The sequence below is a fragment of the Lygodium microphyllum genome, chromosome 30, assembly GCF_053477565.2.
Source record: "Lygodium microphyllum isolate KBCC chromosome 30, Lygodium_microphyllum_v1.1.10, whole genome shotgun sequence".
Classification (NCBI taxonomy): domain Eukaryota; kingdom Viridiplantae; phylum Streptophyta; class Polypodiopsida; order Schizaeales; family Lygodiaceae; genus Lygodium; species Lygodium microphyllum.
Genome location: NC_141164.1, coordinates 86,796,308 through 86,868,396, shown reverse-complemented (window position 1 = coordinate 86,868,396; position 72,089 = coordinate 86,796,308). Strand labels below are relative to the sequence as shown.

Below are 72,089 nucleotides of genomic sequence, written 5' to 3'. Positions count from 1 at the left end.
CTAGTGCAAGGTGAGGAAATCGTTCATCTTCATGGTTCGATAAGTTGGCAGAAGGTATCTCCTGCATATAACTATCTTCAACTTATCTCAAGTGATGACTGACTCCAAAGCTCCTTGGTCTTTACATGATTTCTTCTACCATAGGTAAGCTTGCCCAATTAGCTTAACTTGGCTATCATAGCCTGATTGGAAGGGGTAGTTCCCACTGTGGTGAAATAGTCTTCCATTGACTCGATCTATATTCCTACCTTGGATTCCACGTTCTTTCCCTTGCTATTAAACTTGGGTGGTTTTATTTGCTTGAGAAGGAACTTATTCTCTTACACTTCGGTAGGGCTAAGAGTAGGCATAGTATCATGGCATTAGCAAAAATTTATATAATCAAATTCTCGTACAACATGCTAAATTTGTGTTCCCAATTTAATGTTCATGGTAAAATATTTCCATATATTTTTGCTTAAGAACATGAACTCAATACAATGAGTACATAATTTTGAAAGAGAAATGTAAACTCTTTTTATTATTCACGCTTACGATAGTTCTAGCTATGTTTATTACATCAAGTAGGGAGAATTATTTCTGTTTGGTGGCCACTCTGTCGGCTAGAATCTCCTTTATTACCTCGTCATAAATGTAGCAGTCTAGAAGGATCTACTTGTCACTTTGTGAACAAGGTGGGATTTCTTTTAGACTTGTAGAATATAAAATCCTTCACAATCATCAAGTTTTCCATTCATTGTATCCTCTTCAAGTTGATGTGGATGTAGGGGAGATGATTAGTGTTGATGTAGTAGAATTGTCCATACCAAAACCATTGCCTCTCTTGATGTAGTGCAGTGAAGGATCATATAGATGGTACAAGATACACATAACTTCTCTTCTCAACCCAAATTCAAAAGCATGTATCATCAATGTAAACATAGCTCAGAAGAATAAAAATCATTCCTAAGCTTGAACACTCTACCAAGGGTTCTTTTCACATTAGCAGTGAGAAAACCTCTAAGGACTAGCTTAGTTTATAAAAAAATTTTCATAGATTTGTCAAACATACCTACTTTTCTTTACACACACTAATGCCATCTGTGATGTGCTCGACTATCAACAAATATTTTTAAGCAATGCCATCCAAGACTTCTTAGAATACTATGGAGATTTTCACCCATACTCACTTGGATCCACCTCATAGGGGAAGGTTCTAGCCATTCTCACAAGGATCAACCTGAATATGGGTCCTTACATAAACTATAGTATGTAACGATCTTCTAGCATCGATCTTTGAGTGTCTAGTTTGTGTAAATCCACTTGAACTAAAGCAAATTGTGTTGCACTTGGTTCAAAGAGAGTAAAAAAACAAGGGGGAGTGTAATATGTCAATCCCTCTCTCCATAAGGTATAGTCTCACTCTAGTCCCCTAAAATGATATAAGTCAAGGTTCTATTAGATTTCCTAATTTGGTCAATGTGTGATGAGTATGTGACTTTCTAACTAATGAAAGTTTGAAGAAAGCTCTTGGTAGATGAGACCACCTAGTCTGTTAGGGATTTCATCCTCTTACTTTCCTTTTAAGATGGGACATTCTTTAGTTTCTAATTACCTACCATAATTAAGTAAATACAAATATTTCATTGCATGGCACTATACTGGTGGGATCACGGTTTGCAATGGAGTGCGGCAAAGAAAAAAAATACAACTGTTAGAAACAAGATTGTCAGTACAAGGGATATTGCAAAAAAATAAGCAACCAGAACAAAAGAAAAACTTACAAAGTCCTCCAGATATGTAATGTTCTGCCACTCCCAAGATGATGGACCACTCTTGCCTCTAATCGTGCCCTCGCTGCCTTGAGTTATTGTCTTCAACGTCGTGGAGGATCTATAGCCTTCTCCCTGAGTCAACGCCAGCTGTTCGTATCTAGCCACTTGGGCTTTGAGGCCCCACTCTTAAGTGCCTTTCATGCATCCGATCATCTGTATGACCTGTACACACACATGCACTCCATCATCCAGCCTGTGGAAAACCTATTTACTACAGCAGGTACCAGAAACTCCTCATGCAAGGATGCTACTATTGCTCCCCTCCGGTATGTTCTTCAAATGATCCAAGACGTTGTGCCGAAAAACTTATTCGCACAACTCTCTCATACGAGCCATCACCCTCCTCCCCTCATCATTCATGATGATGGCTCCTGTCCTATCATCTACAAGGTATCCATACCCCTCTAGGGTATGCCTAAGATGTGTCCTCTCCCACTTGCAACCATCCTCCTGGGCATATCTAGGAGACCCCTATACATCTGGTGTAGCTACGGGGGTAGTATCTCTCGGAGTAGCACCTGATGGGACCTAAAATTGGCCAGCACTGGCTATGGCACTAGCCAAACCTCATGCATACGACAGACAACCCCACCACACGGCCTCGTGGGACAGGAGCATCTAAAACTCACTTTGCACTAAATGCTTATGACAATTTTGCATTTGTATCCAATATGTAGTCCAATGTTCACCTTCCCTTCTCCTCAAAGGGAGATCCCATAACATATAGGCATAATGCCTCGTAATACACACATAGGGAAGCACCTCTCGGTTGATTGCCGTGCCTCCACTACGACTCTCTTACACCTCGGGAATTGGCCCCAAGATGCGTCGCTAACACATATAGCATTCACACAAACTCCACTCTTTCATAATTCAGCGTTCCAGGAGATTTTGATTTGCCTCACAAGACTTTCCCTAATGGAAGTACCCATCTAAACCTACAGCTTAGGTTTCCTGTTCTCTCAACGTTGGTCAAAGTCTATCAATCAATTGCAATGCATTCCAGGAGATACCACATGACATGCTTGATGCAAGGTGTATGACGATTGTGCAGAACCATTTTATGATTTTAAAAAACTAGCCATGTGAGGTGCGAAAAACAGCCCTTTCATGAGATTTAACTAAGCGTTACGTGCTGTGTTGCTTTAGGGACTAGCACCGAAACTTCCATGCTACTAGTCGCCTATATTTAATTATGGAACGATCCCTACATGCTATGCACAAGGAGGAAAATCAGAATTTGTATCTTTTTAGCAATTAGATCGTCACACAAACTTCATCCCCCCCTTATCGTTTAGGTGTTGCTGCGGTGCATCGGTGTAAATGGTTGTTTTGTGTCATTTTTGTATGTAAAAAATAATAAACACGTACTATAACACAAAGGAAGAGGCCAAAATGAGGCTTGATCTCATGCTTTAACCTCACCAAACATTCACGCACATAAATCTTATTTTTTTATATTTTTTGAGCGCAAAAATCCCAAATTTCTCTATTTTTTTCTATTTATTAATCATGGAAAATAGGTATTTTATGATTTATTTGTTTTGGCTTATTATTTTGACTGAAACTTAACATTTTCTCTGAGTTCATTCCATTTCCACTCCTTTTTCCCAACTCAAAATTGAAAAAACCACTCATTTCCATTGAAAAATGACATTTTGCTGGTTTTAGCAAATTAATAACGGCTCTAAATCATTATAGGTTCTGCATTTTTGTAGTTGCAGCCCTCAAACATGATGTAAAAAGGATTTAAACAAGCATTCATCGCATATGAACAACATTTGGACCATGAAACAACAAAACCAAGCCCATTTCTTCATAAAATTGGAGCATACCGCATGTTTTGCATGTTGCGGGTTTTTTAATAATTATTGCAGGAAGCCCACAGACCGACCAAGAACCATTCTTCAGTGCTGAACCTCTTTCCTCAGCCTCCTCTTCATCTTGAAGCACTCCGATCACAGCCGGACAAGCATTCTTCAGCCCCTCTTCTTCTTGATTTCTTGCACATGAATAGCCTCTATGCAGAAGAGAGAGGGAGGAGAGAGAAAGACTGATTTTTGATCTCTTGACTCAGTGCATCATTTCTTGATCCATTTGTGGCGATGGAGGGCAAAGGATAGAAGCATCTCAGGGCCAGGAGGGAGGGCTCCTCTCCATTCTTCTGATCAGAAAATGCATGAAAGAGGAGGGGAAAATGGGGCACAAAAAACTGACACCCTCCTTCTCCCCCCCCCCCCAACATTTCATATCGTGAGCATTTTGGCTCTTTAATTAGAGCTTTAAGCTAAACATCCCAAATATCTAGTTCATGCATTTTGGTTTCACACTTTCGACAAGTGGCTTTTTTGCTTTTGGAGGGGCAAACGACATCGGATTCGAGATCCGTCTGGAAGGATGGTTCCATGGCATCGAAATCTACAAAGTTGGGCCCCATCACACTCTTCCCGGCTTCAAGATCCAGTAGCTACTTCACAACCCCGAACCTTGCGGGGATTAAATGGAGAATCAAATGACCTCGGAATGGAGATCTGACACTTGCGTTGGATTCTTGACGTCATTTTACGTCTAGGAAAACTCGAGGTCGGCCATCCGCCACTGTTTGATTTTCCATGAAAATTAGCATTAGCACTTTAGGGAATTGCCACTTAAAATCGTACTGATTGCCATTGCCGCTTTCGACGAAGTCTATTTTTCCCTTGATATTCATAATTTTTGGCTATTTATAAGTACTTCTCAGCATCAAAAATCATCTGTCACATTGGCGACCATGGGATAGGGCGACTCAGCCCGTCGAATCCCTTGAATAGATCTGCACATAAACAACAAAAAGGAGCATCAAGCTAATATAAAAATTACACAACACAACACATCATAGCTCTCACCCTACCCCGTGACAAAACGAAGGCATGAAATGCACGAGGAGTAGGCCCAGCATAATCGGATAAAAGGCCCGAAGCTAGTCACTAACCAACTGTTGCAACACAGCCAAACTATAAAGAACTATCAAAGAGGTCGCCCTAAGTGGTGGTTTGAACTACCTACCTAACTAAGAACAACTCAACTAGGAACTCCTACTAGGCGAGGACTCCTATAGCATGATATAAAGGTATTATCTTTTTTAGTACAGTTTTTCTTCTTTTAGGCTTTTATTTTTCCAGACTCAGGTGTGTAAAAAGGACGGAGCTGAGCGTAGTGACCCAAGGAGAATATGGCATCAGCCCCAGGTCCTGTCTTGGTATCCAAGAACCTACCAAGCCCTTGCAAGGCGACACTTAATCCTTTTCTAATGCTCACTTTTATTTTCTCTCCAACCTTCTTTTATTTTCTTCTTTTATGCCAATATGTCACCCCAAGGAAGGGCAAGGCATCGGCCTTGGGTCTTGTCTCATCCCCAGGAACCTACCAGGACTTCGCAAGGCGATAAACAACTGCTCAAGGATTTGTCTTTCTTTCCTTTTCTATTGTTATAGGGGTAAAACCCCTTTTTACACACCTTTGTATATTCATATATTGACTTTCAGATCTTTAGGGTTTTACCTCTTTCCATCATTATTTTAGTAGGCTTCTCTAACTGCTTCACAACTAACAGGAACTCCTAGAACGCCCGCCTAGTAGGTCCGTAGAACAAGGTCACTAGAACTGCCTTCTAAAACAGGTCTTTCAATGATTGGCAATGCCTTGCAGGAGGCAAGGGCTACTTAGACCTCCCCCAGACATACCTAACCTAAACCTGGGACTTTATGCCTCAAGTGCCGGTCTCCAACAAACAAAAGAAAGTAACCCTCACCCACACATATATCATTAATTGCTTAAGGGAAAAAACTAGAAAAGGAGACGAAACCACCTGGAATGGCCACAAGAAGCTTCTTCGCAGCAAAGGCTCCCTCCAGCGACTTCGTCAACCTGTATGGTGCAATCACTAAAACAACAAAACATTAAATGTACCTGCACCAAACAGAGATAGGGCTCTCTTGGCCTAAAGAAATAGCACATTTCACTGCATACTAACTGGCCCTCTTAGCCTAAAGAGATAGATTATTAAAACCTGAAAACAACTGGCCCTCTTGGCCTAAAGAAATCAGACATTAACTACTTAAAGCAGCTGGCCCTCTTGGCCTAATGGAATCAAACAAAACGCTCATATAGGTCCCTCCTTGGAAGAAGACAGATATACGCAAATACACTCTATTCCAAGGGAAAAATAGGGCTCTCAACCCTAAACTAAATGCATCAAATTATGACCCATACCTCCTGCATATATAGCAAGAGGCATACGCATAACATGCCGTCAGATCAACCTATGGGTCCAAGATAATAGTGGTAGATGGGTCTCAGATACTCTTTGCATTACCCATATCAACCATTGCTTGCCATATAACACATGGTCTAATAACATCCCCCACAGGTGACTAGGTCCTGTCTTAGTATCAATAACAATATCTGAACGAGGACCGCTGTTGAAAAAGAGGTCCTCTTCATAAGCAAAATTAGCCAAGGAGTCCGCAAACTGATTCCAATAACATGGAATGAGCTGAAGAGATATGCTCTCAAATTCATCAAGTACGGTTATAGCAGTTCAATGATACATACGAAGAAGAGGATTCTAGGATGTATATGTTCCATTGAGTTGATTTAAGATCAGCTGGGAATCCCCTTTTATTAACAATCGCCTAATACACCCTTTCTTAGAAATATTCAATCCCATAATCAGAGCTTTATACTCGACCATGTTGTTAGTGAATCCTACCCCGAGGTAAGCATCTAATTTCATTGTAACTCTACATCGGGGATCTCAGATAACTACTCCAACACTTCCTTTCCTATTAGGACCCCTGGACGCTCCATCAAAGTATAATGTATACGTCCATAATGAATTTACACAGCTAGCCATCAAGAAGTCCCCTATTCGTAATTATGATAGTCAAAGTTCAACATATTTAGATGATGAACTGACGGCTCCATCGCACCTTCTTCATTAAACTCAATAGGGATGCTTGTCAAGATTTGTAAACAGTGATGGCAGAAAACTTTAATTTCCCACACAAAGGTACCATCTTCTTGCTCAATCACTTTATATCCCTTGCTCCACTAGATAAGCCTCCCCTGACGATATCTTTGCTTGAGATATGGGTGCTCCAAATAAGGGATTAACCGCCCCATCAACCAATTTCAGCTCTCGTGCAGGTCTCAAATTAGCCCCAGCATGGACCTGCAATGCATTTTTTTGCGTTTGCATACTTAGAAATAATAGGGTTTAATCTTATTAAGATTAACCTTATTCTTAAATTCCACCCCTTACAGATCAGCTAATAGAAATGTGGACTTATTTTTATCTATCCGCACTATCTTGTAAGGGCCATCCCATCCAGGTTCCAACTTTCCTGGAAACAACTCCCTACACGCATCGTAATATAGAGCTAACTGCCCCTTTTTAAAAGTATATTTCTTTGCTTTCAGATCATGCAACCGTTTCATCCGATGTTTAGCTACCTCCTAGTGCAACAAGCTCTACAATTAGAGCTCGTCTAAGTGGGCTATAGTCATAAACCGCTCAAATAGGGCATCTTCATCACCCAAAGAATGATTGATTGTGAATCTAATGGTCAGCAACTCAATTTCTAAGGGCAAGACACACTTCTCCCCGTAAACTAAATTGAATGGGGTGTGGCCAGTGGCTCATTTAAATGTCGTATTATACGCCCAAACCACCACATATAATTTTGTATCCCAGTCCCGCTTCTTTTCGGAGACTAACTTGGATAGGATACCCACAAGCTGCTTATTGGTACTTTTGACTTGTCCATTTGCTTGCGGATTATAGGGGATCTTCTTGTTATGCTTGATTTTTCAAGCTTCAGTCAGACTTTTTATCACTTTATTTAAAAAGTGAGTTCCATGGTCCGATACTATTTCTTTTGGCGGACCAAAACGGCAAATGATTTGCTCAAGTAGGAGACTGGCAATCTCTTTTGCATTGTCCTGCCTCGTCACCCGTGCTTCTGACCACTTTGTAAAATAATCAATTGTTACTATAATGTACCTCCTCTGAGTAGTAGACGACGGGGTAATAGGACCCACAAAGTCAATGCCCCACTTCTCAAATGGAAGGATAGCCATAATAGGCGTAAGTGGACGCTTCCTATTCTCTCGACTATCATGTCTTTAACATGTATCACATCTTTTGACATAGTCAAATGAATCCTGGAAAATGGACGGCCACCAATAACCAGCTCTTAAAGCTTTCTGTGCTGTTAATTTCCCAGCAAAGTGCCCTCCACAAAAGGAGTCATGGAACTCTTCCAAAATAAAGGGAACCTTGTTAGGCATCACACATCGGTGATAGATATCATCAACACCCTGCCAATATAATGTGCCTGCGATCAAGGAAAATTTCAATGCCTGCTATTTAATTTTCCTCTTTTTCGATTTTGATAAAGTAGCTCCAGTCTCTCTCCCGTAGAAAGATAGTGTATTATAGCAACATAATAGGAGGGAATAGATGTCGTATCAATCTTGAACAAAGTCTCCATATCACTTCCTTCAACCATGACCTCTTTTGGCTCTCCAAAATCTACAAGACACTCTACAAAGCCCTAAAGCTTTGGCGGCTTGCTCTTAATCTCATAATCAAATTCTTGCAAAGTGATTAACCACTTTGCTAAATGCTCAGGCGGTTGTAACTTATTCAACAACAATCGAAGCCCTTCTGCCTTCCTATAAAAAACCACCCTCTCATAAAGAATGTAGTGCCTGAACTTTTTGTCGCAAATACCATCTCAAGGCACAACTTCTCCATATAGGTGTAGTAAATTTCCGATATGCCCAACTTTCGACTAGAAAAAGCTATCAGATGGTACCACTTTTCCTCCAAAATTTGGGCCAAACAGCAACTAATACTATACTGGTTGCTATTGAATATATATAGAACATTTTGCCCATTTTTGGTGCTTTTAAAATGGATGCTTTGGCAAGCTCCTGCTTCACATCATCAAAAGATACTTTGCAAGCATCACTCCATGTAAACTGACAGTTAAAGGGCAATAGGTTAGTCAGCGGCAACGTTCTTTTTGCCAAGGCATTGATAAACCTCCAATAATACCCTACTGATGATGACAGAAAGCTATGCACTTCCTTTGGAGTATGTGGCGGACTCATGGCGACTATGACCTTGATCTTTTCAAGATCACTCGCAATCCCTGTGAAACTGACCACATGGCCTAATAAGAGCCCATAAGGGACTCTAAAGATGCACTTTTGTGGGTTAAGAGCTATGCGAAATTGTCTGCAATGCTCAAAACACTTGCGCAAAATGAGCAATTGTCTATACCTTACGGTGGCTACCCCCAAATTGTATATGAATACTTTCAACTCCTCTAGGGAGATGTCACCAAAGGCCTTGTCGCTATTCTTTGCTACAAACCAGGTGCATTACACAACCCAAATGCCATTACATGGCACGCAAAGTACCGAAGATTGTAATAAACGTCATTTTTAGCTTGTCTTGCTCAGCAATCGCCATTTGCTTATACCCTACAAAGTAGTCCATAAATGAATATATTTCCCTACCCTCTAGTTGATCAAAAATTTGGTCAATAAGCGGCAATGGGTAGTAATCTTGAACAGTCTGCTTATTCAACTCTCTAAAATCTACGCAAAGATGGATTTGATTGTTCTTCTTCTTCCTGATCACTACTGGTGAACACCATTCTGTATGTTGAACACGGAAGATTAAACCCACTTTCCACAACTTCTGTAGTTCCTCTACAACCCGTCCCTTAATTCAAAAGGCATTCGCCTTACTTTTTGACGTACAGGGCGGGTACCTTCCTTTACAGGGATAGTACGCACAGCTAGACTGGGAGGAGTACCCCGAAGTTCATCATAGCTCTAAGCAAAGATATCGCAGAACTCTCGAATTAAGGACACATAATCCTCTCTTTCTTCCGAACTAAGCATGGACCCTAATTTAATTGGTTGCGAATCATTTAGCGTACCAAGATCCAGCTCAATAGCATCCGCGTCTCTTATTCGATCATGAGGCTCTATCGGCTCATGCAAAGTTATCTGATAAATATCCTCTGTAGTGGACCCTTCCTTAGATCCATCCCTCGATGCCGTCTCACTACCAGATGGATCATCTACTATTTCTAGTTTAGTGGAGGATAGTGAAGCTCTCTCACTCTGAGGAGACTCAGGGTAAGCATCCACTATTACATGATGGGCACCTCGATCTAGAATCACTCGAATAACGGGTATATCGACTTGAAAGTTTGTCCATAGAATCCATGGCCTACCTAGCAAAACTCGATAGCTAGGATATCCTGCAAACCTTATCATCCTAAAGTCTAAATAGCATTCCACTCTCGCAACTGTAACGTGGACCTTAGTAATGCAACCTTCTGGTTGTCTTAGACTATCATCAGCCATCCTAAGAAGTGTGGAGCCGTCTTTTTGGATCTCTAGATCTAACCTCTCCATCAAGTCTGAACTTATGATATTGACAGAGGATCCAGTGTCCACGATAGCGTGCTCCACTAATATTCCATCCACATATGCTGAAACCCTAGGGCAATGCTTTTCAGCATGATTGAACCAAATTTCCCCTACTCTAGCTATGCCCAAAGGTTCTACTATATACCCTACACGTAAGATTTTCTTGAATTCCTTGCGTACTCCTCGAGAAAGTTTAATCAATTGTAGGAGATTCACGTTTGGTTTGACTTTGCAAAGGGAACTTGCTAGATCAAAGTCGTGGTAATTAGCCAAAGTTATCTTCTTGTGCCAAACCATTCTCTCCTTTGGTCTTTCAATTGGCTTTGGTGCCTCTTTTTTAGCCTTTACCTTCTTTCTTGGCAATCCTTTATCCTCCTCGGGATCGACTTTACTACCAATAGGTCTTAAGGGTCCACCTTCCATATCAGGATTCAGGACCCACTTTTCCCTAGCATCTTGTTTAGGGCTTCCCTCGACAGGTTTTACAATTTCTTTGTCACCCTCTTTAATATTTTGACCTCTTGTTATGGCTCGTAAATTAGATGTTTCAGCATCATTGACATGTATAGTCTCAATAAGGCTAATTCCACTGCCATGAGGCAACTTCTCTACAACAGCCTTTTCTCTTTGCAGTATTTGCCTTGGTCCATCATCTTGCTGGAGATTATTCCCTAGTACACGATGGTTAATTGGACCTGGATGTTTACTCCCTTGTTGGAGAGAACTAATCTTACTCCAATAGGTAGTGGCTAAGTAGCTAGACCTCCCGCAGATATCACATTTGACATTTGGGCAATTCTTAGGGAAACGTTGGCCCCCACACCACTTACAGCTGAATCTTGAGGGGCCACCCTCTTTAGGGCGTCGGCTCCCTATCAAATTCTGTTGTTTCTTAAGAAAATTGACATCCACATCTATTTGTCAATACTGTTTAGAGATCATATCAATATAGTGCTTCATCATGTCCTTAACTTCACCAAGGACATTAGAAGCACTCGACTCATAGCCACGATCGTTAGTCTATCATCCCATGGGCCTAACCACTTGATTAGGAATTGGCCGCTGACCAACTGGGACACCATTAGGATTCATTGTTTGGTTTCCACCACTATTTAGTGAGGCAGCCTGACTAGCCATAGGCATAGTCATGCTAGGAGGAGCTGGTAACATAGGCAGATTTGACATAATATTCCCTCTGCCACTCGTATTTCACATGGGGTTCCCTTGACTCCCATTGGTCAAGGCCAAATTATTACCATTCCAATTTATCCTTGCTACATAAGCCGCTTGGAAACGCGACTCTACTCCTTCTACTTGGGTAATGGCAGTGTCAATATTGGCCAAAGCAACACTACTCAATTGTACCTAGATATTAAAATCCAATCCATGTAGGAAATATTGCAACTATGCAGCCACTGGAATAGGAATATAAGCGTTAGGTCTGCGAAGAACTTGCTTTAGTTTCTTGGCATATGCCTGGACATTCTTGCATTGGATCTTGGTGTGTTACATTCAGAACATGCAACCAATATTGTCCACCCTTCTCAGGGGAAAACTCTCTATGAAAAGCCATAAAGAATTGGGCACTGCTAGTTATGGTTCCGGCTTCTAGACCTTGATACCACACTGCCACTCTTCCTTTTAACGTCATGTTGAAGAACATCATTAGGTGTCCTTCATCTTGGATTCGATAGTTGAACATGAGCTTTTGAAACTCCTTAATGTGGAGTTCTCCATCCTCTTCGTTTTGCTAACCCATGGAAAATGGGCAACGATGCTCCTAACACCAGTAAATCTGGTGTACCTGCTGGAATTGCGATAGTTGTGCCATGGCTACAATTGGATTGACAACAGGAGTTTGTGTAGGCAACACTACACCCCCACTTGTTGTGGGTTGATTAACTGGAAAAAGGAAAGTACCAAGACTTCCAGTTGCACTCAAAGAGCTACTTATAACACCTAGGTTACTAAAACCATTGCCACTTATGCCTAACGGGCTGCTCCTTTGAGGAGAATAACGTCTTACAATCTCCGGCCACCATCTAGCCCTCTTAGCATGTTCTGGTTTTTGTATTTCAACTTGACGGTCCTTGGTCAGAGGACATAAACCAACTATTTGGTCCCTAAAAACCCTAGATTCGAGAACCACGACTTGTTGGCGGCTCCCAACAGACGCACCACTGATGGGACCTAAAATGGGCCGGCACTGGCTATGGCACTAGCCGAACCTCATGCATACGACAGACAGCCCCACCACACGGCCTCGCGGGCCAATAGCATCTAAAACTCACTTTGCACTAAATGCTTCTGACAATTTTGCGTTTGTATCCAATATGTAGTCCAACATTCACCTTCCCTTCTCCTCAAAAGGAGATCCCATAACATATAGGCATAATGCCTCGTAATACACACATAGGGAAGCACCTCTCGATTGATTGCTGCGGCTCCATTGTGACTCTCCTACACAGCCGGACAAGCATTCTTCAGCCCCTCTTCTTCTTGATTTCTTGTGCATGAATAGCCTCTATGCAGGAGAGAGAGGGAGGAGAGAGAAATATTGGTTTTTGATCTCTTGACTCAGTGCATTATTTCTTGATCCATTTGTGGCGATGGAGGGCGAAGGATAGAAGCATCTCAGGGCGAGGAGGGCTCCTCTCCATTCTTCTGATTAGAAAATGCATGAAAGAGGGGGAAAAAATGGGGTGCAAAAAACTGATGCCCCCCCCCAACGTTTCATATCGTGAGTATTTTGGCTCTTTAATTAGAGCTTCAAGCTAAACACCCCAAGTATCTAGTTCATGTATTTTGGTTTCACACTTCCGACAAGTGGCTTTTTCGCTTTTGGAGGGGCAAATGACATCGGATTCGAGATCGGCTTGGACGAGTGGTTCCGTGGGATCAAAATCTACAAAGCTAGGCCACATCACGCTCTTCCCGGCTTCCATATCCAGTAGCTTCACAACCCCAAACCTTACGGGGATTAAATGGGAGATCAAAGGACCTCGGAATGGAGGTCCAAGATAATAGTGGTAAATGGGTCTCGGCTACTCTTTGCATTACCCATATCAACCATCACTTGCCATATAACACCTGGTCTGATAACATCCCGCACAAGTGTCCAGATCCTGTCTCAGTATCAATAGCAACATCTGGACTAGGACCACTGTTGAAAAAGAGGTCCTCTTAATAAGCAAAATTAGCTAAGGAATCCACAAACTAATTCCAATAACGTGAAATGAGCTGAAGAGATATGCTCTCAAATTCATCAAGTAGGGTTATAGTAGTTCGATGATACATACAAAAAAGAGGATTTCGGGCTGTATATGTCCCATTGAGTTGATTTAAGATTAGCTGGGAATCCCCTTTTATTAACAACCGCCTAATACACCCTTTCCTAGGAATATTCAATCCCATAATCAAAGCTTTATACTGAGCCATGTTGTTAGTGAATCCTATCCCGAGGTAAGCAGCTAATTTCATTGTAGCTCTACGTCGGGGATCTCATATAACTACTCCAACACTTCCTTTCCTATTAGGACCCCTGGACGCTCCATCAAAGTATAATGTATACATCCATAATGAATTTACATAGCCAGCCATCAAGAACTCCCCTATTCGTAATTATGATAGTCAAAGTTCAACATAGTTAGAGGATGAATTGACGGCTCCATCGCACCTTCTTCATTAAACTCAACAGGGATGCTTGTCAAGATTTGTAAACAGTGATGGCAGAAAACTTTAATTTCCCACACAAAGGTACCGTCTTCTTGCTCAATCACTTTATATCCCTTGCTCCACCAGATAAGTCTCCCCTGACGATATCTTTGCTTGAGATATGGGTGCTCCAAATAAGGGATTAACCGCCCCATCAACCAATTTAAGCTCTCGTGCAAGTCTCAAATTATCCCCAGCATGGACCTGCAATGCATTTTTTTGCGTTTGCATACTTAGAAATAATAGGGTTTAATCTTATTAAGATTAACCTTATTCTTAAATTCCACCCCTTGTAGATTAGCTAATAGAACTGTGGACTTATTTTTACCTATCCGCACTATCTTGTAAGGGCCATCCCATCAAGGTTCCAACTTTCCTGGAAACAGCTCCCTACGTGCATTGTAATATAGAAGTAATGGCCCCTTTTTAAAAGTATATTTCTTCGCTTTCAGATCATGCAACCATTTCATCCGATGTTTAGCTACCTCCTAGTGTAACAAACTCTATAATTTGAGCTCGTCTAAGTGGGCTATAGTCATAAACCGCTCAAATAGGGCATCTTCATCACCCAAAGAATGATTGATTGTGAATCTAATGGTTAGCAACTCAATTTCTAAGGACAAGACACACTCCTCCCCGTAAACTAAATTGAATGGGGTGTGGCCAGTGGCTCGTTTAAATGTCGTATTATACGCCCAAACCGCCACATATAATTTTGTATTCCAGTCCCGCTTCTTTTCGGAGACTACCTTGGATATGATACCCACAAGCTGCTTATTGGTACTTTCGACTTGTCCATCTGCTTGTGGATTATAGGGGTCTTCTTGTTATGCTTGATTTTCCAAGCTTCAATGAGACTTTTAATCACTTTATTTAAAAAGTGAGTTCCACGGTCCGATACTATTTCTTTTGGCAGACCAAAATGGCAGATGATTTGCTTAAGTAGGAAATTTGGCAGTCTCTTTTGCATTGTCTTGCCTCGTCACCCGTGCTTCTGACCACTTTGTAAAATAATTAGTTGTTACTATAATGTACCTCTTCTGAGTAGTAGACGACGGGCTAATAGGACCCACAAAGTCAATGCCCCACTTCTCAAATGGAAGGATAGACATAATAGGCGTAAGTGGACGCTTCCTATTCTCTTGACTATCATGTCTTTGACATGTATCACATCTCTTGACATAGTCAAATGAATCCTGGAAAATGGACGGCCACCAATAACCAGCTCTTAAAACTTTCTGTGATGTTAATCGCCCAGCAAAGTGCCCTCCACAAAAGGAGTCATGGAACTCTTCCAAAATAAAGGGAACCTCGTCAGGCATTACACATCAACGATAGATATCATCAACACCCTGCCGATATAATGTGCCTGCGATCAAGGAAAATTTCAATGCCTGCTGTTTAATTTTCCTCTTTTCTGATTTTGATAAAGTAGCTCTAGTCTCTCTCCCCTAGAAAGATAGTGTGTTATAGTAGCATACCAGGAGGGAATAGATGCCATATCAATCTTGAACAAAGTCTCCATATCACTTCCTTCAACCATGACCTATTTTGGCTCTCCGAAATCTACAAGACACTCTACAATGCGCTAAAGCTTCGGCAGCTTGCTCTTAATCTCATAATCAAAATCCTGCAAAGTGATTAACCACTTTGCTAAACGGTCAGGCGGCTGTAACTTATTCAATAACAATCGAAGCCCTTTCGTCTTCCTATAAAAAACCACCCTCTCATAAAGAATGTAGTGCATGAACTTTTTGGTCGCAAATAGCATCGCAAGGCACAACTTCTCCATATAGGTGTAGTAAATTTCCGACGACTAGGAAAAGCTATCGGATGGTACCACTTTTCCTCCCAAATTTGGGCCAAACAGCGGCTGATACTATAATGGTTTGCTGCTGAAAAAATATAGATTATTTTGCTCCTTTTTTGTGCTTTTAAAACAGGTGCTTTGGCAAGCTTCTGCTTCACATCGTCAAAAGATACTTTGCAAGCATCACTCCATGTAAACTGATAGTTAAAGGACAATAGGTTGGTCAGCGGCAAGGTTGTTTCTGCCAAGGCATTAATAAACCTCCGATAATACCCTACTGATGATGAAAGAAAGCTATGCACTTCCTTTGGAGTATGTCATGGACTCATGGTGACTATGACCTTGATCTTTTCAAGATCACTCGCAATCCCTGTGAAACTGACCACATGGCCTAATAAGAGCCCATAAGGGACTCCAAAGATGCACTTTTGTGGGTTAAGAGCTATGCAAAATTGTCTGCAACGCTTAAAACACTTGTGCAAAATGATCAATTGTCTATACCTTACAGTGGCTGCCCCCAAATCATATATGAATACTTTCAAGTCCTCTGGGGAGATGTCACCAAAGGCCTTGTCGGCTGTTCTTTGCCACGAACCAGGTGCATTACACAACCCAAATGCCATTACATGGTACGCAAAGTACCGAAGACTGTAATAAACGTCGTTTTTAGCTTGTCTTGCTCAACAATCACCATTTGCTTATACCCTGCAAAGTAGTCCATAAATGAATATATTTCCCTACCCGCTAGTTGATAAAAAATTTGGTCATTTAACGGCAATGGGTAGTAATCTTGAACAGTCTGCTTATTCAACTCTCTAAAATCTACGCAAAGATGGATTTGATTTTTCTTCTTCTTCTCGATCACTACTGGTGAACACCATTCTGTATGTTGAACACGGAAGATTAAACCCACTTTTCGCAACTTCTGTAGTTCCTCGTACAACCCATCCCTTAATTCAAAAGGCATACGCCTTACTTTTTGACGTACAGGGCGGGTACCTTCCTTTACAGGGATAGTATGCACAGCAAGACTGAGAGGAATACCCCGAAGTTCATCATAGCTCCAAGCAAAGATATCGCGGCACTCTCGAATTAAGGACACATAATCCTCTCTTTCTTCGGAACTAAAAATGGACCCTAATTTAATTGGCTGCGAATCATTTAGCGTAACAAGATGCAACTCAATAACGTCCGCATCTCTTATTCGATCATGAGGCTCTATCTGATCATTCAAGGTTATCTGATAAATATCCTCTGTAGTGGACCCTTCCTTAGATCCATCGCTCGATGCCATCTCACTACCAGATGGATCATCTACTGTTTCTAGTTCAGTGGAGGATAGTGGAGCTCTCTCACTCTGAGGAGACTCAGGGTAAGCATCCACTATTACGCGATGGGCACCTTGACCTAGAATCACTTGACTAGCGGGTATATCGACTTGACAGTCTGTCCGTAGAATCCATGGCCTACCTAGCAAAACTCGATAGCTAAGACATCTTGCAAACCTTATCACCCTAAAGTCCAGATAGCATTCCATACTCGGAATTGTAACATGGACCTTAGTAATTCAACCTTCTGGTTGTCTTAGACTATCATCAACCATCCTAAGAAGTGTGGATCTTTTTGGATCTCTAGATCTAGCCGCTCCATCAAGTCTGAACTTATGATATTGACGGAGGATCCAGTGTCCACGATAGCGTGCTCCACTAATATTCCATCCACATATGCTAGAACCCTAGGGCAATGCTTTTCAGCATGATCAAACCAATCTTCCCCCACTCTAGCTATGCCCAAAGGTTCTACTATATACCCTATATGTAGGATTTTCTTGAATTCCTTGCGTACTCCTGGAGAAAGTTTAATCAATTGTAGGAGATTTACGTCTGGTTTGACTTCATAAAGGGAACTTGCTAGATCAAAGTCGTGGTAATTAGCCATAGTTATCTTCTCGTGCCAAACCATTCTCTCCTTTGGTCTTTCAATCGGCTTTGGTGCCTCTTTTTTAGCCTTTACTTTCTTTCTTGGCAATCCTTTATCCTCCTCGGGATCGACTTTACTACCAACAGGTCTTAAGGGTCCGCCTTCCATATTAGGATTCAAGACTCGCTTTTCCCTAGCATCCTGTTTAGGGCTTCCCTCAATAGGTTTTACAATTCCTTTGTCACCCTCTTTAATATTTTGACCTCTTGTTATGGCTCGTAGATTAGAAGTTTCAACATCATTGACACGTACAGCCTCAATAAGGCTGACTCCACTGCCATGAGGTAACTCCTCTACAACAGCCTTTCCTCTTTGGAGTATTTGCCTTGGTCCATCGTCTTGTTGGAGATTATTCCCTTGTGAACGCCATATTGGGGAATATGGGAATTTCCGATAAGTTTGGGACACGTGGTCAAATCTCTGGATTTATCATAACTTGAAAACTATAACTCCAAATCAAGTGCTCTATAGCTCAATAGATTCCATTTTTCAAGCGCTTTCCAATGATAGGTCGCATCATATGGTTTTGAAGAACTTATGGGCATGTTATCCGTGTGCCACCTTTTTAATATTCAAAAAATGAGAATTGGAAGATTCCCAAACTCACTAATATTGTGTTTGTGCGCGATGGTTAACTGGACCTGGTTTTTTACTCCCTTGTTGGAGAGAACTAATCTTACTCCAACAGGTAGTGGCTAAGTGGCTAGACTTCCTGCAAATATTACATTTGACATTTGGACAATTCTTAGGGAAACGTTGGCCCCCACACCACTTACAGCTGAATCTTGAGTGGCCACCCTCTTCAGGGCATCGGCTCTCTATCAAATTCTGTTGCTTCTTAAGAAAATTGACATCCACAGCTATTTGTCGATACTGTTCAGAGATCATATCAGTATAGTGCTTCATCATGTCCTTAACTTCACCAAGGACATTAGAAGCACTCGACTCATAGCTGCGATCATCAGTCTATCATCCCATGGGCCTAACCACTTGATTAGGAATTGGCCATTGACCAACTAGGACACCATTAGGATTCATTGTTTGGTTTCCACCACTATTTAGCAAGGCCGCCTGACTAGCCATAGGCATAGTCATGCTAGGAGGAGCTGGTAACATATGCAGATTCGACATAATATTCCCTCTGCCACTCGTATTTAACATGGGGTCCCCTTGACTCCCATTGGTCAAGGCCAAATTATTATCATTCCAATTTATCCTTGCTGCATAAGCCGCTTGCAAGTGCGACTCTACTCCTTCTGCTTGGTTAATGGCAGTGTCAATATCGGACAAAGCAACACTACTCAGCTGCACTTAGATATTAAAATCCAATCCATGTAGGAAATATTGCAACTGTGTAGCCACTGGAATAGGAATATAAGCATAAGTCTGCGAAGAACTTGCTTTAGTTTCTTGGCATATGCCTCGACATTCTCATTTGGCTCTTGGTGTGTTACATTCAGAACATGCAACCAATATTGTCCACCCTTCTCAGGGGCAAACTCTCTACGGAAAGCTATAAATAATTGGGCACTGCTAGTTATGGTTCCGGCTTCTAGACCGTGATACCACACTGCCGCTCTTCCTTTTAATGTCATGTTGAAGAACATCATTAGGTGTCCTTCGTCTTGGATTCAATAGTTGAACATGAGCATTTGAAACTCCTTAATGTGGAGTTCTCCATCTTCTTCTGCTAACCCATGGAAAATGGGCAACGATGCTCCTAACGCCAGTAAATCTGGTGTACCTATTGGAATTGTGATAGGTTGTGCCATGGCTACAATTGGATTGACAACAGGAGTTTGTTTAGGCAACACTACACCCCCACTTGTTGTGGGTTGATTAACTAGAAAAAGGAAAGTATTAAGACTTTCACTTGCACTCAAAGAGCTACTCGTAACACCTAGGTTACTAAAACCATTGCCACTTATGCCTAACGGGCTACTTCTTTGAGGAGAATAATGTCTTATAATCTCCAACCGCCGTCTAGCCCTCTTAGCGCGTTCTGCTTTTTGTATTTTGGCTTGACGGTCCTTGGTCAGAGGACATAAACCAACTATTTGGTCCCTAAAAACCCTAGATTCGAGAACCGCCACTTGTTGGCGGCTCATGAAAGATGCACCATTAATAGGACCTAAAATGGGCCGGCACTGGCTATGGCACTAGCCGGACCTCATGCATACGACAGACAACCCCACCACATGGCCTCGCGGGCCAGGAGCGTCTAAAACTCACTTTGCACTAAATGCTTATGACAATTTTGCGTTTGTATCCAATATATAGTCCAACGTTCACCTTTCCTTCTCCCCAGAGGGAGATCCCATAACATATAGGCATAATGCCTCGTAATACACACATAGGGAAGCACCTCTCGATTGATTGCCACGGCTCCATTGCGACTCTCCTATACCTCGGGGATTGGCCCCAAGATACGTCGCTAACACATATAACATTCGGACAAACTCCACTCTTTCATAATTCAGTGTTCCAAGAGATTTTGATTTGCCTCACAAGACTTTCCCCAACAGAAGCACCTGTCTAAACCTATAGCTTAGGTTTTCTGTCCTCTTAGCGTTGGTCAAAGTTTATCAATCAATTCCAATGCATTCTAGGAGATACCACATGACATGCTTGATGCAAGGTGTATGAAGATTGTGCACAACCATTTTATGATTAAAAAAACCAGCCATGTGAGATGCGGAAAACAACCCTTTCTTGAAGCGTTGCTGCGTTGCTTTAGGGACTAGCACCGAAACTTCCGTGCTACTAGTCGCCTATATTTAATTATGGAATGATCCCTAAATGCTATGCACAAAGAGATAAATTAGAATTTGTATATTTTCAGCAATTAGATCGTCACACAAACTTCATCCCCCCCTTACTGTTTAGGTGTTGCTATGATGCATAGGTGTAAATGGTTGTTTTGTGTCATTTTTGTATGTAAAAAATAATAAACACATAGTATAACAAAAGGAACGAGGCCAAACTGAGGCTTGACCTTATGCTTTAACCTCACCAAACATTCATGCACATAAATCTTATTTTTCCATATTTTTTTAGCACGAAAATCCCAATTTTCTCTATTTTTCGCTATTTTTTTCTATTTATTATTCATGGAAAATAGGTATTTTTTGATTTATTTGTGTTGGATTATTATTTTGACTGAAACTTAACATTTTCTCTAAGTTCATTCCATTTTCACTCCTTTTTTCCAACTCAAAATCGAAAAAACCAGCCATTTCCATTGAAAATTGACATTTTGCGGGTTTTTAGCAAATTAATAACGGCTCTAAATCATTACGGGCTCTGCTTTTTTGCAGTTTCAGCCCTCATACATGATGCAAACAAGATTCAAACAAACAGTCATCGCATATGAACAACATTTGGACCATGAAACAATAAAAACAAGTCTATTTCTTCATAAAATTGAAGTATACCGCGTGTTTTGCGTGTTGCAGGTTTTTTAATAATTATTGCGGGCAGCCCACAGACCGACCAGCAACCATTCTTCAGTGCTAAACCTCTTTTCTCAACCTCCTCTTCATCTTGAAGCACTCCAACCACAGCCGGACAAGCATTCTTCAGCCCCTCTTCTTCTTGATTTCTTGCACATGAATAGCCTCTATGCAGGAGAGAGAGGGAGGAGAGAGAAAGACTAGTTTTTTATCTCTTGACTCAGTGCATTATTTCTTGATCTGTTTGTGGCGATGGAGGGCAAAGGATAGAAGCATCTCAGGGCGAGGAGGGCTCCTCTCCATTCTTCTGATCAGAAAATGCATGAAAGAGGGGGAAAAAATGGGGCGCAAAAAACTAACCCCCCACACCCCAACGTTTCATATCGTGAGCATTTTGGCTCTTTAATTAGAGCTTTAAGCTACCCATTAAGATCATTGTCTTGCTGAAACAGCATAATATAAAACTGGAACCTTCCCATGTAAAAGTTATGCATGTTAAGCAGTTGCATACAATGAAAATTCTTCACATTGGGATTTGCAAGTTTTCTAACGGTCTTTGATAACATTGAGTGACAAGTGTGTAGAAGAATCTTGATTGACCAAAATGTCACATAGCAATGTTTTCTGGCTCATACACAGAACCGCTCAGAGAGTTTAAGTAAGACTACCTGAATCTACCACTACTATGCGGTATTGAAGACCCAATCTCAAAAGAGCAATCAATGATCATGGAAAGTTTTACACAAATCCCCTCCATAATTGTGAATTATGACAACATTATGCACATATCTAGCTAGATGTAGTTGGGAGCAAGGGGCCCACCGTGGGGATTGGCAATCCCTTGCCCCCAATTGTACCTAGCTAGGTAATGTGGTGCCTCCTGAGTAGAAGCTCATGTCGCTGGTGATGGACAGTTTGTGTCGTGACACAGGATCTTCTTCACAGCAAAGAGTGTGACCACAGAGAACGCACAGAGGAGGAACAGAACACCACCAACGTAGCTCAAAATCCAAACCGAGATAAAGTTCTTAGCAATTGTGAGGACGGTGTCAATCTTGCCCTTGCTGGTCAAATCGTCCTTGGTGTAGTTGTGGCCGAGCTGTGGCTGGTTACGGTCAAGGTCGCAATCACGGCCCTCGTCCTTGAGCTTCTCAATGTACTTGTTGAGGGACCGGTACAGGGAGCGCTCGAGAAGGTATTGCTCCTTGAGGACGGCAATCTCGTAAAGCTTTTGGACAGTGGCGACGGAGGCAGCAATGAAGACGATGAAGGAGAGGATGAAGGGGAGGTACCAGAGGCTGCAGTATCTAGTTCATGTATTTTGGTTTCACACTTTCGACGAGTGGCTTTTTTGCTTTTGGAGGGGCAAACAACACATGATTCGAGATCTGTCTAGATGGGTGGTTTTGTGGCATCGAAATCTACAAAGCTGGGCCCCGTCATGCTCTTCCTAGCTTCCATATTCAGTAGCTGCTTCACAATCCCGAATCTTACGGTGATTAAATGGGAGATCAAACGACCTCAGAATGGAGATATGACACTTGCGTTGGATTCCTGACGTCATTTTACATCTAGGAAAACTCCAGCTCAGCCATTCACCACCGTTTGATTTTTCCATAAAAATTAGCATTAGCGCTTTAGGGACTTGCCACTTAAAATCGTATTGATTGCCACCGCCACCTTCAACGAAGTCTATTTTTCCCTTGATATTCGTAATTTTTGGCTATTTTTAAGCACTTCTCGGTATCAAAAATCATCTGTCAGCACTCATAGGGGTGCCATTTGCCTGCAGACGACTGAGCAAAAGATGGAGTGAATGGAGCAGACGTCCCCACAGGTGTGACAAATCCCATAGGTGATGCAACTCCAGTAGAACGACGAGACGGAGACATTGCGTCGGTACCTCCACTACAACCACTTAAGCCATGCTCTCTCGAACTGCCATGAGAGCGAGGAGTAGCACCTGTATCCTGAGCCGACCGCGGGCTCACTGCATCCATGTCTCTGCAGCATCCCCCAGAACCACTCCCTCCATCTGGCCCAAGTTTCAAGCATTGACCTCGTCTACTGGAAACTGAAGCATCAGAGTATACCAAAGTAGATCTAGCAAAATGGCCTGATGGTGTTCGAGACAGCTCCTGGTCTGCCATATCTCTAAATCGAGTCTGATCTAGAGAGATACACGTAAAGATCTCATGTAGCTCCTCATCTCTCATTCCTTGACTCATCGTGCTGATCTAAATATCCACAAAGGTCATCTGCATAGATAAAAATTGATGTTAGCATAATTAATATAAATCATACAAAGCATGGTAATATAAATCTTTAAAAAATTATCATACTTAAAATATATATCTTATGTACCGTTATAATCAATTCGTCAACGAATTGAGTAGGCGGATGCTCCAAGTATGAAGTACCCTAAGGTCCCATGTCAATCTCCTAACACAACTTCGCATACATTGGAAGGTCGATACACATGTCACCACAAAAGGATGAGTCCATCTCATTCTTAAAGAATTCTTGGACTCTTGTATTTCCATCATCCTTACCCAATTCTAGCTCCTCTATATGCTCCAAGCTTTCGGTGCCCTCCACCCCTTGAAATATCGATCCCTCTATTTGCATACTATCCTCATACACTCGGAACATCGCTTTGATCATATATTCTCACACTTCGGGGAGCTGAAGGTATAACATACCACCATCGAGGTTGTCAGGGGTTTGGATAGAAAATTACATGTTCAAAATCATGTTCAAGAGAGATTTAACTTTTGTGACATGTACCATGTCGTAATAAAATTTTAAAAAACAAAAGTTCATGCATCTGTTCACAATGGGCCGGCAACACAAACATGTCACACAAATACGTCCATCTTTTCTCGGAATCTATTTCAAGAAATTTGATCGACCTCATTGAACTGTTGCTTCAGCTCCTTCAAGTACCACTTTGAACCAGTGCACATCGAATAGGATCATGGAGAAGCTACGCTAATCCACCGTGATAATACTTTGTAAGTTCCCAAAATACTCCATCTTATCTATAACCGTGTTTGGATTTGTTGCTCGTCGTCGGCTCTCTTGCTCAAACTTTGCCATGATACCATAATCTGTTGTGGAGCGTATTTTGTCAATACGCTCCATGCGGAAATGCCATCCTCGCAACCATGCCGTACTATGTATTTTGTATTGTATATTGAAACACTCAATTAGTTGTCGCATATAAAATATAGATACGATAAACCCTAAACACGTCATCACCTTTGGACTACATCACCTCGAGAATTCCCACTCCTCGGTTGAGACCTCCGCTCCTTCGTGAGACTATGCGATCAAAGCTCCATGCAACCATCGCGTTGACATAAACCGTGGCGTCTCCTCCGTGTTCTCGCGATATCGAATCCATTGATGGCACGTACTACATCGAAATTCAGATCGCCCTTCTTTCTGATCTCTCCTAGCTTGCTCGTAACTATAAATCGCCCTGTGTATTTCTGGAGTAAGACATCTTGTCATCGCGATCGGTAGTACAAACTGCCACAAACGAGGAAGAATTATGGGATTTTAGCCCTGATAATTGGTCGTCTTTAGAAAATGAGGACTTGAGAGAACACATCATATTCGTCAGAGTGCGGATGACTTGACTATTTGCTTTAGAATGCGCTCTTCTTTAGTGAACAAAACCCAAGGAGTGCGAGGTAACTGCAAACGATCATCAGTACTCAACTGCGACTAAAGTGCCTCAATCTTGCCTACCTTTTTCAAATCCATTCATGTCCCTATTGTCAAGAATCGCGTAATAATGGGGGGATTTGCTTGAGCGCCTGTGCCAAACACACACTGTATACACAAGAGGAAGCTCACTCAAGAACATAAGAAGAGAGATGAAGGCCAAAACGTTTTCTTGCTGATTTTTCTTCTTCTTCCACACACTATACAATATACATAAAGTATAGATAAGATACAACATAAAGGAAAGTGGCCTTCTAAGTCAAACAGTGCATAATCGACTACACTAATCGATCGGCACTATATCTTTGCCAGCTGTAGGTAGGTGTAACAAATTAAATATAATAAGTGATAAGTCAATGGCCATGTGAGTATCATAATAACCACTAATGTGCTAAGTGTAGATGTGCAGATCCATCTAGCCAGGCGGTCCCTTATCAATGTCGGCACGTGTTGAGCTTGCCATCTCAACACTCCGTCTCAAGCTCAATTCTATCTCTCCAACTCCAAGTACGCTTCGAAACTTTCAAAGCTTCTCTGCACCCAATGCCTTTGCGAAAATGTCAGCTATCTGATCCTGTGTGCTGACATATACCAAGCCAATCTCTCCTGTAAGTACCTTCTCTCTCACAAAGTGGTAGTGCACCTCAATGTGTTTTCCTTGCTAGTTGTATGCTGCTCATGTTGTCACAATGAATGACAACCGGACCATCTCCCTGCACATCCGAATCACCTAATAACTTTTGTAGCCATACCACCTCACATGCTGCCATAGCAGCACCTCTATACTCAGCCTCTGTACTCAATAAAGCAACTGTAGGTTGCTTTTTGCTGCTCCATGTAATTGCTGCACTACCAAGGAAAAACATAAATCCACTTGTAGATCTTTTGTTTGACATGCTACCAGCCCAATCTGCATCTATGTATCCAAAGACCTGTATGTCCTTACCTACCTCATAAAAAAGTCCATAATGTAAAGTGGACTTCACATACCTCACTAACTGCATCCAAATGAGGCTTTCTAGGCATCTACATAAACTAACTAAGAAGGCCGACAACATAACTCAAGTCTAGCCTTATGATAGTCATGTAAATCAAACTCCCTCCTATCCTCCTGAACATAGTAGGGTCATCTATCTCATCCCCAACGTCAACACTCAACTTCACATTTTGCTCCAATGGTACTGAAAGAGGCTTACATATGTCATACCATACTTGGATAACATATCCAATCCATATTGTCTTTGGGATAGCCATATACCATCATCACATTTGATCACCTCAATACCAAGAAAGTATCTCACCTCACCCAAATCTTTCATCTCAAACTTCTTTTTTAAGAAGTCCTTAGTTTCAGTAATCCCATTTCATTGTCACCTGTAATAATCAAGTCATCCACATAGATGACTATGATGACCAAACCTGCATCTTCCTTTCTCACATAAAGTGAGTGATCAACATCAAAAATAAAAAATCCAATATTGACAAGATACTCTCCAATCTTGTCAGACCATGCTTTAGGTGCTTGCTTCATCCCATAGAGAGCCTTCTTTAACTTGACACATATGTGGGATGCTCTAAATCCTCATAATCTGTTGGCTGCTCCATATACACTTCTTCTTGCAATTCACCATGCAAGAAGGCATTCTTAACATCCATTTGCTGCAAACTCCAACCTATGGTTGCTGCCAAGGCAATCACATATCTAACAGTTGCCATCCTAGCAACTCGACTGAATGTCTCTTCATAATCTATGCCATATGTTTGAGCATAGCCTTTTGCAACCAGCCTAGCTTTATACTTGCTAACTGAACCATCTTCATTATGCTTAACTTTGTAAACTCACTTACAGCCAATAGCTTTCTTACACTTAGGTAAGGGTACCAAATCCCAAGTCCTATTGGCTTCTAATACATCCATCTCCTCATCCATTGCTGCATCCCAATGAGCATGACCAACAGCATCCTCAAAATAAGTGGGCTCAACATCCTTAGCAGTTTCACCATATAAGCATAATGGTGAGCTACATAACCTTTAAAACCAAATATTTTAACAGGGTATCTGACCCTACTAGATCTGCGTACCACCGGATCACTCAATGGAGCCTTTACATTACTTTAAGCTCTCTGTACACTTGGTGTCTTGACTGAAGGAATACCAAGTTTATCATCCAAACTCTTTGAATCATTGGAATCTCCATCAAATCCCAAATGGCTGGTAGATGCATCATTACCATTCAGCACTTTCTTCTTTCCTTTGTCCTTCCCTGCAACACTTATAGATCCACCTGAAGATGTGGGGCTACTCCTTAGTCTCCCAGACCAAGGGCTCACTGTAGGTATAGTACTAGATGATGTTTCTGGTCCACTAAGACTCCGTGATTCTTGTTTTTCTTTCTGCACATAACTATCCTGATCATTATCATCATCTAATACATCACTAGCAGGTGCATACCAGGTGCCCATCTCATCGAAGATAACAGCCCTGCTCACTTTGAACTCACCTATGACAGGGTTATAACAGCGATACCCTTTATGCTCTAAAGAGTACCCAATAAAAATACATTTTTCAACCTTTTGGATCAAGTTTCTTTCATAGCTCATCTGGTACATGAACATATGCAACACATCCAAATACCTTCAAGTGCGAATACATCGGGCTTCTTGCCAGTAAAGCACTCTTCAAGAGTCATCCCATGAACTGCAACTCTGGGAGTTCTGTTCATAATGTAGATGGCAGTATGGAGAGTCTCAGACCAAAAATGTTTGGGCATATTCTTTTCAGCCATTAATGCCCGTGCGACTTCTGCAATATGCCTATTTTTTCTTTTTGCAACCCCATTTTTCTATGGGGTATACCTGTAAGTAAATTGCCTCTTTATCCCATGAGTCCTCAAGAAGCTAGTAAACTCATTAGAGAGGTACTCTCCCCCTCCATCTGATCTCAAGCACTTTACTTTTAAACCTGTTTCTATTTCAACAGCTGCCTTAAAAGATTTGCAGTGCTCAAATACATCACTCTTTTTCTTCATGAAGTATACCCATACCTTCCTTGAATAGTCATCAATAAATGCGACAAAGTATTTGCTGCCACTAAGAGATACATTATGTGTAGGCCGCCAAACATCTATATGCACTACATCAAGTATTTTTCTACTCACTTCTTTGTCATGTGAGAAGGGTTTTCTTGCCTGCTTACAAATTGACATGCTTCACAAACTTTATGCAATTCTGCAACTCTAAAAGAAGGCAACCTTTTAACCAATCCTCTCGACTACATTAATTTCAGCCTTTGCACATTTGCTTGTCCAATACGTTTATGCCATATTTCAATATCTGCCATAGCAGCATCCATTGCAGGAATTCCAGTATCTAAAGTAAACATTCGGCCAACTCTACTTCCTTTTGCGACCAACCTACACTTATCATTAAAGTCTTCTACAAAACAACCTTTTGCATTGAATCGGACCTGCAACCCTTGCTCTATCATTTGGCCAACAGACACTAGATTCTTTGTAATTGATGGCATATTTAATACATCTGTCAGACTCTTTGTTTGGCCATCATACAAGTACAAGGGAACCTTTCCAATGTGTGAAATTAGGTGGCATGAATCATCACCCGTCTGCACATAACCTAGAATTTGTAAGTCCTACATCTCTCCAAACCATTCAACATGACTGGTCATATGATTAGATGCACATGAATCAAAATACCATACATCATCATGTGTCCCGTTTCCTGTAACTGCATTCATAATATGCTGCATCACAAACAGACACTTATTTTTGTCTTCATTCTATCGTGAACACGATGCATAGTTTCCTTGCTACAATTTACCATTGTGAATATTATCCTTCTTTGCATTGCAATGGGCTGCAGTATGGCCTGTTTTGCTACAATAATGGCAAACAATAGGATAATTTCAAGAACCTCTATTCTGCCATCCACCTCTTCCTCTAGAGCTCCCCTGCCTCTAAAGTTTCCTCAGCCTCTTGAAACTTGCATTTCACCAAATTGCTGATTGAACCTGTTTTGCTAGTTATTGCCAAAAAGTCCCATACCACGGCCTCTCGAAGAGGATCTACCACGTCCCCTTTCTGAACTTGAGTAAAAAGATTGAACCTGTTCACCATTTTTTTCCAGATGAGTCATCCTGCATATTGATCTCTTCGGTAATAATGAGAGAGATCAACTCATCAAAAATTGGAAATGGCTTTCGTACATATACTGAAGTAACAAATGATTTTCATGCCTTCTCATTGTTAAGGCCACTCAAAGTGGATGAAACCAAATCATCATCATCAAGTATTGCATCAATCACTGCTAAAGCATCTGCAATGCTCCTAACCTTCAACACATACTCATTGACAGTCATTTTCCCTTTCTTCAAGGCATTCAACTCTTGCTTGAGTTGAATCTTTCCTGCCTTTGTATTTACTGAAAACATGTTCTCAAAAATTGTCCAAGCTGCATGTAAAGTTTCTGCATTTCTGATATGTCCCAACATCATATTATCAATGACTGCAAATAACCAGTATATCACCTTTTTGTCTTTCGTATTCCATTCTTCCCATGCTTTTAATTCATCTGCAGTCGGAGGGATACCCAGCTCTGGCTCCTTTTGTTCACCTGAAACAAACTCATAAAGGCCCTTTTCAATGAGGAAGTTCGTCACACGGAACTTCCATGAAGGGTAATTGTTCTTGTCGAGCTTCTCAATAATGGGATTTCCACTGTTCTGTGCAATTATCACAAACAAGGATACAACACAACAAGCTAGTCTTCTGCAATCTTTTACAACATGTGCACATCACTACACCAAGCAACCTTTTTCACTGACTACTCAATAGTACATATAATCTGCAACTTGTTTGCAGATAAACCTTATGTTTGCTTCCTAGAAATACCTAAAAAAGTATAGATTCACAATCTATAACCTGTGCACCCACTTTTGGTCAATACAACCAAAATCACAGTGTACCCTGAAATTGTTGTTCGCAACCTTGTAGCTCTAAAACGGGGCCTATAATGGCCTCAGACGCCCAAAATAACAATGTTATACTTGCACACCAAATCTCTGCAATCTGAGATTTTCACACACCAAATCTCACAGCAATCTAAGATTTTCGCTCTACCCTGCTTCCGGTGCCTCCATAGGAACTACCCAAGAGAGAGAGTGGAAGAATGGGAGAGATTCTTGCCCGTTGCTTGCTTGCTCAAACCTTGCTTCTTATCCTTCACTTCAACCTTCAAAATCAGCCTCTCTTAGTGGTGCGGCTCTGATACCATGTCAAGCATCGTGTAATGGGGGGATTTGCTTGAGCTGCTACACCAAACACACACTGTATACACAAGAGGAAGCTCACTCAAGAACACAAGAGAGATGAAACCTAAAACGTTTTCTTGGTGATTTTTCTTCTTCTTCCACACACTATACAATGTACATAAAGTATAAATAAGATACAACATAAAGGAAAGTGGCCTTCTAAGTCAAACAATGCATAACCGACTACACTAATCAACTGGCTATATCTTTGCCAGTTGTAGGTAGGTGTAAAAAACTAAATATAATAAGGTTTAAGTCAATGGCCATGTGAGTGTCATAATGACCACCAACATGCTAAGTATAGACGTGCAGACCCATCTAGCAAGGTGGTCCATCATCAATGTTTGCACGTTTGAGCTTTCCATCTCAACACCTATAGTGTCACTTTTTCCTGTGATGTGGTTCCATAGTAAATTGCCTACGTTCTTGAAAATATGTATGGGATCCAACAAGTGGTTGATCTGTAAGTGGGTCCAATACTGCAACTCGTAGAAAACTGAGAATCGTCGCATTCCGTTTGGATGCGACTCCATGTGGACCATTTTCAGCTCGTACTAGCTTTGGGCATTCATACGTGTTGGAGGTCGTCCAAGAAAACCTTCCCTAAGTTCATGATCCTCTCGCAAGAAAGCGGTGTGTCCTTGATATACTATCTTCTTCATGGTTTGTGACCTTCGAGAGTCTAACTGTGGCCCACACAATGGACATGCATGATAATCTGAGGTAACCAGACCTGCCCCAACACCTCTATCTAGTGAATACAAACTTGAACAAGCTATGATAGATATTACCAATGAGAACGGAAGCCTACTTACCTGAGCACTCTTCGAATCCCGAAAAGTCATGCATGGTCCATATGAGAATGGCTTGAATATTGGCAGACCGTCGACCATTGCACTTGATATTCGTTGAACTCCATCTATGAATCTATTATGCGCATGCCACATTGTCAAGCTTGCCATGCCGGACGTACGAAACATGTGGTTTATGCATGGGATAAACGGAAAGTATCTAAGAAATTTTTGAGGGATGGTTTGCCCTTGCAAGTCCTGTCAATACCTCTGAGCACCACACTTTGGACATGTCTCCATAGTCTCGTATTCTCCTTGAAATAGTATGCAATTGTTGATACATGCATGGATGCTGTTGTAGTCCATGCCAAGCTTTTGTAAAATATCGTGTGCATCATCACGAGACTCAAGCATGGTATTTGCAAGTGGTAATATATGATACTTCAGTAACCTAAGAAAAATTCATAAAACATCTTGAAAAATCACAATTGTTTTTTATGATAGTACCAAAAAGAAATCAATGAAGGATACGTACAAGGTACCTGAACAACTCAGTCACACTCACATCGCTCCACTCGTATTTTGCTTGCATACTTAGGAGTGCAAGCAGTGTTTTCAAGAGAGATACTCGGCACCTATTATATAATGGTATGGATGCTTCTTCTCTAAGTGGATTAGATGTCTCAACATCCACGGGCATCAATTCATCGATCATTGCCTCCATCTCAGGCTCCAAGATTATAGGAAAGTCTAGAAGGCTGTTTGTCTCCTCTGGTATTGACGGTATAGATTGGGTAGTATCTTCCAAGTCGTGGATTGGCTCAAGCACTCCATCCATCGCACGCCCACGAACTCTTCTAAACTGGCCGGAAAGGGTGCACTTCTCCTTGGGATGAGACATCACCTCCCTAGATAGAAAAATTTTCAACCACACCCAATGTTATTGTATATGATATTCATATAGCTTGCGAATACAATGCATGATTGATATACACTTTCCTTACTGTTTGCTCAAAATCTGAGATTGCCTGATCAATGATCTCTAATTGAAACTCGCCGAAGCATCGTACGTGTTCTATAGACAATCGACATTTTTATCTAATTGTCAGCTTACATTGAGAGCAAGGATATGGAACACATTGATTAAGATACGCCTCATGATCTTGAATATCACGACCTTCACCGTTTTCCATTTGGTCTACGTTACGACAAACAATTTATTTTTGTTATCATTCTTTTTTTCTTTCTTAAATTGTTTGAGAAGGGATTTCTTCTCTTGTAACTCAACAAAATTAACATATATAGGAGTGTTTCCCGTCTCGTGGTATTGCACCGGACCTCACTAGACCTCGCCACCACCACCACTACTACTACTATTACTACTACTACAAACAAGAATAGAATAATTGTCAGCTTACATTGAGAGCAAGGATATGGAACACATTGATTAAGATACGCCTTATGATCTTGAATATCACGACCTTCACCGTTTTCCATTTGGTCTACGTTACGACAAACAATTTATTTTTGTTATCATTCTTTTTTTCTTTCTTAAATTGTTTGAGAAGGGATTTCTTCTTTTGTAACTCAACAAAATTAACGTATATAGGAGTGTTTCCTGTCTCGTGGTATTGCACCGGACCTCACTAGACCTCGCCACCACCACTACTACTACTACTATTACTACTACTACAAACAAGAATAGAATAATTTAAAGAACAAGATCTTACCCTCTCTTTGTTTTTTATCCATTCATTATCTTCTCTCCCTCCCTCCATCTCTCTCTCTTTCTCTCTTTCTTTATTATGTTGTATGCTTATTCCCTCTCTCTTGTTCCTTCTTTCTTTTTCTCTTCCTCTCCCTCTCTTATTTCCTTTAACAAAACATCTCTCTCTCTACTACCAATTTCCTTTAACAAAACATATATCTCTCTCTACTACCACTACCACTACCACTACCACTACCACTACTACTACAATAAACAAGAAAAGAAGAAAAAACAACAACTACTACTACTAGTACTACTACAAAAAACAAGAAAATAAGAAAAAACTACTACTACTACTACTACTACTACTACTACTACTACTACTACTACTACTACTACAACAAACAAGAAAACTAAACAACAATAAACAAGAAAAAAAAACTGCTACAACAACAACAACAACAACAACAATAACAACAAACAACAAAACAATAATAACAACTACTACTACTATGACCACGACTATGACTAGCACAACAACAACAAACAAGAAAAAAAGAAATTAAACAACGACTACCACAACAACAACAAATAAGAAAAGAAGAAATTAAATAATAACTACTACCACTACCACTACCACTACCACTACCACTACCACTACCACTACCACTACCACTACCACTACTACGACTACCACAACAACAACAAACAAGAAAATAAGAAATTAAACAACAACTACTACTACTACAACTAACACTACAAGATACAAGCCTTATACTGATATTTAAAGTGACGAAAATGTTCATAAAGAAAATTACCCCTGTTGTCACAAAAAATGTTGGTATTAGCGACGCCATAGAACAATCGGTATCAACGTCGTTATGAGCGTTGCTATTTGCATTGACACTGATACCGACGCAGATAACGACGCTTTGCGACACATTTTGCGATACTAATAGTAACGCGTGCAGTAAATTTACGATGCTAATAGCAACGGTAATAGGGGAAAAAAAATTTGTGGCAGCACAAATAGCACTATGTGCTTTATTTGGGCCATACAAAAACAGTAATGTGTACAATGCTCGTGTAAATAAAGAAAAAGTGTACTTGAATCATAATACTGATACATGAAATAGATACATGATCATGTAATGAAAGTAATGGTACAATCATGGCAAGATACTACTACTACATAGAAAATGCCTACACAAATCACGTGACCAAAAAATAAGAGTATGTGAGCTCCATGGATCCAAGGGCGAGCTATAGATCCTCGCCATCTAAAACCTTGTCCCACTGCAAAGGAGCATCGAACGAACTCTACAAAAAAAGAAACAAATACACATCAGTCCACCATACAATAATGTATTTTAGTTAAATTTAGTAACTACGTACAAGAACAATGAGTGACTTACAGGGCCGCCATGTCCATATAATCGGTCGATCAATGAAGTGAGACCGTGTCTCTTTGCATATCGAGTCTTTAGGCGGTGGGATCGCGGTTAGTAATGGAGTGCAACAAAGAAAACAAAATACAACTGTTAGAACCACGATTATTAGTACAAGGGATATTGCAAAAAAATAAGAAAGCAGAACAAAAGAAAAACTTACAAAGTCCTCCAGATATGTCCTATGGCTGTCACTCCTAAGATTATGGACCACTCCTGCCTCTAGTCATGCCATCGCCACCTCGCACTGCTGTCTCCAACGTCTTAGAGAATCTATAATCTCCTCCCTGAGTCGGCACTAGTCGTCCGCGTCTAGCCACTTGGGCTTTAAGGCCCCACTCTTAAGTGCCTTGCGTGCATCCGATCATCTGTATGACATTTACGCACGCATGCACTCCATCATCCAGCATGTGGAAAACCTATCTGCTATAGCAGGTACTGGAAACTCCTCATGTAAGGATGCTACTATGTAGTCCTTGCTTCTCTCTGGTGTATTCTTTCAATGATCCAAAATGTTGTACCGAAAAACTTATTGGCACAACTCTCATACGAGCCATCACTGTCCTCCACTCATCATTCATGTTGATGACTCCTGTCCTATCATCTACAAGGTATCCATACCCCTCTGGGGTATGCCTAAGATGTGTCCTCTCCCACCTGCGACCACCCTCCTGGGAATATCTAGAGACCCCTGCACATTTGGTGTAGCTACGGGGTAGTATCTCTAGGAGTAGCACCCATAGAGGTGCCACTAGCGGATAGTTGAGAAAAAGCTAGAGCGACTAGAGTAGACGTTCCTGTAGGTGTGACAAATTCCATAGGTGATGCAACTCCTACAGAACGACGAGATGGAGACATTGCATTGGTACCTCCACAATAACCACCTGAGCCACACTCTCTCAAACTGCCATGAGAGCAAGGAGTAGCACCTATATCTTGAGCCGACTACGGGCTCACTGTATCCTTGTCCCTGTAGCATCCCCCAGAACCACTCCCTCCATCTGGCCCAACTCTGGAGCATCGACCTCATTTGCTGGAAATTGAAGCATCAAAGCACACCAAAGTAGATGCAACAAAACGGCCTGATGGTGTTCAAGACAGCTCCTGGTCCGCCATATCTCTAAATTGAGCCATTTGATCTAGAGACATATGCTTCTCCTATAGCTTCTCGTCGCTCATCCCTTAACTCATCCTACTGCTCTAAATATCCACAAAGGTTGCCTACACAGATAGAAATTGATGTTAGCATAATCAATATAAATCATATAATGCATGATAATATAAATATTAAAAAAAAGATATTACTTAAAATGCATATCTTATGTACTCTTATAAACGATTTGTCAACAAATTGAGTAGGTGCATGCTCCAAGTATGAAGTACCCTATGGTTCCATGTCAATCTCCTGACACAACTCCGTATACACTAGAAGGTCGATAGACATGTCACCATAAAAGGATGAGTCCACCTCATTCTCAAAGAATTCAGTTGTAAGCTTCGCGCCATAAAATTGAAAACATTACATTGGACAAAAAGCTTTTCATTGAATGAAGAGTTACAAAATTGAAGTGTAGATATATAAAGATCTTGCCATTTGTATCTATTTGTCTTCTTTCATCATTGTAACTTCTTCTTCACTTTTTGAAAAGATAGATCTTGTAGTTGCAGTGGATTTTTTTTTTTGGTTGGTTGAAGAATTTAACTTGGATAGGGGCCCTCTTCTCTTGAGGGGGTAGATGAGAAGATGGATGAGAAAGTGTTGGCATTTCTGTCTTTGTGGAGGTTGCCTTACTTGTCTTTCTAAACGACTTTCCTTTTGCCTTTCTCTTAGTTAAGGATTTATGTGGAGGAGAGTCGGGGTCGACTGGCGTGATTGCCCTGTCCAAAATTAACTCAATACATCTCTCTCTTATCCACCATGTGTATGAATCGGGTAATCTTGGCACTGCAAGGAAAATTGTAATAAGTTGTAAGGTGAGTGATAGTTCGTACTTGTAGGGAGTAAAAACAAAGAAATGGAATGATTATAAAATTTGATAATAATGTTTCTCAAAACAGAATGTGAAAGATACTTACATTAACCCCATCTATCTTGAGAATCTTTGAATCTATTGTCCTACAAACATTTGAAATTACTCTCCATCCACAAGAATACACATCATTTTGTAAGGGCACTTTTTGTAAGAGAAAACTATATGGTTTTTTAGGATCAGCAATATCCTCATATGTAGTGTCCAAAAAGGTTACCACCAACCTCCCAACACTGTAAATGGAAACATATTATAAAAAAAGGACAATAAATAAAATAAACAATAAACCAAAAAGTGAGGATTTGTAGGCAAGCAACTCATACAAGAGAAAAAGCGTTGAGCTCTTTTTCCTACTACTTTACTGTTTACTTTGAACTTATATTCTGGGGATATATAGTCTAGCATCTCCAAGGTATCGCTTACATCTTCAAGATTCCAATTGGAAGTGATATTTACCTCCTTTTCTATAACTTGCACCTTAAGATTGAAGGGCATGCAATCTGTGTTTGAATCCAAGGGAATCCACATGCCTAATTTAAGTTTGTATCTCTTATAATCAAAACCCAAAGCAAGAGTTTGTCGTGCTATAATATAACACAGAGACAAGGATTGGGAGCATACAATACACCTCATGGTGTCGCCCTTATGGTCAACACCTCTAGATATCCAAAGCTTCCCTATAATATTATCTAGTTCTGCGCTTGCAAAATTTCTACTTAGCCAAGATACTTTTGTTCTCTGTAAGTTTGCTATTTTGAAGCAACCCACAAATATATGTAAGGGAATAAACCATGACAGGTGTATTCTTCTTGAGATCCTTTCAGGTGTCATGGACTTTTGAATATCTTGACATATTTTGAATTTAAAACTATGCATGGTTGCCTTATCAGGAACCTCCCAAATAAGAGAGGAGAGACTTGGCCATGGCAAATCCTCGATATGTCCACATGTACCCTCTTTAGATGGAACCACATATTGTGCATAATATATAAAAATCCTTCTCTCACTAAAAGAACCGACGGTCTCATCAGCATATATAATGTCTACAAACGCCTTATGAATCGCATTCAAAGTTCCACTCAAACTCTCCACAAGTTGCCATTCAGTACTTGTTGATGGAAATATATCTACAACGAAGAATTCAATATTAATACTTGCTTAAATTTAAAAAAAAATCAAATATGTTATCAACTTAAGACTTACAATGTGTTTGCTGGCAAATACGTTCATTAGGAGATAAGTGTATATCCTTGGCCATGTAAACATGTTGCACTTTAACTAACCACCCTTCATGCATAATTTTGAAAGCAATAATACGCCCTTTTCAGTGATGTTTTATATCCTCTCTTTTTCTTTTTTTAACTTGCTGAGAGCCTTTGCAAGAGGGCAACATGGTCACCCAATCATTTATGTAAAAGGTTTTGGGCTCCCATTTTCCATCTACTCCTTGGCCATAGACAGTGCAGGAGCTTACTAAACGAGGCGGGTGCCTTTTGGATGCCATACTTAGATTCAAATTGCAGAGAAAAGCGCTCATTGAGAAAGGAAAATGAGTAAAGAAAGAAGCTCATCGAGAAAGACGAATGAACAAAGAAGAAAGAGTGAAAAGACTAATGAAAATATAGTCGGGGCGTCAAAAGCTCCGGACTTTCAAAAAAGTTAGTATTAACTTCACAACATCGTTATCATAACCAGTTTTGTCAGATTTTATAATTAAATAAGGACTTCGGACCATCAAAACATGTCAGAGTTTGGAGATTTTGGCTAAAAGAGAAAAGAGAACCACGGAGTCGACTCTACTATCTCCAAAAAGGAGGAGACAAGAATACCATATTTTTGCACACGTGGCAAACTCTCTTTGGCCCTCTCCTTAATCTTATGATTAACAAAAGTGCAAAAATTGAAGTGTTTTTGATCCTAATGCCACTACTACTACTACTAATACCACAACAACAACAAACAAGAAAAAAAGAAAAGAAGAAAAAAAGAAAAGAAGAAATAAAACAACAATAACTACTACTACTACTACTACTACAAAAACAAGATTTAAAGAATAAATTAAAGAACTACTACTACTACCACTACTACTACAAAAAATAAAAAAAGAATAAATTAAAGAATCACTACTATTACCACTACTACTACTACAAACAAGAAAAAAAGAAATTAAAGAACTACTACTACTATCACTACAAACAAGAAAAGAAGAAATTAAAGAACTACTACTACTACTACTACTACTACTACTACTACTACTAAGAAAAGAAGAAATTAAAGAACATGATCTTACCCTCTCTTTGTTTTTTATTCATTCATTTTCCTCTCTCCCTCTCTCCCTCCCTCCCTCTCTCTTTCTCTCTTTCTCTATTATGTTAAATGTTTTTTCCCTCTCTCTCTCTCGTTCCTTCTTTCCTTTTCTCTCTTCCTCTCCCTTTCTCATTTCCTCTCTTTCTCTCTCAATACACATGATTTTTAATAAATACAAGCAAAAGAAAAGAGAAAAAAACAAAAAAAAAGCAAGAGGGAACAATGCACTCACCGCAAAGGCCCGAGGATGGATTCGGCGGCTCCTCTTCACCCTCCGTACACTTTCTCCTCTTCTTTGCAAATGGTGGCGGTGCCGGTGAGAAGCTTTCCTTTTCCCTCTTTCTCTCTTTCTCTCACTCTCCCTATCAAACATAATATGTAGTTCGCTCCCTCTTTCGCTCTCTCTTTCGTTCGTTCGTACAAATTGACACGCTCGGGTTTCAGCCCGTGTTTTTCCACCTAAGTACCATCGCTATTTGCGTCACTATTTGTGTCGCAAATGCAACACAAATAGTGACACTACTTATTTACGTCAGAAATCACCGTCGCTATACGCCTGTATCCTTGTAGTGTACCACTACCACTACCACTACCACTACCACTACCACTACCACTACCACTACCACTACCACTACCACTACCACTACCACTACCACCACTACTACTACTATGACCACTACACAAACAACAACAAACAAGAAAAAAAGAAAAGAAGAAATAAAACAACAACAACTACTACCACTACTACTACAAAAAATAAGATTTAAAGAATAAATTAAAGAACTACTACTACTACAAAAAATAAAAAAAGAATAAATTAAAGAACCACTACTACTACTACTACAAACAAGAAAATAAAAAATTAAAGAACTACTACTACTACCACTATAAACAAACAAATAAGAAATTAAAGAACTACTACTACTACTACTACAAATAAGAAAAGAAGAAATTAAAGAACATGATCTTACCCTCTCTTTGTTTTTTATTTATTCATTCTCCTCCCTCCCTCCCTCCCTCCCTCTCTCTTTCTCTAGTATGTTTAATGTTTTTTCCCTCTCTCTCTCTCGTTCCTTCTTTCCTTTTCTCTCTTCCTCTCCCTTTTTCATTTCCTCTCTTTTTCTCTCAATGTACATGATTTTTAACAAAAACAAGCAAAAGAAAATTAGAAAAAACAAAAAAAAGAAAGAGGGAACAATGCACTCACCGCAAAGGCCCGAGGATGGATTCGGTGGCTCCTCTTCGCCCTCCCTACACTTCCTCCTCTTCTTTGCAAATGCTGGCAACGGCGGTGAGAAGCTTTCCTTCTCCCTCTTTCTCTCTTTCTCTCACTCTCTCTCTCAAACGCAATATGTAGTTCGCTCTTTCTTTCGCTCTCTCTTTTATTCGTTCGTGCAAAATGACACGCTCGGGTTTCGGCCCGCGTTTTTTCACCTAAGTATCCTCGCTATTTGTGTTGCTATTTGTGTCGCAAATGCAACGCAAATAGTGAGACTACTAATTTACATAAGAAATTATTGTCGCTATACGCATATATCCTTGTAATGTACAACTACCACTACCACTACCACTGCCACTGCCACTACTAATTTACATAAGAAATTATTGTCGCTATACGCATATATCCTTGTAATGTACAACTACCACTGCCACTGCCACTGCCACTGCCACTGCCACTACTACTACTACTACTACTACCACAACAACAACAAACAAGAAAAAAATAAAAGAAGAAATAAAACAACAATAACAACTACTATCACTAGTACTACAAAAAACAAGATTTAAAGAATAAATTAAAAAACTACTACTACTACCACTACTACTATAAAAAACTAAAAAATAAATAAATTAAAGAATCACTACTACTACCACTACTACTACTATAAACAAGAAAATAAGAAATTAAAGAACTACTACTACTACCACTACAAACAAGCATAGAAGAAATTAAAGAACTACTACTACTACTACTAGTACTACTACTACTACTACTATAAATAAGAAAAGAAGAAATTAAAGAACATGATCTTATCCTCTCTTTGTTTTTTATTTATTCATTCTCCTCCCTCCCTCCCTCTCTCTTTTTTCTCTTTCTCTATTATGTTTAATGTTTTTTCCCTCTCTCTCTTTTTCCTTCTTTCCTTTTCTCTCTTCCTCTCCCTTTCTCATTTCCTCTCTTTCTCTCTCAATACACATGATTTTTGACAAAAACAAGCAAAAGAAAAGGAGAAAAAACAAAAAAAAGCAAGAGGAAACAATGCACTCACAGCAAAGGCCCGATGATGGATTCGGCGGCTCCTCTTCGCTCTTCGTACACTTTCTCCTCTTCTTTGCAAATGGTGGCGGCGGCGGTGAGAAGCTTTCCTTCTCCCTCTTTTTCTCTTTCTCTCGCTCTCCCTCTCAAATGCAAGATGCAGTTTGCTCTCTCTTGCATTCGTTCGTGCAAAATGACGCCCTCGAGTTTCAACCCGTATTTTTTCACCTAAGTACCGTCACTATTTGTGTCGCTATTTGTGCAACACAAATAGTGACACTGCTAATTTACGTCGAAAATCACCGTCATTATATACCTATATCCTTGTAGTGTACCACTACCACTACCACTACCACTACCACAACAACAACAAACAAGAAAAAAAGAAAAGAAGAAATAAAACAACAACAACTACTACCACTACTACTACAAAAAACAAGATTTAAAGAATAAATTGAAGAACTACTACTACTACCACTACTACTATAAAAAATAAAAAAAGAATAAATTAAAGAACCATTAGTACTACCACTACTACTACTACAAACAATAAAATAAGAAATTAAAGAACTATTACTACTACCACTACAAACAAGCAAAGAAGAAATTAAAGAACTACGACTACTACTACTACTACTACTACTACTACTACTACTACTACTACTACTACTACTACTACTACAATAAGAAAAGAAGAAATTAAAGAACATGATCTTACCCTCTCTTTTTTTTAATTCATTCATTATTCTCTCTTCCGCCCTCCCTCTCTCTTTCTCTATTATGTTTAATATTTTTTCCCTTTCTCTCTCGTTCCTTCTTTCCTTTTCTCTTCCTCTCCATTTCTCATTTCCTCTCTTTCTCTCTCAATGCACATGACTTTTAACAAATACAAGCAAAAGAAAAGGAGAAAAAACAAAAAAAAAAACAAGAGGGAACAATGCACTCACCGCAAAGACCCGAGGATGGATTCGGTGGCTCCGCTTCGCCCTCCGTACACTTCCTCCTCTTCTTTGCAAATGGCGGCGGTGGTGAGAAGCTTTCCTTCTTCCTCTTTCTCTCTTTCTCTCACTCTCCCTATCAAACGCAATATGTAGTTTGCCTTTCCCTTTCACTCTCTCTTTCGTTCGTTCGTGCAAATTGATGCGCTCGGGTTTCAGCCCGCATTTTTTCACCTAAGTATCGTCGCTATTTACATCGCTATTTGTGTCGCAAAAGCAACGCAAGTAGTGACACTATTTATTTACATTGAAAATCACCATCGCTATATGCCTATATCATTGTAGTGTAGCACTACCACTACCACTACCACTACCACTACCACTACCATTACCACTACCACTACCACTACCACTACCACTATTACTTTAACCACTACCACTACAACAACAAACAAGAAAAAAAGAAATAAAACAATAACAACTACTACTACCACTTCTACAAAAAACAAGATTTAAAGAATAAATTAAAGAACTACTATTACTATCACTACTACTACAAAAAATAAAAAAAGAATAAATTAAGGAACCACTACTACTACTATGAATAAGATAATAAGAAATTAAAGAACTACTACTACTACCACTACAAATAAGCAAAGAAGAAATTAAAGAACTACTACTACTACTTTTACTACTATAAATATGAAAAGAAGAAATTAAAGAACATGATCTTACTCTCTCTTTGTTTTTTATTTATTCATTCTCCTCCCTCCCTCCCTCTCTCTTTCTCTCTTCCTCTATTATGTTTAATGTTTTTTCCCTCTCTCTCTCGTTCCGTCTTTCCTTTTCTCTCTTCCTCTTCCTTTCTCATTTTCTCTCTTTCTCTCTCAATACACATGATTTTTAACAAAAACAAGCAAAAGAAAAGGAGAAAAAACAAAAAAAAACAAGAGGGAACAATGCACTCATAGCAAAGGTTCGAAGATGGATTTAGCGGCTCCTCTTCGCCCTCCATATACTTCCTTCTCTTCTTTGCAAATGGCGGTGGCGGCAGTGAGAAGCTTTCCTTCTCCCTCTTTCTCTCTTTCTCTCACTTTCCCTCTCAAACGCAAGATGCACTTCGCTCTCCCTTTCGCTCTCTCTTTCATTTGTTCGTGCAAAATGATGCGCTCGAGTTTCGACCTGCATTTTTTCACCTAAGTACCGTGGCTATTTGTGTTGCAAATGCAGCACAAATAGTGACACTGCTAATTTACGTCAAAAATCACCATTGCTATATGTATGTATCCTTGTAGTGTACCACTACCACTATTACTACCACTACTACTACCACTACCACAACAACAACAAACAAGAAAAAAAGAAAAGAAGAAATAAAACAACAACTACTACTACCACTACTACTACAAAAAACAAGATTTAAAGAATAAATTAAAGAACTCTTACTACTACCACTACTACAAAAAATAAAAAAAGAATAAATTAAAGAACCACCACTACTACTACAAACAAGAAAATAAGAAATTAAAGAACTACTACTACTACCACTACAAACAAGCAAAGAAGAAATTAAAGAACTACTACTACTACTTTTACTACTATAAATAAGAAAATAAGAAATTAAAGAACATGATTTTACCCTCTCTTAGTTTTTTATTTATTCATTCTCCTCCCTCCCTCCCTCTCTCTTTCTCTCTTTCTCTATTATGTTTAATGTTTTTCCCTCTCTCTCTCATTCCTTCTTTCCTTTTCTCTCTTCCTCTCCCTTTCTCATTTCCTCTCTTTCTCTCTCAATACAAATGATTTTTAACAAAAACAAGAAAAAAAAGGAGAAAAAATAAAAAAAAGTAAGAGGAAATAATGCAGTCACCACAAAGGCTGGAGGATGGATTCGACGGCTCCTCTTCGCCCTCCGTACACTTCCTCCTCTTCTTTGCAAATGGCGGCAGCGGTGGTGAGAAGCTTTCCTTCTCCCTCTTTCTTTGTTTCTCTTCCTCTCCCTCTTAAACGCAAGATGTAGTTCGCTCTCCCTTTCGCTCTCTCTTTCATTCGTGCAAAATGACACGCTCAGGTTTCGACTTGCGTTTTTTCACCTAAGTACCATCACTATTTGTGTTGCTATTTGTGTCGCAAATGCAATGCAAATAGTGACACTATTAATTTACGTCAAAAATCACCGTTGCTATACGCATGTATCCTTGTAGTGTACCACTACCACTACTACCTCAACAATAACAAACAAGAAAAAAGAAAAGAAGAAATAAAACAACAACAACTACTACTACCACTACTACTACAAAAAACAAGATTTAAAGAATAAATTAAAGAACTACTACTACTACAAAAAAAAAGGAAAAAATAAATTAAAGAACTATTACTGCTACCACCACTACTACTACTACCACTACAAAAAAGAAAAGAAGAAATTAAAGAACTACTACTACTACTACTACAAACAAAAAAAGAAGAAATTAAAGAACATGATCTTACCCTCTTGTTTTTAATTCATTTATTCTCCTCTCTCCCTCTCTCCCTCTCTCTTTCTCTCTTTCTCTATTATGTTCACCACAAAGGCCCAAGGATGGATTCGGCGGCTCCTCTTCGCCATCCGTACACTTCCTCCTCTTCTTCGCAAACAACGGCGGCGACAGTGGCGAGAAGCTCTCCTTCTCCTTCTTTCTCTCTTTCTCTCCCTCTCCCTCTCAAACGCAAGATGCAGTTTGCTCTCCCTTTCGCTCTCTCTTTCGTTCGTTCGTGCAAAATGACGCGCTCGGGTTTCGGCCCACTTTTTTTCATCTGAGTACTATCGCTATTTGTGTCTCATTTGCAATGGACATAGTGACCCTGCTAATTTGCGTTAGAAATTGCTGTCGCTATACGCCTATATCCTTATAGTGTGGTACATCAATTAGTCCTTAAATGCACAATTTAAAGGGGAATTTTCCCTAGTAGGCAATCCCTATAGCAATTCTTAGATTTACTGTTTCGGTTGGGAATTCTAATAGGTTTCCATGTCATGAACTTTTTCCAACATTATTGGAGAACTAAGATTCTTGCTTATGTTTTTCTTATTTTATCTTAATTGCATTCTTTGAGCCTCTTTATATTCAAAATGTTTTTCTAGTTTGGGTTATACGCTTGTGATCTTTCAAGCTTCTAAAGGTTCAATCCTTTGATTGATGGATCTTGAGCGATCATACGTGCATATAGTTGCAAAAACAGACACAAATATAGACACGTCTATTGACGCCCTTGATAAATATATAATCATATTTATAAAAAAGTAGATATATTCATATTGTGCGTCTATAGGGATGTGTAACCGTGCATCTAAAAAGGCGTGTACTCTGTAATTTTTTGACAATTATAAACGCGCATTTTTCCTGCAATATAGACGCGTGGATAGACGCGCAAAACAGAGGTATGAAAAAAAAAACTAGAGAGCATGTGGCTTTCTTTGGTTTTTTCCCCCATCAAATTATATGCTTAGGGAAAATAGAGAAATATTATTATACTAAAAGCGAAAGAATGTGGAGAGCCAAAGTCCACATATTGATAATAACACATGATGAGCATACTGTGCTAAAACATTTGTATATATTTCAAAGATTTTTGTACTGAAAACAAAACAATGTAGAACACGAAATTTCATATATAAAGATAAAACGATTTTACATGACGAGTTCTAGTGCTTATGACCTCAAGCATGGTCATGGTCACAAGCACTAGCTGAAAGTAATACATATCAAAAATGAAAACTACAAGGCCAAGGGGAGGCATGCATGCACGGGCTCCTCTACATCTCCTCAGAAGAAGCATCATCATCACTACCACCACTACTGCCGGTGCCGGTGCCGGTGCCGGTGCCGCCACCGCTATTGCTAGTCCCCCCTTTGCTATCCTCAATTGCATCAGGGTTCGCCTACACAAAGGATTAAGGTATATAAATACCATTACAAACATTAAATTAGAGTTACCTATACTTTTCATGTAAAAAAATAAAACATACCTCTTCTAGCTGTGGAATCCTCATGTCACGATTATATTGCTCCTCCATTATTAGTCCCTCCTCATAGAAATGCTACTAAGTGGACGCCCTATTATGACCTCGATGGTAGCCTACCTCTTTAGGAGTAGGCATCCTACCAACGATATGATACTACAAAACAATTTTAATATACAACGTATTAGAATACACTACATAATGAATTGAAAAAAATTATAAATTTTAATTTTAAAAAAAGAAATCAAATAATACTTACAAACTCAGTCTCCCATGACTCTCTGCCATCCGATCCATAATGCGACGATCCCATGGTTGCCATCTGGATACGTCGCGCCTCTGCATACTGGCGACTTGTCCTTTTCTCTGTTACCCTCTTCTTGGCCTCTTTTCACTCCCTGCGGTGGCAATTGGGTGGTTGGCCATATCCAGGGCGCCCTTGCTCTTGTCTTCGTAGTGACTCCTTGGAGCGAGTCATAAGGTGAGACCTCTTGTTATGAAGTGCGTCTCTCACTTTGACCATCCCCAATCATCTGAGAATCGTGAATTCTTGAGATTAGGGTATCTTCTATATACTTCCCATAGCTCCTCTTCCTACAAACCACTTTTTTTGTCCTTGAAGGGAATCATACAATCTTTGTATGTGGCATGCACGACACTCCTCAAGTAGGCTATCACTTCCCTCCCCTAAAGGTTATGCAAGATACCACCAACATTTGTGACAGAGTAGTATATTTGTGGAGGCTCACCTCTCTCATTTCCCAGTGAGGGTGATCGAGAGCCACCTCCTACGCAACCCCCACAAAGCCCTCGACCTCCTCGTCCTCCCGCATGACTCTCCCTCCTCCCTCGATGGGCACTACCCTCTACCTCACTCGATGCACATGCTTCTGCAGATGCACGTGCTTCGGCCGATCCATGCACTTCAGCTGATCCCTATGCATCAGTTGATCTGTGTGTATGCATAGTGCGCGGAGTACATATTAGTAGAGGTGTACCAAGGTTTGGTGTGCCAAGGTTTGGTATTTGTGCGGCAGTGCTAGGCAAAGATTAAATAGATGTCCCAGACATGAGACTAAAAACCTCCTCTGTAGTGGGAGGGAAACCAAGATAACTGGTTATCTCCCCCATGAATTACTCCTTGTTCGGAAAACCTCTAAAAAAACTACTAACACCTCTAGAAAACTCCGCTAACGTGTTATTTATGTGTTCCAACTTAGGATCAGTGCTGAAAGATCCAGGATTCCACATCCACACAAGTAAAAATCCATTACTACCCTGTGCAAATAAAACATATTACACATTGCGTCTATACCCGTGTCTATATCCGTGTCTATACCCACATCTGTTAGCGCATCTATATATGCATCTAAAAACGCGTCTAGACTGTCAGCTAGACGCGCCTACAAACGCGCAAAGTCGGACCATATTTTTTAAAATTGTTATAAAAAACATGCAAAAAACCTCCATAGATTGTCTAAAGCATGTAAAGAGAGAGAGAGAGACAAACAGACAAAGAGAAAGTAAAGAAGATTGAGAGAGAGAAGAAGAACTCACCTTCTTTGCTTGTTCCGATGGGTGGCGGCTAGGTTGCAAGCTCTTTGTCCTCCTTCTCCCTTCCCTTGGTAGGTTGCTTGATTCTTCTTCTTTTCTTTGTTGTTTGGGTCTTATTCTTTACTCTTTGGCTCTTCCTTCCTCCTCTTTTTACTCTTATTTCCTTCCCTCATTGTCTTCATGAAGTGATAGATAGACATGATTAGTGATATCGAGCTCGAACTGTAGAAAACACGCAAAAAATGCATGAAAGCACTTGTTTGAAAAGAAAGCCACAACTTTTTTTTAAAAAAAATTATATTCATGTGGTGCATCTGTAAGAGCGTGTAATTGCGCGTCTATATGCGCAAATAAAACATATTACACATGCTGATAGACGTGTAATTACAATTAAACTTATTAAAATGCTAGCTTGCGGTTATTTTTGGATTAACATGACTTTCCTAGTCTTTCAATATCAAAATGTTTGTCTTCATGTTGTAAGTATCAAAATATTTAGAGAATCCTTATGATTTAGGTGTAATTATGTCGTCATCTTCTACTAGTATGGAATATTCTGAGTCATCCTCCAATGAGGACAAGACATTGCATCTTCACAATCGAGACGCTTGGCTACGACGGAAAATCAATTGTATGTGTGATCGTTGTCGAGGATGTTTTTTTCGAGCACGTTGAATCACAATGTCACACCTCAACATATACGGAGAGTGGGACCAATAAAAAGACCCAGTAATTTTTACTACTTTATTTGCACAAATATTATTGGTCTATGTTGCGTCTTCACCATTAAACAAAACCTCTCTTTTTTTATTGAGCAGGATGCGGTACCACATCCTCAAATGGTCCCTCCAGGGCGTCGAGAGGTTGCGAAGCGTTGACGCGAGGAGGTAGAGTCCTCAAGAAGAGTAGAGACTAATGACGATGATATCATCCCTCTTCAAATGCCCCATCAAGTTTTGGAGGAAGAGATTTTGGACAACATGGTGCACGATTTATTTTCGCATGAGGTTCGGGGGGAGGGCGCCACTAGAGAGACAAATGACCCGCTACACATAGCGTCGAAAACTCCATTGTACGAAGGTTGCACATACTTCGTTCTACGTGCATCTCTCGATATACTGAACTTAAAAACCATTTATGGATGGAGTAATGCTAGCTTGAATGCATTATTGAAGTATGTATCATTTGATATTAATTCATAAATGCTTCTCGACAATATCCGCGGTTTGTTAACTCTGTTTGCATAATATATGCAAGTTATTGTCACAAATTCTTTCAAATGGAAATAAATTACCAACTAGAAGGGAGCAAGCAAGGCATTTCTTGACATCTCTTGGAGGTCTCGATTACGTTAAAATCTATGCATGTGTCAATGATTGTATCTTGTTTCGTGGAGATCATGCATCTGTAGGACAATGTCCTATTTGTAGTGAACCAAGATACAACCAGGAGATGAAATCAATGGATATGCCTCGTAAGGTTTTGCGATATTTTCCTATTATTCCGCATATTCAACTTATGTTTAAGTGTGAATCTGTTGCGAGACTCATGTCATGGCATGCTAGTCACCATTCAAGTGATGGAAAATGGAGAATTCCTTCAGACACACCAGCCTGGCAACACGTAGACAATTTGTGGCCTACTTTCAAAGAAGAGCCCAGAAATTTGAGATTTGGTCTAGGATTAGATGGAATAAATCCATTTGGCATCAAAAGCACCTCATATAGTGTATGGCCAGTGGTATTGGTGGACTATAATATCCCTCCGTCCATGGCAATAAAAAAAGGATATGTAATGTTGTCCCTTTTGATTCCTAAAAAACACAAAGTAAAAAACATGGACGTTTACTTAGAGCCTTTGATCAAGGAGCTAGAAATGCTATGGAGAGGTTTTGAGGTGCAAGATGTGAGTGCATCATTGTCCTCTAGAGATTTCACTTTAAGGGGCATGTTGTTATGGACCATGCATGACTTTCCAGGCTATGGAGAGTATTCAGGTAGTTGCGTACTCTATTTTATTCATTCTTACCCTTAATCAAATATATGTCATCATTAACCCACTTGTTTCTACAGGTTTAACTACATCAGGATATCATGCATGTCCAATTTGCGGTCCCTCTCTGGTTTCTTCTAGACCGACACGCTTGAAGAAGGTTATCTATGACAATCATCATCGTTTTCTTCCTATTGACCACCCCAAATATGCACCCCCCACTAATAGAAGAACTCCACAATCTCTGACCATTCGAGATTGGAAGGACACTTGGACACACTCCAATGATCATCCTCCACTCGGCATGAGTCGGTAACTAGTTTACTTCTTTTGTTTGTCTTTAAAATACACTCCATTATGAGAACGAGAAATAATATATTGTTTGTTCCTTAGATTCTCTATATTTTTTCGTCTCCCATATTGGACTGAACTCAAGATGGACCCCATGCATATATTCAAGAATGTTGCCTCTACATTATGGGATCACTTAATCGAGGCTCGTGATTCTGTCAATGTAAGGGAGGATTTACGTAGCATTGGATATATGAGACGAGCTTGCCCACGCATCAGACCCAGAGAAAAGATCGAGTTACTGTATGCACCTTGGATGTTGTCGAAGACCGAGGGAAAAGATGGTGAAGCAGCAGATATGTAGCTTTCAAACTCCCACAGGATATATGAGATACCTCAAGGGAGCCTTCATAAAGAAAAAGAAAAGAGGTGTGGAGCAACTATCCGGTTTGAAGTCTCACAATTGGCACAAAATGATTCAGGTAAGGATTTTCATAGCCATAAATATATTAATTAGTGGAGTAACTATGTAGACTAATTAACAATGTATGAATATTTACATACAGTTCATCCTTCCTACTAGCATATCCCATTGTGTTTCGAAAGATGTGCGTGATCATTTACAAGATGGGTGAGCTCGCGAGGTATGTATACATTATACATATTTTTTAGTTTACATATTACGTACATCACGTAGTAAACCTGATTGAATTTATGGACAAAACTAATCATCGTTCTCAATTGCATGTTGGTAGATTTGTGAGTTTGAAGGAAATCAATCCAAATACGTTGCAAGAGGCTCGAGTATTGTCCAATTGAGGTGGTTTTTTTGGTGGATGAAACTTTTCCTTGCTCCATTTTGACTACTCAAGTACACTTACTCGTATATCTGATTGATAGAATCGCAATTTGTGGGGTAGTTCATGCAAGGTGAATGTTTTTTCTAGAGTGCTTTATGAAAACCCTAAACGATTTTGTAAGGAAAAATGCACGGCCCAAGGGAAGCATGGCTGAGGGTTCGTTAGTGCAATCATCCCTCGTACAAATCTCTAAATATCTTACTAAAGTGGACCCCTCTTTACCACGACTATGGAAAGATGATGAAGATTTGAGGATGATCTCTATAATACCTCAAGGAAAAGGAAGGAGTAAAGTGCTAATGAAAGAGGAACTTCGTAAGTTAAATGTATTTTGTGTGCTTAACAGCGAAGTAATGAGCAAATGGGTGACACTATATAAAGAAGCAAGGGCAAGAAGAGTAAGTGAAAGACAAGCATTTCGTGCTAGACATGGACGTAATGTCCCATATCCAGAATATTTAAGTGCGCTTCCACATCATATTGATATAGATTGGCTACATGAAGAAATGGAGAAGATGGAAAAAGAGGAGGCGATGGATATATCCCAAGAGGAGTGGGAATATGCACGAGGTTGCTTATCAAAGGTGAGACATACTTATAATTAAATTATCTTTAGTTATATATGATATAATAATCTTATATATTTCATCTTTAACTAAATCATTAATATGATCTCAACAATGTACTAGTAGTGCACATTGTTTAATGCTATTTTGTGTAAAGGCAAACATTTTTGAACTCAACGTATAGATGATACGAGAAATACCCAGGATTGTAGTATCCTTGCAAACGTTCAGGATACCAATGCACCATGGAAGGTTATTATGGCTTGATCCAAGATATTTTGAAGCTTGACTTTAGGCGATTTTTTATATATGTACTAGATGTGAAGTGGTTTAAAGAAGTAGTAACAACGGGTGAGCATTACACAATTAGATGTCATCCAAGTGGTTTTGTAGTGATTGACTCTACAAAATTTCACCAAGGCAAGAATGACACATTCGTACTACCTCAACAATGCAAGCAGGTATATTAGAAGCTATTTATTTTCATATATATTACTTCTTGATACATTCTCAAAATACAATAAATATCTAAGTTGCTTACTTTTTATTTTTTAAATGCAGGTTGTATATCACCCAATGGTAAACAATAACCGATGGTGGCACGTCATCTCCATATCTAATCGTTCAAAACCAATATATGGCAATGCTACCAACATAGAGATAGTTGATGACAATCCAACAATCAATGATGATGTACATGATGATGCCATGATCGATGATATACATGATGCAGTGCTGCAAGATGATCCCCGCGAGGATGTTCAAGGAAGTACAGAAGAGGATAACAATATGGTTGCAGATGATGAAGAAATTGAGCATAGCAATACATCTAACAGTGGGATAGACTTGTTTGTTTCATTGCCTATTGGTAACATAGACCTAGAGGTAGATAGTCTAGCAAGGGCCGATCTCATTAAAGATGAGATTGATCACTCATTGTAGCATATAATTAGCTTTGAATGATTGGATGTATATTTGTAATACTCAGGAAGAAGTAAAGTTGGTAATGTATTCTAAAAAATACTAGTTGTTAAGATGTTTGATCATATTTAGGGACTTTATGAGAAATGAAAAATTTGTGCGTTTATTTTCGCATTCATAAGCGCGTTTAAAAACGCGGGTATATAGATGTGTTCTTCACGTCTATATACTAGCGCCAATAGACACGCTGATAAATGCGCCCGCTATTTCACGTGTACAATGCGCGTGTATAGGGCCTTTCTCTTGTAGTGTCAGCTATCCCTTGAATAAGGTAGTTTACCATGGTTTTTTTAGAACCTTATGCGACTCTCATTAGGGGAATTGCATTTGGGTCTTGTTACTCTATTGGCCCCCTATCATGTAATATGATTTACCCATGAAAGAGGTTTGCCCCTTAATCATTGGCTTTCTACTCTTTATGAATATCCCAACAGAATAGTTATTCTAAATGTATGCATTGTGAATAAGGTATTTTTCTTGAGAAAGAGATAAACACAATCCCAAGTTTTTGTTATGAAGATTTACATAATGCTTGAAGATAATATATCTAGTCTAACTAGAGGTACAATGTCCTAATAATTGATTTATTTGGTGAATCTAAGTTGGGCTTTGTAAGGGAAGCTTCATAAATTAAAATTCTTTTTAAGTGATAACACTTTTGTCGTTCTGAAATGAGCATCAAAACACTCATTTCCATTAGAAAGGTTTATACACAATAGAAGCATAGAAGATTGGTTTGGTAGAATTGGTGCGTTGTCAATGCTTGCTACTATGCCCACTACCGCACTAATAGTTCCCAAGCTTCTTATCTTGAGTGCCATTGATTGGAAAAGAGGTTCGGCTTCATGCAACGGCGCTCCCTAAGCTTCGGCAATCTTGAAGGATTATCGATGGAGAGTAATGAGACAATGGATGCAATGCGGCTGTAGAAGCTGCTTCCTTGGTTGCGGAGTATGGGAAGAGGCCGAGGAAAGGCACTTGGGTTTTGACGGAGAGGGGGATCCAGAAGGGGCCTTTGATGGGAGCTTGGAAACTTTCGTGATCTACTTTCCTCTCGGCAATCTCCACTATCGTTAATTATTAGCGAAGCTTCTCGTTATCGTCGAGACCTATTGAGTGTATATTGATGGCTGGCAAATCTTGCGGAGCTGGCGGAATGATGGCAATGGTGAAGTGGAGCATAGCAGCAGTTGCTTGGCGGCGTGACGGGAGTACGAAGGCAGCGTGTAGGTGATGGCGGCGATCGACGCCGAGCCGATAGGTGTAAAGGTAGGCTTTAAATTGTTTCTTAAATTTAAAGTTTTAAATTACTCCCCTCCCCTCCCCTAAGTCCCTTTCACATGTTGGGAGGGGCCGAGATATCACAAAATTTAAGCTATAATTTAAATAAGTACATATTAAAGTTAATTTCAAAAACCGGTTTTAAGTAAAATAAATATAAAAGTTAATATATGCTGTATTGAAGTAAGGATATTTGGCATATATTTTAAGTAAATGAGATTTATTAGTAAACTAATTATTATAGAGGACTATCATTCGCACCTTGAACCTTCCATGTTGATCTCAAGGGCATGCCTCATATGATAAAGTCATAGGTTTATTTCAATGGATGTATCTCCTTACTAGGCAAATCGTTTGTCGTGTTTAGTGTTAAATAAAAATGGGCACATTGCTTTTGATCCACACGGTTATGTTGGACATATTGACAGATCATTCATTAGAAATATTGACACATCATTGCATTCACACTTGCTCTAGGAGGACTTTCACATGGATGGCCTTCATTGGCGACTTGGATCATCTCCTACTTGCATTTTTGTTCTTTATCTAGGCATTTTGCATCAAGTACTTACCATTTTGATGTACACACATGATGTGATCATCTATTTGATTCTACAAGACTAGTCTAGATTTTGATAATCTTTTAGGCAAGGTTGGTTTGCCATGAAGTAGTATACTACACTTCATAAGCTTCCTTGAAATTGAATCAATTTTGGGGCCATCTAAACTACATTAGAATTACTTTATGGGTTTTTCATTAGGGCTAGGCAATGAGTATATATCGGCCATCTTCTATCAGGGAATGGTATTTTTTAAATCATGTTTTAGTTTTCACCATATGGAAGAGAGCTTCAACTCATTCTATGCACCATGTAGAAGGTACACGTTCTTGCCTTGGTTATGGTTTTGAGATCCCACATAGATTTGGACTGGTTGACTACCTCAATGCTGTGCATTTTGAGTATTATTGAGCAACAAAAAACAACTTTTTTCCATTATGCATGATTGTTTGTAAGGTTTTCTTCTCTTGTGACTTTTCTTCTTCAGGGAACATAAGCCAATTGGATTGATACGTTTAAATTATGTTGCCTAACAAAATACATAAGGATTGCATGCTTACAATATTTTGGGTGGTTAAATGCAAGGGAAAACGAAGGTATATATGGAAAGACCCTTTCAAAATGCACTTTCAGTACTAAGGGTCCTAAAATGAGCTCAAGCACCTATACAAAGGGTTTGGGTAGAGGGGTGTGAATGCAAGTGAAAGGAATAGGTATTCCAATAGTGTTTGTCGCGGAGTTGTACAAAGGAACCCTTAGATTTCATGAGGCTACTTTCAAGCTTTGGAGGAATCATGAAAAGATATAGGTGAGAAGGCTAGGCTAATATATTAAATGAAGTCCCTTGCGTGTGGGTGTTGGTGATGGACCTAAGAGGTCTTAGGCAAAAGGGGACCCTTGTTTCCATCTTCCATTTTGTTTAACGTTGAGCACCTACCTTTAAATATATACATATATTTATATATGTAATAATTGAATTGGTCGAACAAGAAAATGTCCTTGATGTGATGAGGATCCCGGGTCAAGAAGCCTTGGTTTTTTGACAAGATGCATAAAGTTGGTGAAATGAATCTGGAAGCCTGGATCTGGCGATTGTATTTGTTCTGCGGATCGATCAGATCCCTTGTGATTAATTAAACTCCTGAGCCATCAGTGAGCAGTCCTTTGGTGCTGATGATTAGTTGAGTAATGGAAGCCATTAAAATCTTATCAGGGTTTCATCAGAGAGCTTGATAATTCATCAGGCTGCAAGCCTTACATCATGTATTCATGCCCAGGAGCGTCAGGTTGATTGATTGTCCGTGCTCACAAGTATTGTCTGTATGATCCATTGGTCACCTGTTTTGGATGGTATGTGGCAGGTGCCATTTGTATCAGTACACAAATCCTTGAACCTTGATCAGATTCTCTCTCTCTCTCTCTCTCTCTCTCTCTCTCTCTCCCTCCCATATTTTCCTTTACAGGAAAATGCTTAAGAGTGCTAGTCCGAAGCCTAATTATGGCTCCAGAAATCGCTGTCTGGCATTGGCTGTGATGATTGGCCTCTGGTGCTTGCATTGCCTCTTCCATTTCTCCTCCACAACCACACCCCCTAATCATATTCATCATCATCAGGACAGACAACAATTTTCTTACCCATCCTCTAATTCTCTCACCTTCTCCACTGCAAGTGCCAGCAAGCATCTGATCTCCAGAAGCAGCAGCAATCTGCAGCAGCTTCCACATGCCAAGTACCCAGCAACATCTTTGCCACATGATGATGATTGCCATGGCAAATATGTCTATGTCCACAAGCTTCCTCCTGCCTTCAACCAAGACCTTCTGGCAAGGTGTCAGGACCTCAGCCCATGGGCTGACATGTGCAAGGTTCTCTCCAATTATGGCCTTGGGCCCAAACTTCATCGTCATGATCAAAAAGGCCCTAGCGAACCCCATATTAATGCCCCTATTGTATCAGAAAATGGGTGGTTTGCTACAAACCAATTTGCTCTGGATGTGATCTTCCATAACAGGATGAAGCAGTACAGGTGCTTGACACAGGATTCCAGCAAGGCCACCCTGGTGTATGTGCCTTTCTATGCAGGGCTGGACGTATCAAGGAACCTATGGGGCACAAATGTGTCTGCGCGGGATGCGCTGCCCCATGCGCTGGCAAGGTGGCTGCAGGGTCAGCCAGAGTGGGCAGCATCAGGTGGGGGGAGGAACCACTTCATGGTGTGTGGAAGGATGACATGGGACTTCAGGAGGCTGACACAGGAGGAGGCTGATTGGGGCAACAACCTCTTGCTCCTCCCCGCAGTAAGGAACATGTCCACCTTGCTGATTGAGAAGAGCCCATGGCACTCCAATGACTATGCCATCCCTTATCCCACATACTTCCACCCATCGTCCGACGCGGATGTGGTCGCCTGGCAAGACCGGATGCGAGCCCTCCCCAGGCCCTCTCTCTTCTCCTTTGCAGGAGCCCCTAGAGAAGAGAGAGAGGACTCCATCAGGGGGGAGATCATCCAACAATGCAAGCAGTCCTCATCCTGCAGTCTCCTGGAGTGTGATAGAGGAGCTAGCAAGTGCCATTCCCCCCTCAGTGTGATGAGATTGTTTGAAGGGAGTGTGTTTTGCTTGCAGCCCCAGGGGGATTCTTACACCAGAAGGTCTCTGTTTGATTCAATGGTGGCTGGATGCATCCCTGTGCTCTTCAACCCACACTCTGCTTATTCTCAATACGTGTGGCATCTGCCCCGGAGCCACAGTGCTTACTCTGTGTTTATACGGGATGAGGATGTGAAGAAGAAGAAGGTAGTGATTGAACATGTCCTGAGAAGCATACCACCCCAGGAGGTGAAACGTCTGAGAGAGCAAGTGATTAGCTTAATCCCAAGGTTAATCTATGCTGATCCAAGGTCGCAATTACTGGAGATGAAGGATGCGTTTGACGTCACAGTGGAGGCTCTGATTGAGAAGGTGGCCAACGGCAGGTTTCATCCGAGCAACGAAGAAGAAGAAGGAGCTGCCATGATGTGATCTTCAGCCCCGTTGAGTGCACAAAATTTGGTGTTGATTTTGTAACTGAGATTTACATTCACTCATGGCTGCACAGAAATTTCACCTGATTTTGTAATCAAAGATGGGAAACGGCCTAAGTGGCAGTTGTACAACATGGAAAGCTCCTTATATCTCCTGTAGATTTACGATCACAGTCTAATCAATGTGGATGGGCACCAGCCACATGGGAATGACTCAACATTCCTTTATACTTCCAATTCTTTGCATATTACCAAAGATGTTCAGCTTCCAAGCTCTCTCTTTCGATCATTGCCCTATATTTTCTTGTACCATGTCTTGGCTATTTGTAAGGCACAAGGAAGCTGAAAAGAAACCGATTCAATATTGTTAGCATGGATTGGAAGTATGGGTCTCTCAAAGTTCACCATATGGATTTGGCCATATGAGAAACATAGGTGGAATGATGTCCTTTCATGTCCCTAATGCTCTAGTTAAATGGTTGCAAAACAATCTTAATCACTAGGGTAAGCATTCCAATGTTAGAGCACCCAAGCTTCTTGCAAAGTTCACTATACTTGGATATTTTCAATGAAATTGTGAGGGATCTATCTCTATGTGCCAAAAGAAGGGTGCACTATGGGGGAGAAGATCAATGAGTTTATCAAGCATGGTTGAAGCCCCCATAGGTTGTTACTATTTTTTGTGACGTGCTTTTGGTCTCGATTGACACTACCATTGAGTGGTGAATTGTTGTGGTCCTAGGGGTTGATCTAGTATTGACACATCTACTCGACACTTGTGGAAAACCCCATGCTATTGTCCACTAAGACCTTATAACTCTTGCCCTTTTAAGGACATTCCTATGAAATGACCCCACCCTTGCTAATGAGGTCATCTCTGGAGAGTGGCTAACATCATTTTGTGTTTACATGTCCACTTGGCCCTTAATTGGTCGATAGCCAATGTCTCAAGAGTGGTTGGCATCTTGTTGTGTTTGCATGTCCAATTGGCCCTTAACTGATCGATAGCCAATGTTTCAAGGGGGATAGCACCCCCCTTGATTGATGTATAGGAAATGCTTGGAGGGGACTAGCACTCGCTCCTTTAAGTGCCACATGCATGCATATTTCTCAAGGAAAAATGATCCTTATTGAAACTGGACCATCAATATGCAAATATGTGATGTGTCAAAGCTTCTAAATCAAGACCACAACAAGTACTCGTGCCATTTTACAAAAATTTTGGTACATCAACGTCAATATTATTTTAAATTTTCCACTAAAACAAACAACACAAGAAATATCATTCTTGTGATAAACAAAACTACATGAGTGTCACATCAGTGTGGGAAACATCATGGCTAAGACTTCATCCTTCCCCTTACAAGATTTGTTAGTGGACTTATAATGCACCATCCCTTGATCACTGCAAACACCCTAGAAGGGAGGTGGCATCACTATGGATATGGTCTAAGTTAAGCCCATCATGAACTACTTCGCCTTGACTAATTTTAGAATACTTAAAAAGAATAATTAGGAACCATTATTTAGGGGACTATCTCTAAATCAAACATTTGCTTAGCTTAAGTAATCTTGCATATATAAATATGTTGAGCCTTTGGCATGATGACATGCACTTGGTTCATAGACACCAATATTTCCACTATTGGTGACACCTCCCATGAAACATGCTCCATATGCTTTCACATTAAAACGATCTGTAAGGAATGGTACCCAACAAATTGAGCCCACCCAATCATAAGGTTATGCCGTCCAAGCAACCATTCACCCATACATATTAAATAAAACTTTTTTATTAAATGCGCATATTCAATGCAAGTGCCTATTAATAAAGAAAACTAAGCTTGATAATTTGTTACAAAATTCGTTATCACATATCAAATTTGAGTCATGGGTGGAAGCATGGTTTGGAGGTACAAAAATTGTAGCCATTTTTAATTTGCCCTTTTGTTCTTTTTGGTAAACTTGAAGGGAATTTGATATATCTTCTTATTGCATTGAAGTTTGAAGAAACCTTTGTAATAGAAATTTGAAATTTTAAAAAAAAAACAAATTGCATGAATCCCAATCCATGTTATGGACATCCAGTAGCTTGAATGTGTGGATAGCGACCGCATGTGAGCTTGTTTTTTTTTTTAATATGTCATTTCAAATCTTACATGGGATCTTTTCGTCATCTCTACTCGATGGCCACTGTCTTCTTCTAGCTTAGAGAGGACTCTTGTGACTAGGCTTCTACTTTCTAACATCTCTCAAGTCAACAAAACTGAGGGTGTAAAGCTTTAGGCTTTCAAAGTTTAATTTGTAGCTACTAGATATGAGGATACCAATGTGTGAAGGTGCACCAAGGGGGGCGAGCCTTAGAGACGCCACTAAGAAATGGTTCAAGACAAAGGGGACCGAAATACCCGATAGCCACTAGAAGGAGGCCCATAGTGCCAAGGAGCAATGCAACTGTTGTTAGGTGGCAACTATAGGAGGGAATAAGCGCCTTAAATGGTTCTACCTTGTGTGCACATTAACAAGATGAGTGCCTTGAATGGTTCTCCGTTAGCGTGAGGCACATTCCTAAAAGAAAAATACTTTTCGTCTTGGGTGGAAGGTTAATGGAGACACCTATCCTTTCTGGGCATTGCAAAGGGGTTTTAGTCGAAAGGTCGTATCCATCAAAGAGAGAAGGAAGTAGAGAATATGAGATAGAAGATAAGAAAAAGAATAGAAAAAAGGTACACAAGATAAAGAAAAATCTCAATGATTTAAAGCACTATGTATTGATAGAACTCGAGAAGATAAACAAAATCTCTGTCTGGGACTACTCGGAAGCAATCTCCAAGCATTAGATCTCCTAAATCTCCCTAGTAGACCAAAAACACGCACCAAACACTAGCTTCTTCTTTGCTTCTCAAATGGTAAGGTTAATTTTTCCATTGGCTCTGAAAGGGGAGTAAAACCTCATGACACTTGCTAGAATTCTCCCAGATCGCTCCTTATTCTTCTCCTCGTTCTTGGAGTGTTGTTTGCTGCCTAAAAAACTGAGATTGTGTGCTATACGAACTTAGAAGCCCCTCTTTTTGCATGAGATCTCCAAAATTGGTTGAAAAGCCACTTGCTTTTTGCATTTTATCCTATTCTAGAAGTTTTCTGTACTTTTTAAAGATATTTATAAGAAAGAATATCCAAAATATCAAAAATAAGCTAAACTTGTCTAAAAATCCTGTATTTTGGAACTATCCAAACTATGGATACTAACACTATTGACTAATATGATATTGACTCTCTAGATTAATATGAAAGTTGGATGATGATGTACTCCAAGGTTTTTCACACTATATCTACATATAGTGGCATGATATCCACCCTCTCTAAATCTACACATCCTTAGGTATGTGCCAACAACAAGTCCTAGTTGTCACTAGATTTTTGAGTCCTCCTCATCCTTTGCAACCATATCCTTTGCTTCTTCATCTTCCATATCCTCCTAGATGCTAGCCCTTGTATCATGGCCACTATTTCCTTCTAGTTCTGGCAACTCATAGGTAGTAGATTCCCACCTATTGAATAATTTGATTCTTTTCCTTGCTATCGAAAGTTTTATGGCTATTCCATCTAGCTCATTTAGTGCATAAGTAGCATTATCAAACACCTGCCTTACCACATAGGGTTCGAACCATCGTTTGGAGACTTTACGCATGGCACTATGCTGGTTGTCCAAATTGCTATCATAAACTAGCACCCAATCTCCATCTTGTATGGTTCTTGGCCTCAATCTATGTCTTTTGTCAAACCATTTCTTGTTCTATATTCTTGCTGCTGCCCTTAACGTTGTAACTGCTACCTCTATGTCTTTTGACTTTCTTTCCAACTATCTAATATGTAAGGCCAACAACTCCTCTTGGTTCAACTTCTCTTTCCAATGTAGCACACTCCATGTGAATTTCATCTCTTCTATCAACATGATAGGTTTTTGACCATACATCAATTCAACAGGCATATATCTTGTAAGAGCACTATGAGTTGTTTTGTCAGTCCACAAAGCATAAGGGAGCAATTGTGGCCACTCTTTTACCTTCTCTCCACATGCTTTTACCAATGCCTTCACAATAGGTGGGTGACTCTTTTCAATTTTTCCATTTTCTTCAGGTTTATAAGCTAAAGTTAAATCAAGATTTATCTCCAACCATGAAAAGAAACCATGGGCTTCATCTGCATCCAATTCACACCGATCTACTGCAAAATTTTCCACATAGCCATATTGACAAAAGATCTCTTTTAAGAGAAAATTACACACATACATTTGTTGTCTTGGTACGTAGAGATCTCCCTTCCACTTGATTAGTCAAGTCTTCACATGCAAGTACAAGATATCTCATTTACCAAACAAAGACCTATATGGATCATGACTAAATCCACCATCTACTTAAAATGAAGAGACAAGGGATATGTGGGCTTCAATCCATCCCAATGCCTCACTGATGAATACATTTGACATGTTGTACATGTTTTCAGAAAGTAAGCAACATCCTTATGCATGCCCTGACACCAATATCTTTCTTTGATCTTTGCAAAAGTACCCCAAACACCTCTATGGCCAGCCCATATGCTTTCATAAAGTTCTTGTATAACATTTACTTGTTAAGCTCTGTCACCCAAAACTCGCAATGGCATACCTTGTTTCTTCTTAGCATGTTTCCATAAGTAATAAAAACCCATAGGCTTGCATCTTGATCTTCTTCTAGGGGAGGTCAGTCATAAATATATTTATGTATCACGTGGGTTTAACATAAGGGATTTTAAAAATACTATTTTTACACATTTTTTACATACAAAAGGGTTCCGTAGAAAGGGGTTACTTACAGATTGAATAGAAAAGGGTTATGTTTTATTAATCAAAATTTCACAAATAAGGATATTTATAAATAGTCATTGAACGCATGTGATATAGATGGTACACATATAGTGAATTACCCAAGATCTTCTTAAACTCCTCATCCGACCACTCGTCTCTCTTTGTTAATGTGCTGAGATATTGACCAATTCTCAGCCAGCAGTCTCTTGCATATTTGTCTTTCAAAAAAACTTCTACATAAGATACGTAACATCTAAAGTGTTTTCTCTTTGCTATCCAAGCTTTTGTTAATGTTGTAGCAACTCCTTGCATTGCTAAATTCACTCTTACAACACTTATACTTGATAAAATAATTGTTGCATTTATTGCATTTAATGTTTTCCTTGCATTTATGAGAGCTATATATGTACTTACAATGGCTACCAATTCAGTTTCACCAATCAAAACATCATTTTTAGATGCAAGAAAGTCATCCATCCGAGCATGTGCTAAAATTTATGGTTCAAAGATTTGATGTATGCAATCCATTGGAGCATAGCAATGTCTGGAGTAGCACAACTAGTAATCATACCCAATACCGACAAACAATCAGTCTCAATGACTACATGAGGACCCATAAAATACTCCTTATCACATTTAAGGGCTGTTACAATTCCCCATAATTCTCTTTTTACCTATGGATACCTTCTCTATCGTTCAGTCAATACTTTAGCACCAAATCGAATTGCATATCTCTGCCCAATTGCCTATCCAATCCCGATTGGGCTCGTATATCAATAGTAATAATGATAGGCTTCCCATGTGAATAATCAGCCTTTCTCAATGTAAGAGCAGATTTCAAGAGCCGCTTCAATTTCCTCATTGCTTTATGATGCTTCCTTTCCCAATGAAACCTTTGATCTTTCCTCAAGAGCTGGTATTGAGCATCAGCTATATGTGCACAGTGAGGGATCCATATCAAATAGAACACACATGCACCCAAGAATCTATGCATCTCAAATACATTCGTGCATACATCTTGCATTCTATCAATCCCATCTATTTTTACTAGTGATGGTTTTCACCCATAGGGCTCACACATATGCCCAACAATCAAAACCTCTTCAACTCCAAAGACGAACTTTTGTCCAAAAAGAGTTAAATACACCTCTTCTAGACGTGTCAAAATCCTTTCATAATCAACAATATGGTCTACAACAAACTGTCTGCACCCATGAGTATCCACCACTTCATTCTTTTCATCCACTACACACCCTTTGATTGGAACATCATCCAAGAAGGGCATTGCCAATCATGGTATAAAATCCTTTAGTACCCTATTCATAGCATTTTTCATGTGTGCCATTGACTTTGTTACACCCTGCGGGAGAGTACACATCCATACTAACCCCAAGGGAGTCTTCATGGTTGTCATATCCCTACTCTCAAATGCGAGCTGAAACTGATCATACCCCAAGTAAAGATCACCCAAATAATAGATCTCTCTGCTTGTGCAAAAGCCTCTACAAATTCATCAACCATAGGACCTGTATCCACATTTCTTATGATCACTTTATTGATCGCTTACATATCTTGAATAAATCTCAAAGTACCATTCCTTTTGGACACAGTAAACCAACCATTTGAGTATGGGGTTGAAGAGGGCTCTAAGATCTTCATGTGAATATTTTCATTTAGCAAATCCATTAGCTTTGGCAAGTAAGCTTTAAGCACTAGACTAGGACTCAAGTTCCATGATACATGTGGCACAATAAATATTACTATAGCAGAGAAAACATTCAGATCCACACAACATATTTTAGTTGGCTAAAATGTAAATGATTTCCCATGTCTAGCCAACATCTACATAAAACAATCTCTTTAAGTACACAAAAGAAACCCTTGTGCACCAACTTTCAATTCCTATAATGTTTTAGCTGTAAGTTGATGACCTATATCTTTAGGATCCCGTAAACTTGGCAGCCTTGACACTTTCTCATATAGATCCTCACTGTCTGATGGAAGTGAAAGCTGGCTTCACCTTTTTGTCAACCATCTCATACTTTCTCTCCACAACTACTTCAACTCATTGTAATCCTTCTTGTTAAGCAAACAATGCTCTAACATCATACATGGCCAAAGAATATATTGACACCACTCTATTTTCAGTCTCATTTTCTGCATGTATAGTTGCTGAAAATTCAACCATAGTGTTAGTAATATTAAACCCATAAAAGAGGCCTAAAATGCCTTCATTTTCAACTAACAACCCCAATGCTCTGAGTTCCTTAGTTGCCCGTTTCATAGATATGCATTTAGTCCCTTGCACATAGCTTCCATAGGCTTAAACCAACATGAATTGTTTGATGTAAAGTGAGAATAACCAGTAGTAAATACATGCTTCATTCCATGAAGAGGTGAGTACATCCTCTCAACAACACTACTGTAGCCTCATATTACAGCAATGCTCAATGAAAATCTGGGTCTTTGAATTCCCTTACATTTGGAGGCTAAGGAAACTCTCGAAGTGTATCTTGATTTCTAGGATGATTAACACAAATGGTAAAAATGTGGACTGCTTTCCTTCCATCCTTGCTTCTAACTCTTGCATAAGCAGAACCATCATCAAGCACCTTTGTTTCCACATGCAGTCTTCAATATAGGGTTGTCCTAGAATCACTGCATATGAGGAACTATCTTGCACAAATAAGTGCTACTCTTCTTGTACATCACCAATCATCACTTTTACATTAGGACATGCACCATAGAGCTCCCCCAAAGAATTATTTGCAACCCTCATATACCAACTATGATCAATGTCCACAAGCCATGCACCATTCTCATACAATCCACGCTCAATGACATTAATCTTGGGCTTGTGGTCAAGCAAAGCAACACAAGGAGTTGCACGCTCCCCTATTTTCACTACCGTTTTATTGATAGCCCTTACCCAGTGATTTCTTGTGTAATGACTCTGAAGAATAAATCCTACAGTCTCTTCCCCATATTGTTGCATCTACCTTACTCCACCACGCATATTGCTACAAAATGCAATGCATTTTCAGTCACTTTTTTCTCTTTTCCACATGCTGTCCATTGATTAGTAGCATCCTGCATAGATAAACCAGTAGTTACACCATCATGCTCATATTTAGCTTGAATGCCCAACAAACTAGTTTTCTCTTCAAATTGCAGCAATGCACTAGTAGTAACACCAAGAAAGTGATGCTTCCTCTTAATTATGTCAATGATTTCATCATGAAATTCTCACTTAGCGATGCTAAGCACCTCTCCCAAGGTGGATTCCACATATTTATCTTGAATGCCCAACAAACTAGTTTTCTCTTCAAATTGCAGCAATGCACTAGTAGTAACACCAAGAAAGTGATGCTTCCTCTTAATTATGTCAATGATTTCATCATGAAATTATTGCTTGGCGATGCTAAGCACCTCTCCTAAGGTGGATTCCACACGATTGTTTAAAATCTTTTCTTTAAGAACCTTCTTAAGATCTATGGCTGTCTCAATATTAAATTGCATCTTAAATACCGATTGCTTCTCCTTCTTTTTGCCCTCTTGTTTGCTGTCATGTTTCTACTCTTGCCCTCTTCCATGGCATGCTCGGGAGGTGGCTGATTTGCAACTTTAGGCTGATCTACACTTCTTCTTGTCAATCTCTTAGATGTCCATGTATTATCTTTATCTCTCTTTCATTTCTCTTCCACAAGTATATCTATGTTTTGCACCTTTGCTAAATATGCATACACTGAATATACATCTACCAGTGATTCCCAACTAGTTATGTCACAAATGTCTTGCCTTTCATGAGACATTTCACTATCAATAAATTTCCTCTTTTCAATTGCATGCAAAGCATGTGTATATATTGTAGCCTTCCGGCCAACCATCACTTGGCCATGCATTCTATCCAACTATAGAACAAAAGTAGAAGCATGTACAACTGCATAATCAACCAAGTCTTTCAACAACTTTTGCATACCTTCCTTTTCAAAATTCAAAGCAAGAGGCAATCCCGTTTCTTATGCATGGATCTTGTCATCTTTCCAAAAGATGAGCTGTCGTGCCAAGGCCTCCTAATAAGTAGCGCAATCCTTCCTTTCATGTTGCAAACTATCACACCACATACATATTTTCCCTAGTTGAGGGGTTATTGCCCATCCCTTTTCCTCTTGTCCTTTCTCATCCAATTTTGTGACCTTAAATTGAAGATCCCACATATCTTTAACCGATTCATCTAATACATCTTTCCTAACAGGGAATAACAGGTGCAACTATAGGGTCAGCCACCACCATAGGAGTTGATGGCTTACTGGATACATCAACTATTTTGCTCATAACAGTGGGCAAGCTAGATACATGCAATCTTTCTCTCCTTGTATGCTTTTTCACCAGTGCAGTAACAACTTCCTTAACATGCCTCCACTGTATTTTAAGCCATGTCTCTACAATTTGATCCTCTAACAAATCGTCAAGCTTCTCTTGAAGAAAATGATCTATTGCATGTAGAAACTATTCAATTTTCTAACTTGCAAGAGCTTGTTGTTCTGCAAGATCTAACTAAAACTAATTTTCAAATTCTCTTAATAACTCTATAGCACCACAAGACCCTTATTGGATTTTAAAACCCACCCGTGGAAAGTATTGCGGGTAATCAAACTGGTATCTTCCATGTAAAATTATTCCCAAAGTGTCTTCTTGAAAGCTACTACCTAGTCAATAGCTTGCATGTACAATTCAGTAATTTGAGCTTTCAATTCATGTACAGTGACTCATACAAAATACTAGCTCCATGCAAGTTGAGCCACCCTGAAGAACTCCCTTTTGAGCATAGATATATAAATATATAGATACATTTCTACCATCAAAAAACTCCATCTCATGCTCTATTGCTTGTAGTGATGGTTGATTGGAAGGGTGCAATATGGAGACATGCTTTGTATGTAGCTGAAAAGATGAGAGTTAATGATAGTGAAATGTCTCATGCAAGGCAAGTCATTCCTGACATAATTGGCTAGGAATCACCAGTAGATGCATATTCAATGTATGCATATTTAGCAAAGATGTAAAATACGGATGTACTTGTGGAGAAGAAATAAAAGGGAGATGAAGATAATACATGGACATGTAAGACAGTGACAAGAAGAAGTGTGGATTAGCCTAAAGCTGCAAATGAGCCACCTCTCAAGCATGTTATGTAAGAGGTTAGGCAAGAGTAGAAATATGATAGCAAATAAGAGGGAAAAAAGAAGGACAATTTGCCAATATATAAGGTGCAGTTTGATATTGAGATAGCCATAGTGTAGGGGAGTTACGGAGCTCTACCCCGAGACCTACGGACCGCTTATTGATCAAGCGTTTCAAGCCGAGCGGCCAAGGCTACCTCTCACATAGCCGATGCGCAATGCCTACCTTGTGGGTGTAGTGAGCTTACCTTGATGCTCAATCGAGTTCCCTCCTCTCTCTCACACTCCGGTAGCTCCACGATCCTTGTGGCAAGCTCAAGCAACCTCAATCCCACTCCGTCAAGCTCCATTCTCCATAGTCGCGCGAGACAAGAGGAGAGAATAAGAGAAGGGAATATGAAGAGAGAAGATGGAGAGCTTCTTCTCCACGATCCCTCACTCGCATGCACTCACTCCCTCACACTCCCTCAATCCCTCACTCAAGCACAAGAAAGAAGGTAAGAAGCAAGAGAAGAAGAAGAAGAAGCTTTAGCCACACCCAAGAATGAGCTTCTCATTCACTTTTGAACTTTATATACATGCCCTACTTTTTGGGCGGTCATCCCCACTTTTTATATGGCCGGCCATTAGCCTAGGCCCTCTTTTCCTATTTTCCACCATTCTAACTTATCCCGTTCCCACTAATGCATACAATTGGCATGGGAGTAAGCCCAACGCTCTTTTTACAAGGATTCGGGAGCGCCTTCATATTTAATGGTGTGCTTTTACTCTTTTCTTTTCTCGAGGCGACACCCTCGTTCAGATTTTCAGAGTCTGACCTCCATCCAGGACGCCTTTCCCTTTCTTTATCTTGTGCCTTCTTGGTTGTCTCCTTCTTCCATTTCTCCCGCATTTCTGCTCCATTTTTCATTTTTCTGTGCTGTGGTAAACATTACCCCCCTCCTAGCACTCCTAGCGGACTGGCACTCCTAGCAGAGTGCTAGTCCCATGGCACTGGGGTGGGGAGCAGCAGGGTAGTTGGGATTGGTGCTAAGTGCGAAAGGCAGGTAGATGAACACTTGTCAAAAAGGCGGCACTGCAATGAGAGATGGTGGGGTGTTGGTTCTTGGTGATTTGGAGAGATTTTAGCTTGCTTTGATCTGCATGAAGATGTTGGCCTTGTTGACACAGTTGGAATTTGTCGTCGACGATGATTGCCAAAATTGGGCTCCGTTATCAGTTGAAGAACACATGTGGCCAATGGCGGCGGACTAAGTTACGAAAGGCCTGCAAGAGAAAGTTGTGCACTCCCTAAGGGGGTATCTGTCTCACGGTGAGGTGTAAGTGCATGTGCAGTGGAACTGAGAGGTGGGTTTAACCTTGGGCAAGCCCTTGGTAATGTCTCACACTTGAGGACCCAGTTCGTGTGTTGTTGGAGGTGTAGTGCAGTGTAGAGCTTAGGGTGACAGGTCTGAAAGTCCTGCCCTTGATGTTCCCTAAGCGTGGAGTGGGGAGAGGGGCTAGGGGTGATCCCTAGGTGCTATGAGCAAAGTGTGTGCTTCTCTCCTTTATTTGTTTTTGGAGGGCGTTTGGCTAATGCCGATCACCTCAGTTGAAGCGCAGGGAGGTCGCAGGCATTGGGATAAAAAGGCACAGCTTTGGAGATATTCTTTAATTGCAGCTTGGGGCTTCAGAGGGGTGGATAACAAAAAGGGGTGGTTACATCTTTGAATTGGGTGTCATTCATGTTTTCTAAGAGCTCCAAGCAAAAGGAGGGGACGAGAGATGCCCTCATCATTAACCGAGTCATGGCTCTACTATTGATGCCTAGATTGATGTCAAAAAAGAGGGGGGAAAGGTGAGCTTCTTTAGGTGTAGGCTTTTGGAGTAATAGGAATTTGAGCAATCTAAGGTAGTTGCAGGTGGTTAGGAAGGCAGGATCCGGGCAGGAGGAGAAATCCGCGAGGAAGCGGGTGATGGATGGAAGAATATTCAGCTGCCTAAAGACTAAGCATTCCTTGGGAGTTTGGGCATTTACATTATATATTTTAGGGAAGTCAAAATCCCCATGAATATAGCTTGGTCATAGTCCACTCCATGGTGGCGGGGGTAGGGCATGTGGGAGGGGTCATTTCGCTCCTAGGGGAGTGAGCTGTAGAAGGCTGTCTAGGCATCAAAATTAGTGTTCCAAATCCTCCGCCGCCACTTTGGCTGTGCCTCATAGCCTTGGACGGATTTGGGAATCCGATTCACCTTGTCCTGCCAGTAGTCTGCAGGATCCTGCCTCCACCGGGTCATAATTAGGCTCCTTTCTTCCACCCAACGGTTCGCTAGGTCATTGGTGAGCTCCTTGATTTTGGATAGGATATTGAGAAACATTGCTCGGTCTAACGAGCGTGGGTAGGAGAAGGATATTTCAAAAGGCCTCCTCTAAAACTCTCGCTCATGCCAGATGACCAATTCCTGCGAGACCAATCAATGGGGTTGGGGTCCCTTCTTCGTAGTGGTACTAGCTCATCAGAGAATTGTCTTGGCAGTGACCGGGCTCTGCATTGTGCATTCTCTGCCAGCTCCTGTCTCCTTCTGGTGGTTGCCACAATGCGCTTCGGCATGTGGGTATCAAGATTGTGGGAGAGAAGGAAGGAGTCTCACTTGTAGCTTTCTTTCTTGCACAATGGGGGAATACACACAAAGGTGGAGGCTGAAAACAGTTTTCCTCTTCTTAGTTGTGTAAGCCAAAAGAACTCAAGTACATAGAAATAGAAGAACCCTATATATGGGTCTCAAACCAAACTCAACTAACTAAGGTGGCATACTAACCGAGCCACGAACTAGAGTAGATAAGGATAGCTGTCATCTAGCTATTATTCATGGGCGGTGTACCAACCGCATCTACAGCTAACAAGTCGGTGACATAAATGCACAACGGTCACCCTGGCATATCATGAGTGGAGCTCGATATCTCAACACTCCCCCTCGAGCTCAATCCCAATTCCTGCACACCAAGCAGGTCTCTGAACTTGTGCAGCTTCTCTGCGCCCAATGCCTTCGTAAATATGTCAGCTACCTGATCCTCTATGCTGACATAAACTAGATCAATAAGACCTAGTAAAACCCTTTCCCGCACATAGTGATAATGCACCTCAATGTGCTTTGTTCTAGCATGATAGACTGGGTTATTTGCCAAGTATATACTACTCATGTTGTCACAATAAATGACAACTGGCCCATCTATAGGCTGATGCATATCATAAATTAGCTTATGCAACCAAGCTACCTCACATGCAACCATTGTTGCACCCCTGTACTCAGCCTCTATGCTCGACAAGGCAACTGTAGGCTGTTTCTTGCTGCTCCAAGTGACTGCAGCACTCCCAAAAGAGAATACATATCCACTGGTAGATCGTCTATCAGAAATACTACCAGCCCAATCAGCATCAGTGTATCCATGCAACTGTATCTGAACCCCAGTCTCATAAGATAGTCCATACTGCAATGTGGACTTCACATACCTGAGTATGCGTCTAGCCACATCCAAATGCGGTTTCCTTGGAGCCTGCATAAACTGACTTACCAATCCAATAACATAGCTCAAATCTAGCCTGGTAATAGTCATATAAATCAAACTTCCTACTATGCGTCTGTACATAGTAGGGTCTTCGAGAAGCTCACCTGCATCTGCGCTCAACTTCACGTTCTGCTCCAAAGGAACTGAAATAGGCTTACAACCTGTCATCCCATATTTGGACAGCATGTCCAATCCATACTGCCTCTGCAAGAGCCGTATCCCACTTGGTGATCTAATCACCTCAATACCCAAGAAATAACGCAACTCTCCCAAATCCTTCATCTCAAACTTCTGCTTCAATAGCATTTTCACATAAAGGATATCTTCATCACTGTCACCTGTCATAATCAAATCATCAATATAAATGACAAGTAGCATAATACCTTTCTTTGTTTTTCTCACATAAAGTGAGAAATCTGCCTTGGAAATCTGAAAGCCAATAGTGAAAAGATACTGTCCTATCTTGTCAGACCATGCTCTAGGTGCTTGCTTCAAGCCATACAAGGCTTTCTTCAACCTGCAAACAAACTCACGATGAACAGCATGCACATAACTTGGTGGCTGCTCCATATAGACCTCTTCTTGCAAATCACCATGCAAGAAGGCATTCTTTACATCCATCGGATGTAAAGACCATCCCTTTGATGCAGCCATAGCAATGACTGCTCTTACGGTTGCCATCCTTGCAACCGGACTGAATGTTTCTTCATAATCAATGCATTATGTTTGTGCATACCCCTTGACTACTAATCTTGCCTTGTATCTATTCACAGAACCATCTGCATTGTGTTTCACCTTATAAACCCACTTACAACCAATTGCATGCTTATCTTTAGGCAAAGGTACCAATTCCCATGTAGCATTTGCTTCCAAGGCATCCATTTCTTCATCCATGGCTTTCTCCCATTTTTCTTTTCCCATGGCTTGCTCAAAAGAAGTGGGTTCTGGTTCCTGTGTCACTTTGACTATATATGCATAGTGAATGGCTGTAAATCCATCATATTTCAGCCTATCCACAGGATACCTAGCTCTGGTAGACCTGTGCAAAGTAGGTTCACTCCCAGGTTCTCTCAAAACATCCCTGGTCTTCCTTACTCCAGGTATAACAATAGAAGGAATACCCAACTCATCATCAATGCTCTGTTCTGAGCCACTGGATTCACCATCCACATAAGAGTGACCTGCATTCACATCAAACATGGGCTGATCTACCTTCTCTTTTCCTTTTCGTGATACCTGCATACCACTATCTGCATTGCTTTGAGAAGATTCTCCTGATCTCAATCTGCCTGTCCATGGCGAAGAATGTGAACCACTACTAGAGGACGCTCCAGGTCCACTAATATCTTGTGACTGCTGCTGTGAATTTTGTGCAGCATTACCATTTTGTGCATCTACATTATCAATCACATTTACTAGTTTATACCAGCTACTCATCTCATCAAAAACAACATCTCTCCTCACTGTAAACTTACAAGTAGAAGGGTTATAGCATCTATACCCTTTCTGCTGCAAAGAGTAACCAATAAAGATGCACTTCTCAACTTTTGGATCCAACTTGGATCTCGACTCATCTGGAACATGAACATAGGCAATGCAA

At 40.3% G+C, this 72,089-nt stretch overlaps 1 protein-coding gene across 1 annotated transcript; it reads left to right on the top strand.

Annotated features, from left to right (window-relative positions):
- The first annotated feature begins 54,913 nt into the window (after nucleotides 1-54,913).
- On the top strand, nucleotides 54,914-57,469 carry LOC148010077 (xyloglucan galactosyltransferase KATAMARI1 homolog). The gene has a single exon (XM_087672626.1). The coding sequence runs from the start codon at nucleotides 55,358-55,360 to the stop codon at nucleotides 56,909-56,911; it is 1,554 nt and encodes a 517-aa protein (XP_087528752.1). The 5' UTR covers nucleotides 54,914-55,357; the 3' UTR covers nucleotides 56,912-57,469.
- The last annotated feature ends 14,620 nt before the right edge of the window (nucleotides 57,470-72,089 follow it).

Bases quoted from the DNA above. Each gene is read 5' to 3' on its own strand.
- LOC148010077 (XM_087672626.1), top strand. From the start codon at position 55,358: ATGCTTAAGAGTGCTAGTCCGAAGCCTAATTATGGCTCCAGAAATCGC.